Genomic DNA, 72,089 nt, shown 5'->3' on the forward strand with positions numbered 1-72,089 from the left:
CTAACTGAGCGCATACAATATTGTTGTGATCTTAGATATCACAGTTATTGTCTAGTGGGACACCGGTTTCTGTCCAACGATAGCTGGTATATTTGATGATCACATCTACATAGAGGAATACGATATAGTAATAGGACATCATTTCAGTTTGGTCAGTTCGTTCGAAGGGTGAATCTAAACTAACTGGTCATAATGGAAGACCAGACTGTAGAATCACCAGTTTCGACTCTGGGTTTATTGGGTGGTGCTGCGCAATGAAGAAGCGTTATTTTATACGGCGGACGAAATCTACGCCCGACATGAATAGGAATTATATGAGGTCAATTAGGTATACTGAAATAAAGACGAGCTCAGCGCTGCGGTACGAATCGAATTCAGGCAAGAAGTGTGGGCGTTTATAGGCACTAGGTGCATGACGATGGACCTTGACGGTGTAAAGCTGCAATCGTGCCTGCATGAGATGAAGCTAATCGACAGCCTAGAAAAACTGTTATATTTCCTATTGCGGAATGATCAATAATTCCACTACTGGGCGCTCTAAAGGCAGAACAAAGTCAAAAGGCACCATAAACGTTTTCCTAAACGCTCTAACACTCAGTAAACCTCTTTCAGCTACTTTCTAGCTGTAAACTGGAGTGTCGCGTGGAAAGCATTATTTGACATCAGTAAAAATTTTTCATATTATTTTTTAAACGAAACGCGGTGGTCACTTTGTGGCATCGTATTAAATGATTTACAAAACCAACTATTGATCACCTGCAATTATAAAGCATCGCACTTCCAGGAATCAATTAAAAGTAAAAGTTATAGAATCAATAAATTTAAAAAATACATTAATTTTTTTATGTTTACTCACATCTAAAGTGAAACGCAATAGAGGCCATAACGAGATGTTTGAAAAGTGTTTCTTTGAAATCTTTCTTTAACGATCCAAGTGCTATTTCAGTACTATTTAAGAAGAGTAATAATGAGCCCGTCCCCTTTCTGTCAGGTGATAGACAAACGAATAGTCCGGGCAGGGCAGAATGACCATGTTTACAAACGTGATTTTTTTTTACGCTCAAAAGCTTAATTGATCTCAAGATTAGTACTTAATCTATAATTTTAATGCATGGCACATTGTCACTATTTCTAAGCACCAAAATCTGTCCATTGTTCATATTGCCAGGTTGTTTGTACGACGATGGCCAAGCTTAGCAAAATCATGTTTCATTTAGAAGACGCCATTGGATTGTACGAGGAATCGTTAGCTGAAAATGCCAATGAAGTGTTTATTGAAGTCGATAACAAGAGCTTTGGAGTTCCCTGATATGTAACATAAATGCTTGTTTGTTGGCTAAGCTTGTACGGGAACTGCCACTTGGTAGTCTCAGGTTTTACGTCTGATCGTACGTCTGGCCGATAAGTGACGCCAATTCAAATAATTGGCTTTTTTAAGGACAAAACAATTTCAAAAGTTAGTAAAAAGATACGTTACTATCGCCACTGGGCCATCAACGATGTTCAGCATCGGTGAAGAATTGTGGAATCTATCTGATGCTGTATATAGAAATCATAATCAAATACTAACAACGGCATCGAAATGCAAAGTTACCTTTGTACTAGTTAATTGGTTAATAACCTAATTATATACCGAATTGATACACAAACGAGTATATCGACTCCCCCAAAGTCCAAGCAATCTGCGCGATCGTAAACGGATATGCGACGGATATCTGTATAATAAATATACTTCCCATTCAATTTCAATAGTTCACATGGTGATTTGATGCATCTCTGAGTACGAATTACCTCCGGTTCCATATTTCACCGCAGAGTGCCGACGCGCATCGATTGAACTTAATCTCACAGTGTGTCCAGCGGTCCATGCGGTTCACGATGAGATACCATGTCTGTTACTTAATCTCATAAGAAAAATCTAGCAATATTATGCCTGAAGGACATGGCGACATCTTTCGTTTTCATCGTCGTTTACTTCTCGAGTTCCAATACCGTTTATCGACTCGGTCCAGCTTCGCAGAGCTTAAACGTGTTTTTGGCCTTGTTGACATCTTTGCCTTGCCATTAATGAAGCTATGCAGCTAAACCGACGACTTGTCTCACCTGTTGAAGAAACATAGGAAACGTTTTCAATTACCATTTCGAATACTTGATTAAAGCAACATTTGAAACGCTTAATTTGATTAGAAAATACACTCATTTTTCAAACCAGACTTTTTTTTTTTGTTTTTTTAATCTTGTAAATTGAAACATGGCAGCGCAAAGGATGTATGCATTCAGTTTTAACGCACCCTCTCTCACGCATACTCTACAGAAACGAGACGATAGCTGTTGGGATGTGTGTTCAGAATCAGAGATGTGGCTCTTCAGTGTCAGTGACAAACTGCTACACGTCGTTAACAGCGGATCATCGTTAAACAGGTTCGTTCCTTAAGGCTTACCCATATGCCATCTTGATAAACGTGTATACATGTGTGCATGCGTGCGTAGAAATTGGTAAATTTGAAAATTATTCGCTATTTTCCTTTTGTTTCTATGGAAAACTCTGCTTTGCCTAAAGGCTGAGTATAGCGATAGACCTTCTTTTGAAGCGCTAGACCGATAGCTTTAACTAACAAGCTAACCTCTGATGTACGTGAGGAACAACTATTTCAAGAGAAAATCACCAATTCAATAGATACATACTGATTTTATACTTAAGTACTTGCTTCAAAACTAATTTTCAATCGCTAAGGATAGCAATAATAGCTTTTTTTTTTTAGCTGTCTCTCGGGGGATGCTAACGTCGCGTTGTGCGTATTTGTTAATTAGGGCACATTAGAGATTGGTCTGGGAAGGGATGTCAAATAGGGCAAGGCGTCAAACACACCCGAACGACTAGGTCAGTTATTGCTTTTGGATGAAAGGCTTTATTATTCGTGGTCACCCAAATTACTTCATGAAATGGACTGTGTTCAAATGGTCAACTCGGAATCGGTGAAGCTCAGACTTCTCTCGGAATGAAATTCGCGAAATGCGTCGATTGCAAAAACAAGTAGGACATAAGAGAGAGAGTTGACTTTTATTTGTGATTCGAGGAAGAGGCTAAGTTGATCAGGCACGTATCCATGGGCTCTATGGAGAGAAACCTCTACTGTGCCCATCACCACTATTAGCATAGTGAAAAGATTTCTGTCATTTTTTTTTATCAAATTTTTGAGAAAATCAAGGCAGAGAGTTACGCAATGAACATTGCCTGACATATTCTCACCGCTAGGGAAATTAGTACGGGGTGGTCATGGCGTAGGTGGTTTGTACTACACTAGACTGTATGTGATCACAGAACGCTGTTATAAAGATTCTGTTAAGGACGGTACCTAAACTAGGTTTATAATTGTTACATTGATTTTATGGAGTATTCGCAATACTACGAAATTGGTGTAGAATGGCCAAAGGTTAACATTTGAATGCTCTAGAAACTTCCCAGCATTAAGGAGCATACACTGATTAAAATCGAAAAACTGTGGCCGGCCGTCTGTTTCTCCGATAAATGGTTTATTTGCTGATTGCTAGTCATATTAGTTTTTTTTTTTCTTTTTTTTGTAAATAGCTTCCCGAGCGATCCTGGAAATGAAACTGCTATACACAGCGAAAGATGACTTGTATGTAAGTGCTTCCATGAGAATCTCTGTAGAGCAAGCAGCTTGTGTATCTAAGCGCTCCTTGGGACCCATTGATTTTTGTAATTTGTATCATAATTTTGCTATCAAAGTGAATGCCACTATAAAATAAATCGTTTAATCCACAGCTCAAAGTCTGATGGGGTTTATGCTATTGATAGTTGCTTTGGTAATGACACTACTTCGAAGTGTACTACAGACGTTACGTTCTTAGTAGGCATTTTTTGCGTTCCGCCGCGTGCATGTGACAGATGGGGTGGCCGTATACCGACGACTCTTACACAATAAAAATAGGCACAAATCTTGAAGAGTACCAAATGTTGGACAGCGGATAGCGAATTCGTTGATTTCGTCGGGTATTGACGAAAGTCAGATTGGAATCTGTAAGTGGTCCAAGAACCTCGCCATCGAGTTAAAAATACACGTTCGACAAAGGAACAAGCATGCGTTACCATAAGTTGTTATCCCTTATCATTGTCTCTATAACCCATAAACCTTATGTGTGATGCATCAACTCAATTCTACTAGAGTTTATCGAAAACGTCATAAGCCAAGCAATGTGCTACCCCGTTTGACGGTAAAATTTTCAACATATCATTCATATAACCAGTAAAAACCGGACCCTGTCATTACAATATAAATTCGTATATATATTTTATGTAATATTTAATTTTGGCGACGTCTACCGGTAAAAATGCTTTTGATGCTTCTCGATCCGTTTCCCAGCCGAGCATCCGCAGGAAAAAGAGGGGGTATTAGCAAAATACGGAATAACTTTTCTGTCTTAAAGCAAATTCGACCATTGGTCCTGAATCAATCTATAACTAAGCACTGAAGCCATTCTGATAAGGTACGAAGTGCCTAAACTACCAACGACGTTGGTGAAATTAGATGTTGGCTACTTTGTATAGTGTTGTTAGCAATTTAACCGAAAATTGTCTTTAAATACACCTAGAAAAAAGGTAGAAAAATTTGTGATACTTACATGACAACATAATCATCTACGTAATTATATAGCACGTAGTAAATTTGGAGGTGGACCTCGCTCATTGACCCATTTATTACTATGCCACTTGTTAATGTTCCTACTGATAAGTTCGGGGATAAGGAAGGTCCTATTTCTTCAAGCAATCGATCTAAATCCGAAAATATGCTTCGTAACGGTGGCCTTTTGTGGTTGGCTCGCAGAATCTGACCATTCTAACTTTCTAGGTGCAAGGCAATTCTAAGCGATATAGCACTTAGATTGAAGTTCTTTGCCATCAAAGTCTTAGAAGAGGTCTTTTGTTTGCTTTAAGCTTTTTTATCATGGTTCTGAAAGTGAAACTCTCACATAGTTTAAAAAGATAAAGGTGTCTATAGTAAATGAAAGCAGATATGAACGTCTGCTTCCTTATAGCAAAACACCTGAGGCTGCGTTCGTCAGTTTTGTTGGCGCACAATCGCACGCCTCGACTACCTCACCGAACATTCATGTCCTTACATTGGACATTAATACTGCGGAGGCCATGAGGTGCCTGTGTTCGGCCTTGTAATAAGTAACATGACTTTTAAATGGCGAACAACCCAGAAAATAAGGAACTAAGGGAAACTTAGAAGTTGATATCAAATGGTATGATGATATCAAATAGTAATATATGGTGACCATGTCGTTTTATGAATCTGCTGGAGAAACCCACAACAAATCTAGCGAGACTCACCCAGATTAAACTCCGTCGGGACACAAGTCCTTGACGCTATATCTAAATGAGGTGATTCCGAAGATTTGCCCTCCGATTTCTTGAGGATTCCGAGGGACGGGAAAATAACTATGAATGCCAAAAGGTGATAAGAGTAGATTAAATCAAGGCTGTTACTGAATATGAACAATGAAGCTACGTAGTCGTCGATAACTACCTGTAGGCTCTAATAGGCATGACCAAATCGTTGCTTATACGCACTTCAACCGGCTTGTCTTCCGGTAAGACTAAGATACGAATCAGGAAGAGAAGACCAGACGGAGATACCGGAACTTCCAATTTAAGGGACTGAGGGAATTTGCGTGTTCCGCATTAAGGTGTATTGTACATAGTAAACGGCGTCTACGTACTTACTATTCAGGGGTTGCGTTGCCTGAAAATCGATGACAATTTGGGCAAGGATTCCGCTATAACGAAGCGCGGTAATAGCGAATTAAATATTGCCGTACGAATCGAGAAATACGAGGGTATAGATTTAGCACGGACAGCAGAACTCTCATTGTTAGTGTGAGACTGCAAACGGTCCCGTATGGGAAGCAGCGCATCGACTGTTACGAGATGATTCTTTATTTTTTATTTGTAAAAAACAGAAATTAGTACTATGTAAAGAAAATGGTTAAAAGCGATGTAAAAGTCAAACGATGTCGGATAATGAATTCGCGAAGAACAGGTTCAAACATACCATATTGGCCTTCAACGGACTATTTTAAGTGACTTACATGGGATTACGCGTGCGGAATTAACCTTTGCTTAAATAATATCGCCCTAATAAAGGTCTGCTGGTGAACTTGGTTTGAAGAGCCTATGGAATCATACCAGTAATAAGGACGCAACACAAAACGTGGTTTTTGCCTAGAGGCTTAATTTTCAGTGTTGGGTGAAATATTTCTTCTTTCTTTTTCAATAAACATGAAAGGTTTTCCATTTACAACTTCCATGAAGGGCCATATGGTTTATTGGAATAAACTTTAACAGATTGCAATTTAAGTATATTGAGGTTCGTTTATAAGACAACTAAGCTATGGAATAAAGATTAAGCTTCACATATCCTGTGATCCTTTTTGTTTGGTTTGTGCTTCCACTACACTCGACTATACATACATCGTGCATACAAAATATTTAAAGTTTTTGCTATAACGATGTCGTAAAGAGAAGCGTCTATATGTAACCGATATAAATAAACGATGCTATATGTATAATATATCTGAAAACAGAAATCTAGAAATTACCTAATTTATTGCACAAATAAACTATTACAATCAACAAAGTTCAATATGAATACGAAAAATTGGCCCATCTTGAACTGAAATCAAAACGCGCTTCGTGAGCAACAATAAACAATAAAACCAAAAAATAAAACAACAGAGGCGTTGAGTGCATGACATGGGCAATTCAAAGCGCCCATTGTTTCTTTGACATCCCCCATTAAGGTTGTCTATTGAAATTTCATATTATTACATGCGTACAGCGTCGTTTAGTAATGTTTGTACGATAAGGATGCTTTACTAGTAACGTGTAAAAATACACACATAGAACTAATAATACTTCTCATCATTGTAACTAACATTATTTGCTAATTAATTAATTTCAAATCAAAGAAAATACAGCTTTTGCCATCTTGGCTTGTAACATAAAAGCGTTCTGAGACATTGGTATCGCAAGAAGTATATACAAAATTTAAGTAATCTACGTTAAATACTCGATAGCAAGGGTAAAGCAAACCTGTTGATGGTGTTTGGGCTATTTTAATCCAAGCGTGATAGTATCGAAAGAAAGATACGTTAAAGGTGAGTATTTCTTTTAATTACTGTTTTTGTTCTGCGCTACATCATAGGTAGCAAAACCATACAGTCGGCCATTTTCTATTATTAGGTTCTTATCTACTGTCTTATGTGTTAAATTAAAGAGATATGACTTGTAATGTAGATAGAGTCAAACGGCTTGATTCCATTCCTCTAAAAATGAGGTCCAGCAATAAACTAGAAGTCCTACTGAACTCGGGGCTATCCTTGTATCGTCTCCTACCGTCTACTGTTGTCTCGCATTGACTTCGGTTATTCGAAGCTACTGCGTGTGCCCTATGTAATTATTACGCCTCAACGGTTGACTAGCAGTTCAGTATGAAGCTAATAAAGGTACCAATAGGCATCGTTACAAAATTGCCGCAAATTGCAAAGAAAATGACCGCAAGCAACATACAACAGGTAACCCGTCTGAGATTTTTTGCTTTGGATTTTCAAGCATAAACTAAACAAAAAAATTCAGAAAGTTACCAAGGTTATCAAGGGGCCAAGCGAGCCAAAGCTCAATCATATATCCCATGGCAGCGCCTATCTCCTAAAAGAGCTAAAATCACCGACACACTGCAGGGGCAATCTACAAATTTCTCTTAAAACCAGCGTCATTTCTTAGCGCTCCGCATCTAGTCTGTTTATTATACTTGTCCACGTACTCCTCTCTATGACACACGCTGACCAGCTTCCAGCTATTGATTTTTGTCTGGACTACGGTGGACTCTTGGTCATCCGTTTTATCCGACGCTCATTTGAGCCGTATGGGCAGACGTTTATTTTCTTGCTCCATACCCAATTCCATTGAGTCGGTCGCGTCTTGAAGCACTCAGAATCATCACGGAAAAGTGCGGCAAGTGAAACGGACAGACAGAGAGAGTGAACGAATGGGAATTTTCCATTGGCTTCGCATTAGGCGTCATGGCCTGGAGCACTATGCAGCGCTATGGAGCACCTCGATGCTTTTGCTCGGTCACCGCGATGAGGCTCTTTTCTTCGTCATCCTTAACATCCTGTTGTGTTATCTGGTCCAAATAACATCTTGGAAGCTTTGCTCCGCCTTGGAATATAGACGGCTAGAGTTGCCGGATGGACACGGCCTATGAAGATAAGCTGATTTCCCCCGAGAGCCTGTACCGCGGGGCTTTAGCAGAGCTCCGTCTCTTGCTAGTTCGCCATCTGTATGGAATAGTATAGGGTGGTATAGAAGTTGCTCGAAAAAAGCGTATTGGAAATTTATCCGATTGTGCCAGCTGGCACCCTAATCTCCACCTCATGATCGATACTAATTGTGAGGATATGTTAAGATAAGCAATAGTTTTACTCTAATTTAGCTTCGCGTCATGCTCAAGGCGTATGTTACGAACAGAAGATGAAGTACTGCTGATAACAGTACAATCTCAAGACAGTAAAGAATCGTTTGCGCACATTTGTAGATAGGGTCCAATAAGGAATGAACTGATAACTTAAACGATTACACTTTAAGTTGAGTTGAGTTGAGCGTAACAAATAGACGATGTTGGCTTTTTGATATAGCCCATTTTACTTGCGAAAAAAATTATCGACCATGTTTATTTGTCTACCTTCAAGCAAACAAAAAGCGATGATTTCGGACAAAATTAGCGGGATGAACAGAGTTATCCGTAAACTACACAGAAAAGAGTAGTCCCAAAATTAACTCACAGCTGACAAAAGGCATAATAGTAAGATAAAAAAAAACGACTTCAGTATTGAATTGCGTTTCGCATACAAAGTTATACCTGCGTTTGTTTGACTATTAGAGCAGATATTGATAGCGCCGTTGATAACATAGCTTCTCCTAGCACTGACACCTTTATTAGTTCTTCCACATCAAGAACGTGTACCAAAACCATATAAACGTAATTCTGATAAAATGGGCCTTTTGGAACAACATACTCCAGCTGGCTTCTTACATCTTTACTGTCTTCCGTTGCATAAAACATAACCTTCAAGAACGTCATTCTAAAAACAATAATATGCCATGTCCTTATCGTTTCTTAACCCTAGATCTTAGCTACAATGAAACAATTACACTTCCTCATTTGGTCGAAAAGATCAATTTAGTAAAAAATTCAACACATTAGCCGTACTTAACCGATATTATTACAGAAATTGACTTCCTCGATGGTTTCCATTCGTTCATGGCTTCCTCTCAAACTCATCAGCCGCTCTTGGCCTCATACCGAAGAAAACGCCCAAAACTATTGTGATATATCTACGGCTGTAATACTGCTGAGTCCCTTAAATGTAAAGGGTACTATAGATTCGAAGGCATTGCCAAGAATTGTACAACCTATCTGCTCTTCCTTAAGCCGTCTGGAGGCTTTCCTCAACAGAAGAATCACTTTTCCTACGAAATTTTCCTGGACGCGACGCAAGCATAGACGCAAAGGGACTTAGCCTTTTAGAAAGTGGCTCCGTCATTCCGACCCGATATTGACTCCCTTGAAAAAAGCTGGAAAAAGTTCCGGACAGAGCGATGGAACTCGAAGCGCTAGACGCAGCAACAGAAAATGGCAGTCGCAAGCGAGCGCATTGTTATTCGCACGCTTACCCGCCTGATTCAGGCTTTATCATCACCATCGACGATATCCTGACTGCTGCTATTTTTCGTATCAGTGCTCGAAGCATTCGCCTCACCTTGAGTTTTACCCTCGTGCGTAAACCGAGTCTGCATCTGAAGCGTAATTCACTCTATGACATCGCCAGCAAGAACGGCAGAATGAGTAGGAGCTTTAGTAAGAGGGTCGACTAGTGCCTCAGAACAGTAGGAACCGGAAAGAAGCCAGCCACTCCAGCAAATACAAGATCTGATACACGAGTGAAGCTTTGTGGCAAGGAGACTGTTCCGCCTGCTGTATCGAAGAAGATCCAGGGGATTTGAAAGGAAAAGAAGTAGAGCCGAAGGAAGCTATCGGTTTCAGTAGAAGCAGACAAGCCAAGGTCGAATACAGGATACCTAGGGCGGAACTGCCCGTTTCGGTGATTCGACAGCGCCAACACCGTCGCTGCCGCGGCCTACCCTCCCGATTTTTCACGCACATTATACAGCTTAACGATTGCCGGCGAAGTGCTTTAGTTCTGAGTGTTAGGGGCATAAGAGGCGTAACAGAAATAGAGTGTGACGTCGATAGAGATCTTACGGCGAAAGGAGTCAACCGCTACTATATAGGAATTGAACATGCAAAGGGGAAAAGGAAACGCTGTTTCGAAATCTCGACAAAGATGAAGAGGAAAACGTAGGAGACTCCCGACTAAAGATAATGGCTGGCGTGCAGTCGTGTATTTCCTAACAAAGGCAGCGGTCGAATCACTAACGACCACTTGGGACACTAGTTTCATAGGTAACCGATTAGGTTCAGGTACCTGTATAGACTAAATTTTTGTCTGTACAGCTGATCCACTGGTAAAACATCTGGATGACCGGCGCCAAGGTAAGAGACGAGGCCAGGGGGAGGGTAAAGGATGGAAACGAAAAATATACAGAGTAGAGAGAGTGAGAGAGATTGTAAATTAATTAGTGCTAAAGGCAATATTACTTGTCTTAGATATTTTGAGGTGAAAATTAGACTAATTAGAAACGATAGTATTTACGATTACTATAATTGCTTATAATATGACGCAGTTATTTAGGATTATGTCAAAACGGAACCAAGCGAATGTGTAATAATTATACACAACGATAATTTACAATTTAGTCAATAAAGTAGTTAACTTCGATTAAATTGTCAACATTTCTATGTATACCAAATGGCTTATACCACGTTCATATCAATTACGCTATAAATATATGGGCTATCTTCAAATCGTTGCATATTCACAACCCGCTTTGCTAGAATCGCACCGCCTCAATAACAAGGCCACGATACACTTCGTTCCTTAGTGCATTTATCCTGGGGTTCAGGCAGCTAATGCCACTGCTACGCTGTAGATCCCAGTAGCTGGAGGTGTGCAGTGATCCGAAGTAGCCACCTCGATCGTCTGCGCCATCCCAAATTCGTGAAGGCACATGGGTTTTCCATTTGATCCCCTCGACGGAACCAGCTGCTCTTTCAAGTATTGTCTATCGCTCTCGTTTTATCTGGTGAGCCGTTACCGTCTACCAGATGCTCGAAAATATATATCGAAGAAAGGGTAACATCACAGTAACGACTATGAGACCGTGATAGTAATGCCTTTTGCATATATTTCCAGTAGCGCTCAAGGACACGTCATAGAGAACTGTTAACGACAGCGGCAGCTTGACAAAAAAATGAGCTCCGTTATTCTTCAACCAAACGAGCGCCCCGGAGCAAAAGATTCGCATTCATGAGGGATTAGAATCAATAAATGCAAATAACTTCTCTATAAGGCTTTGCAGATTTGGTCGACATATACTCAGTGATAAAACTCGACGCAATGAGACATATTACGTTGCTGCGAAAGTGGTTATTGTTGTTGCCGGTTTAATTTTTTTTTCGATGTTTAGTCTGGAGCGTTTCCGTCACCGGCTGACCATTGCCCTCGTGAAGTGTTTCCATCTTCGAACAATCCATTCATCATGGAGCTGCATTGAATCTCGGTGACATACAGAGAGAACTCGTTCGCCCTCAAGTGATCTACGCTCTTCCTCAGGTCAAAGCAGCTTAGAAAGATTTCAGACATGAGGTAACGGCAGAGCAAACGGAAGGATTACATTTTGTAATCCACATGCGCCACGCGTGCAAGATAGACGCTGTTTTTTTGGCAGCATGATCACTTTACTCTAATGGGATTTATTCGATAGAAAAACGAGTTCAGGGACACTGAAGCTATTTATATGCCCAGACTAGCAGAGTTTTTAACTGCTCACCGCATAAGAAACGTACGTGAAGATGTTCGCTCTGGAAGTCGGTAAGATCCAATGACTTCTCCATTAAACTAGATTGCCTATGGTGCCTCAATAAGTGTATGCATTAAGAGAACAGGAACTAATCAATAGAGATGTTACTGAGCTGGGTCAATTCGTGATAACATTTCAGCGATTACCTAATAGTCGAACATGCAATATACAGTGTCGGCAGGTTTTTTGGAATAAAAAAGCTACTGTTTTCGTCGAAACGATAAAAAGAAACGATTGTAATCTCTAACAAATTCATCTGTCCTCTATAAAATTACACTTTTGGCTATAAACACACGAAGTCGAAGCTGGATGAATAAGATCAAGGCCTCCTGGGGCATCCCAAGACTACGTACCTGTGTATTGCTGGGCCGGACCTACTTTACAAGCATAAGAAGGATACTTGGCGTGATCGTCAACTCAACGGACCCCAGAGAAAACGTTCACGTTTCGTAACGGGTCAAGAGGGCAAAAAAAGAACTTGCCCAAAATCAAAGCTAGTTTTTTTTTTGTTTTTCGCCTTGTTTTTGTCTGATTGTCACGCTGATCCGACCCGGAGCGTTCAGCCTACGCTACACCTAGAAAACAGCATCAGCCAAATGTCGTTCTAGAGGCCGCTTGCACAGCTGAATTATTCATTACGGGCAACCACTTCATTTTGTTCGAACTAAAGCTTCTTTACATCCAGTTCAGTTTGCAGCATAACAGGACAGTGGTCACTATTAAGGTTCGCTATCAAACCTTAATTACATTCGTGGAAAAATAGTTTACTAGTATCTTCCCTCCACAAGGCAGACCTTACAGCCGCTCCTTGAAGATGTAACCGTGACTCAATACTTTTTCGTAGGATTCAGATAAAACAAAGTTACTTACTTAAATAGTTATTCAGTTGAAAATAAGCTTTATCAGGAATGACGGTATAATCGAAGACACTTGCGGAATACCACCGTAATGTTACTCATATTCATTATTAGCAATCATTAATTATGGATGAAGTGGCATATAAGCGTTTTTTTCCATATGAAACAAGCTTTGCTTCTTCCCTAAGCCTATGCTTCTTCATGCATACAGCCATTTTCCAGATATCCTGCTTATCGTCCTCCCAACGCTCTTCAATCGAAGTTAGACAACCTAACGGGAGCCTTTGCGAAAACTCGTCAAAAATAACGTGCGGGCCGTTAGAAATTGCCAAACATCATATATGTATATACAATACAGGTTGCCTTGGCAGTCATCAACTGCTCTGTTTGCCTGCTTGCCACACTTGGTCCTCCTGCATCTTGTTTACAGCGCAAATTTTGACCCGTCACGCTGTTTGCTAGCACGTGACTCTAACCTCTTTCCAAGATACAACTTTTTACCGCTTCCAAAAATATTCACCGTTCAGTGCTCTTGCCGTACTTCCCAGCAGCACCTATGAGCACGAGCTAATAACAAGCAGAACCCCTTCTTCCACCTGGCCTGCACCTGGTCTAGCCAAACGTCCCACGTACCATGTAGTAATTCTTCTACCCGCGCACAGTGTTCCCGTATTTACAGATCTATTTGTCTGCTGTATAGTACAAACAGATTTGAGGAAATGATAGTTTCATCGAGTCTAGATGGAGATGCTCTGCTTAGCGTTATTGTGAGTCTGGCAAGAACCCACCATAGGGGCGCGTGGAAGTGACGGCTGGGGTTCAGGTAAGGATGTCGGAATGGACATTGAATCTCAACGAGAGACTAAATCGAATGGTAATTATTCCCGCTCTAGGTGACGTTCGTTCATTCAAATTCATTTATTGCCATTTCTTAGTTTTTAGTTGGCACTGTTGTTATTAATGTCGTACTAGATCAACGTGAGCTAGGTTAGGTTAGCTACAGACGTGATGCATGATACATAACGATAGTTGGGTATACGTAGACACCGTTAGATGTGTACCCATAATCTATAATTGTTTTTTTGCCCCAATCTAATTGTGGACCCACCTTGATTTGGGCATTTGCGCTCAGAAATCGATGAAGCTGACCTTTGGGTAACGTGTATTGGCATAAATATGCACCGTATTGATTTTCCAGACGCGAAAACAGCGGGAATTTGATTGTCAATAAACAACGTACGACGCCTCAATTAACAGTTGATGGAAAACTAGCCAAAAATAATTTTTATCCATTTTAGTACTTGTCAGATAGAAGAGCCATATTAAATTGATATACTAGTGGGTAGTTACGTTCGGGTGAAATATACTTGTAATAATGATGGTGAGAATTAAGTTTTCGCTGCATTAAATCACACTTGTCACAAAATAAATACCATTCCAGGTAAAGCGACTTGAATCGGGGACGGCTGGCCTATTTTAAGGACATCGGATGCCCTAACCGAGCCGGTCCAGATGGGCAAGCTGTTTTACTTGATGTTACGCAAACGTGCTTACCATTAAAACAACGTATTTCTTCGATATTTATTCAGATCTTTATGTGAACAAAGCTAGAAGTAATGATCAGTATTTTTTACTCTATTACATTATTTTTACTTTATAGGTTTTCAAGAACTATGTGAGTGCGCAGACGTTGGGAACGCTGCATTTAGATTTTCGTCTTGTGTCAGAGATGTCTAAATGAAATAGTTATCTAAAAAAAAAATACGAAATTAGTGGCGTTTAATTGGTATCGTAGTTTGAAGCTGTTATCAGCTCTAAGGAAGTTCGTCCCAGCTTAGTCTTTATGCAGCCGATAACATCGTCATTTTCTGCCTCTTGCTATATAATAATAATTATTATTATCTATGATTTAATATAAACGAAAGTATTATTATTATTGACTGCAAAACGATATCGTAATTAGAAAATACGTGAAAACAACAACTACACTAACCGAAGAATCAGAAGCTTGCGGCAGTAAAGGCCGAAGGAGTTTTAGTAATCTAAATTATGTCCACCTTTTCTGCGTCTCTATGGATGTCTACCCACTCATTACCCTACCAGGCTTATCATTGTAGGAAAAGCGCGGTCCCTCGCAAAAGAGATGCCTTCAGCACTATCGAATTGCTTGGTCATTTGTTTCTCTTTGCACTCGTTAAGATGCTTCAGTCCGCGTGACTTCACGGCCGATCCCATGGGGATTCGTGAAGTGTGTTATGCAAATCAGAAATGTTACGTCCTACTCCATCAGGCGAACATCTCGTTAACGAGTTTCTCGCTGCTTATTTGATCCTTTAAATGCCGACAAACAGCTAAATATATGAACGTGAGTATGACTTGGAAGTTCAGATGGAAATAGTCCTCAAATGTCTCGATTCTTTTAATTGCGCAATTGCGTTATATATAATACTATATTTTGACTCAAACTCCACCATGGAAAAGTACTTTACAACGTCTATGAACGAAAGTTTTTATTAATTAACGATAGAGTTTGCGCAAAAAGCTTCCGCAGTTGGTAAATTGATCACTGCTTCATATAAAAAATGCAAAACCTACGTTCTGCACTAAGGAATCTTAGGTCAGGTCATAATATCATGTGGGACTAATGTGAGTTTATCTGAGGCAATCTAATCTTCTTAGTCAGAGACACATTTGCCCTACGAAGGCACCTTTTTTGAATTAGCAGAAAGTGTCATCCGCGGCTGTTTGAACGATCAACGAATTAACACAATGTACATACGCAAATCAACAGTTGTTATCCAATGCGTACCTCTATAGTAGACATTTAACCAATCAAAACCATTATTATATTCTTTACTTTTCTTCTAGAAGAGCTATCCATTCCTTCTAATCCTTTTCAATATCGTGTGACGTCTCAGCTTTGTTTCGAAGTGCAGTAGCAACTATTTCCGCAGTAGGCCAGCGCGTCATTCTCAACGAATGCATTGTCTAAGCTAGTGTGCACCTCTCCAGCCAGGCCCCCACTATTCGGATGTCCTATTTTGCTTCATGAGAATGATGACATCCGTCTTTGGATGCTTGTAATCATAATCACTACCACCAGCTTCCCATCGACTTCGCACAGATACATCTAAGGTACTTAGATCTGCTTCCACATGCAAATACTACGCCAGCTTAGCGTCCTTCGACTACACCGGTTGTACGTCAATATCACATAAGTTGAAACGTTCCTGACCCTTTGCCCAGCAATTGTTAACTTCTTTCTACTATATTTGGTAGTCGGCGCAGACGCTATCACCTCGTCAAACAGGCCACCGAATGCAGCCTTTGCTAATGCCCTTGCCTACTTTCACAGCAGTAGAATTCATAATCTTCTATATTCTGATTACAGGTCATGCTTCTCAGATTGAAGATCTAAACCCGGGGAGATAGTGCCGCATCAGGAAGAAGGTATAAAGAGGACTCCTTGTGGTTCGTCCACATGAAAGCTTTATCTCGTACCCGTCAAGTGTCTATCTGGTGGGGCCATTCAAGAGGGAAGCGGAGCATCTCTTTGTTGCCGTGTTCAACGGTAAGTAGGAGACATTACTTAAAGAGTATACCAGACCCACGGACGAGGGAACACCAGAATACACAGAAAACAGAAACTATTAGAGAGAAGATAATAAAAACACCGTTTGCTATCTGTGATCGTACCTTCGCGCCGATTGCGTTAAGAGGATGCGGAGTTTCCTGGAAGTTAGTGCTAACTAGTTTAAGGGACAGGCTAATACGTGGATTTCAGTTATTTAAACAATGAAACGGAAAAGATAAAGAAAAGACCGACCAAACATAATATAACCAAATACCCTAGTCTTGTAGGTACAAGTTTAAAGAAAGAAAGCTTGTCTGATTTTCGAAATTACTGAAGTTCACTGGTAACATTCGATCACCATTCGTCTCGTTTAAATATATATGCTTTTTACTAGATTCGTCGACATGCAGTATTCCAAGCAAGATTTGGCCTTTTTAGTGCATTGGAACATTATATGGCGAAGAATATACAAATTACGATCATCAGAATCAGAATCTATTTAAATGGTAAACCCCCCTTACTAGATACGGGGAACGGCTTTCGAATTCCGGCAAAATGCTCAGGAGTAGCTAGTAGATCCTTAAACACCTTAGCGAGTTGGCTCCTAGTTGAGTTTAGCTTGATGATTATACATTGAGCTAATGATAACGACTACTTTTTCTCGTCCGCCGCGATCAATAGCTGAGAGTCACTAGTGATCACTGGCAATACACTGAACAGGAAATTGACAGGAAATATTGTACATTTTGGCTAGGTTTAGGTTTTAAACATGTTGTTAACATATAAACGGCTTCCCGCTGAATGCCAGTTACTTATTACGTGTAAGATATGACGACTACTGTGCATCCATAATTCATATTTAGTTGTCGCCAGCTTATATGTCCCAATGACATGGCTAATCCTGGTCGAGAATACCGAAGAACCTTATTTGACCTAGAAATATTGTTGTATACGTCTTTATATACATGTATTCTTATTATCTACAGTTTTGTTAAATTATATCACAGTCGACCTATCTTACCTAAACGGTGCTATTTTTTATAATGTACACTTTGACGGGAGAAGCCTTTAAGTTATATTGCATCGGACAGATTCTCAATGGATGTACCTATGATCCTTTAAACTCTCAACACGAACAATTTCAATTTCTTATTTGGCGCAGACAGCCGTGTAATGAGCGTTACGCCTCGCGTATTTATCTTATTCGGTATTTAGCCCCCTAATATTTCGTGCATCCCACGTCAGTTAAATTGTGCATATATAGGAATCTATGCATGGTCCTTAGTGGGCAATACTTTCTCCCAGCAAGCGATCCAACTATCGACAAGAAGCTTAATATTTATACGGCTAGCCATGCTGGCTGGTGCGGTAGCATCTCGATAGCATACTTACATTAGCTAGTGATCGCCATTCACTTGAAAGCGACCACCACTGACTGGAAGAGAGGGCCCACTCGACCCTCTCTACTGTGATGGAAAGGACACGACCGCGTGGTCCGTACTCAGACTAGGACCTCGAGGTCCGATAGGACCGCTGAGTAGATGCAGTATAAATGCTACAGGATCTAAGTCGAGCGCCTATCGCTTGTCTGCTGACCTATGTGAGTTATGTGAACCGGCCTCCCTTCTCTATTTTCAGGCAATGTTGACGTACTGTCACTTCGTGATAACGTTAGCAGGCGTTAGCGACGCGTAGTGGTCGAAGAGGGCGTGTACAGGGAGTATACAGCGTGGCATAAATGAAACCATCCTTTATTGAAGATCATGTACAGAACCACACAAACGGGAACGCATAGAGAATAGTTCAATTCATTAAATTCGTATGCGTTATACTACTACTACCGCTAAAATAATGTGGAGTCCTTAGCCAGTAGGCTGTTGTCCTTTCAAAACTATATCCCGCGCTTTTGCGACCTCTCAAAGCATAATGGGCGAACCGATGGACTACCCAAGTGTTAAGAGGTAGTGGTGCCTGTGAAGACTTAAACTTTTGCAAGTCTGGAAGCATTGCAACGGATTACCGTAAACTGTTCTCAGCAACTGAGACAAAGCAGACTGTCGAAGTGTTGTCAATATGGACGAGTTTACCTATTATAAACGCATGGTTTTTTTTGCCGCGTCGACGGTAGGTTTTCAAAGAGTTGTGGGTAATAGTAATTATAGTATTAGTGACCGGAGCGGGAGACAGTGAAGTGGCATTGCCAACACGGTAAATCTGGAACGGTGCCGCCAGATCAGACAATTGAAGGTAGCTGTTAGAGTGGAAGTCTTCGAATCTCTCATTGTTGTTTTATGGTATCGGAGTGTTACTAACGAATGCGTGATATAGTACATAAAACAAACAAACAAAGACGGATATTCAAGCAAAAATAACAAATATATCCACATAATCTAAAGTTGTTCTGGTTGACCAATGTTGTTTTTTCAATACCTCAAAAGCCTAGGATATCAAGAGGACATCAGCAACAATCGGTTGATTCGCTATGGGTGGTGATTTTTTGTGCTTTTTTTAAACAGTGAAACAAACATTGCTGAATTTGTGCTTGTGTCTGTGAACCTACCGAAAACATTTTATCACAATAAATTTTTTTATTAGCGTTAAAGGTAAGTAATAATGAATACACAGTAAATGCATCTATTATAAAATATCAGGCGCATCCGTATTTAACACTGCATAATAATATGGTGGGGTGGATTTTGAAAATAGTGAGTCTTAGCAGGACGTCAAAGGAAAAATTTCGATGGGGTTGTGATTTTAACTGGGTACACGGGCGATTACAGGTATGTATTCAAAATTTTTCCGTGTCAGAAGGTCCGTGTTCGTCATATTGGTAGAAAGGTCATTGTTTACTGGTATGATACTAGGGTTAGTGTTTTTTTTGTACTTATTATTTCAAGTAGGAACGGTCCTTGTAATACCTATTTTTTATCGTTGTTACCTTTAATTAATATATTAATGAAGCCTATCTATGGAAAAGTATGGTGTATGAAAATATTTGAAAGAAGAAAATTTTTGACGGACAAGCCGCGTATCTGTACCCTGAACACAATAACCATTTTATGTAAAAAAAATCAATCTGGTCAGCGAAGTTCCTAATCATAGTTTTACAGCAGACCCAGTTGAGCCCAAAACAGCTATTGCACTCACAACGGAAACCGTATTAGGCATACGGAAGGAGTCTTTATGGGTTTCAGATGGAACATACAATATTTGGGTAGAGTGGAATAGTATACTAATCCTAAAGACGCAGTAACAGTTACTAGCCCGCTTTAGATATAATAACGATAAATACCTTACATCGGTCATCAATATCGATTAGATAGTGAAAGTAATGAAGCTCGTGGCGATATCATTGTTGTGCACTGAAGACTTAAGTCAGCTAGGACTCAGGGACAAGACTGCACACAAGTTTGCTTTCTATAATAGCATGTGCTTGCCCTGTCGAACTTCATATTTGCCACTTTTCACCGTTATAGGAAATTATTAAAAGAGCTTATTGAGATCTTTAATATACTGTTCCGTTCGCTGTCAACCTGCAACAAAAACCCATGTGAGAACGTCGATAACATAACATGTGATCTCGTATTGCTATTCCTTAAAAACCTCGAGCGTTATACTCAAAAATAACGTTTTTCGCAAAATTATTCCGTCGATAATTAGATAATTGATAAAACGTATTATAAAGTTGTCTGCAAGAGGCTTGATGTTATGTTGAATTTTATGATGTCATAGAAACGGTAAAAGTTAGTTCGACTTCGTATATTATCAACTTACAGACAATTGTAAACATTTCTTACTGGTGTTAATAATATAAGTCAACCTTCGTATAATGATCAAGAGAACGTTCTGTGATGAACAATGAAGCAGTGTTTAGTAGAATGGTTCAGAATTGGGCCAGGTAAAATGTGTTTGAAAAAACACAACACTTTGTTTGACAATTGATAGTTCGCCTCACCCCCATACTATAGCTGGGTTCGACGATTGTTCAAGGGCATAGCATCCGCTTGTTGTGGAACGTTGGGGTCATCTTTTTTTTTAGAAAGATGTGACTATGCACAAAATTCACGCTGTGTGACGACCTTTGATGAGAAAATAACGTGTCAACATTAGTAACTATCTACGTGACCGATAGAGTCGCTTGCTACTCAAGCACCAATCTGTCTCGTATAAATGCCGACTTACTAGAGCTAGTTACCTTTAAGAATCTTCTCAGTCTATATCTTAACTGTGACAAAAAAAGACAGACCCTAACATGTTCAATAAGCAACATCGATTTACTAATATATTACACTCTATTCATTTCTGGGATAAAGTTATGGATTAAAGAAAACGAAATATGTTTTTTTTTTTTTTTTAATATAAAAACTGTGCAGAAAATTGTCCGTAAAGTACTGGGTAACAGTGAAATTCAATGTAGTTTTCACAATCATCGTTACGTACAAATACTGTCCACGTCACCAATATATAAACAAGCTCATATATTGTAAATTAGAAATCCGCTTACTTTGATCCCTTTGCTTCCTAATAAGAATAAGTTTGAATTTATTTGAAAATTGGAAGTAGTCTTTGGGGGATCAAGTGCTGCAATTTTTCACGCGTATGCGGTTCCAACAGCGTTAAATCATCTACCTAGTTTAGTTAAGGCTTCTAAAAGCTTGACATTCAATCATGGTTGTGTGACTCCAAAAGTAGTATCTTTATTTCTTGCAAGGGCTTTTTTTGATGGCCTCGTCCTAATTAACTTCGATCTTCCCTTTCCTTCCTACCTACAGACCGGTCCAACTGACACAGATAAACATTTTTTTCAGGCGTTCAGAAAATTTCTTTAGCTAAATAGAGTTTTCAGGCCTCCATGCCGGATAGTTAAGCATTGTTTCACGTAGCGGCTGGCCTTCTAGTACAAAACAAAGTGTGTCTACGCCAGGTTTCGAACCTACACTGCCTCACTGGCGCTAATTTGGGTGGAGAAACACTCGTAGCATATTAACTCCTGAACATCTTTTTGGCTCGGCCTCTTAAAGCGAACCACGGCTAATAACGCTATCAATTTACAAGTGCGGACTCAAGACAAAACTGCCTTCTATCCAACCTTTTCCTAAATATGGCAGGCATTTAAAGCGTATGGTAATTATTTTGGAGTCCCAGGTCAGCGAGTCTGCTATAATTTATGTTCTAGTTCTCACTTATACAAGTTCACGTTACCTAGTTAAATGTTTGATCGAGCAGCAAAAAACTTAGCATTAGTCCGAACTTTTCTCTCTCTCAAAAATTAACCAATCCATCTAATTCATTCGAAACCTTTTTTTAACATATGAATACAACATTAATTGTATAGTTATGTAGAAGCAATTGCCGTGAGTAATAATTGTGAGTACGCTATGATAATTTAAACGTTAGGTGTCTTTTTTTTATCGTTCTCTTTCTTTTATGGTAACTTCGATTCTGCTAAAATTGCAGGTTCGTCAATCAAATTTTGCACAAGTTACCCAGTTAATGAATATCCCCCATGCGCGCCCCTAAACTGGCTATCACTTCTAAGCTCTATTGTACGTATTGTGATTGACTGAATTTAATAAAAACTAATATCTCGGGTCTCACAGCCGGTATCGTCCTGCAACATTGAAACAATGGCTATTTCCGTCCACATTTCAACCCACACAATTATCACGTGATCCTGAGTTTGGTGAGTAAACGCGTTATCATCGCAGCATCAACAGGACATTAATCCTAGTATATTATTGTGAACTATGAAATAGGATAGCCCGATTTCGGTGTCGCCTCAGTTAAACGTTACCGGTTCATATGGCTGCAGATTCTTTCCGACATCACAAACCGATTTTCGGTTTCGAATCCATACCATCTCATTGTGTCGCCGTTTTCCTATCTAACTGTTTGGCATTCTGAGACATGTGTTTTTCGTCACTGAGCGAAAGGGGCAAAGCGGCACCCCGAAGGGGTGCGGAGCATATACATGTGTAGAAGTAGAGCAGAGTGGACGCACACTAGCGCAATAGAGAAGAATATATCGTTATCGGGCGTGTCAATTATAACGATTCATATCCGACCGCAAAATGACGTTGTTGTCGTCAGTGAAGATGAGCTGATCAGACACGGATACCATCAGGCGTTGGACCTTTTCTTAGTGGCCGAAGTACTTGCCACGATAACCGATCCGGCCCTATCGCTCAAAATTGCCGCCGCATCTCGTACTTGAATAGAGCCGGTAGCGGCTCGTCTGGCATCATGATATTAACGGTGGCCTAAACGTGAGCCTAAAATAAGAAGGTACTTCAAACATCCTATGGAGTAACGTGTCTAATTGTTGCCTAGTAGTTTTCTCCTCGTAATTCCCCATCGACGAAAGGAATTTGCTCTGACGTACCCTGGCGCGTTAGCGAAAATGGCACTTCATGATGGCTGCAAGTACCTCGAACCTCTGTCATCTGGTTTCTTTAGCGGCGGATCGATTGGCTTAAAGCGGCAACAGTATTGGCAGCGTCATCACTTCCTTTATGAGACCTAGAGAAGCGAGTGATCGTCAAGGTACTGCTCTTACTAAAAAGCCATTTAAAAGGGCTCGGTTATTAAGTGATCTGACTTCTTTCAAACTAAAGAGAATATTATCACGTTTATTCTATGTACACCAAGATTGCCATGGGTAAACAAAGGGACCCGAATGCGACTGTCGTTGGAGCTTAATGATGCATTCATATGTCTGCTATCTTATCTAGAATCCCTCCTGCTTCCCCTTTGGTGTACCGTTCATCTAAACAAATATTTCATTTTACGATACAGAGCTACTAAACCATAGATAGTAGTTATTAAATATTTTTAGCATACGCAAAAGCATGTCAAATCAATTAAGGCCCTCCAGAACGATGAATGGGATAAAAAGGTTAGATCGTGGCGTTTCGGTTTACCTCAAGAGCAGTCCTGCTTTTCTAACGTTGCTACGGTGGAAGCTCTAGTAGCAGCCTATCATCTAACCACTAACCACGCTCGGGCAATCAATTGATCGGTACGAACTTCACAGTTCTTAATGAAACATATAATTGATCGATAGAAGCTAGTAGATAGGCCTTGTTACTAGTAGTACAAAGTCCTGTCCGGTGGCAGGGCTGGACAGCAAAAAGTGCTTACGTCTTTTCAATCGACGTTCGTTTGTTAAACCAGTTGGATCCAGAGGAGATCTAGTAGTTGATTCGATCACCGAGTCGTAATTCAGTTGCATCGTCCAGGCCCATGGGTGCTCCGTCAGATAGCGCGAAAAATTACAGGGGAGATTACAATGTACTTTTGTCCTACGAACAGCCAGCGTCTGCGCCCGAACTAGCCGTAAATGACCTCCGGCGACCTCAGGCACACAGATTAATATTGTGGAGATGACAATGTGATTTGTTTTGTACCAGAAATTGATGCACGCCTCAATTTTAGTCAGCTGTCGAAAGGACACGTCATTCATTCGATGTCCATCGCAACCGGGTTGGGCGATCATATACCTTGTCAATAAAAAAAATAGGTGAATTAATGATGAGCCTCATAACAATAGTAAATACAAACAAAAAAATATATTGTTGGCCCGATCAAACAGCGTCTAATTAAGGATATGGCTGCATTTTAGTGGCTACCTAAAATAAATTAGAGTTTGCACATAACTGACCGTTATGTGGACACGTATTTGTTACATTAAATCATCGACCATTGAAATATGTACCTTAGGTACACTCTTAGGTATAACCTAGTTTAAAGATCATACGTTACATAATGATAACTTGTGCGAATATAGCGTGATACGCATTTAATTTATGCGTTCAGAGCTGACCAAGTTCATAGTCCTCTCGATCACGGTTACCATATACGAAGTTCGCTGAAGAGGCGATATCTTGGCCTAAAAGTATATCAAAATTGCATTTTAAGGAAATAAAATATCATGAAAAATCCAGTTGTAGCAAACGCCTTTACGTAACATACTAGCTATCTGCTTTCTACCAAAAATTATCTATGTTCATAGCAATATTTAAAACACAATGTACATGTTTTGATAAACGCTAAAAAAAGGAACAGTTATTTCGTAGTAAAAATACGTTGCGGGTCGACGATACGCAAGTCGACGTGGAACGCTTGCCGTCCCTTGTCCTCGGCAATACCTTTGGGAATCGTATGCAACCCACTCTACGATTATATCAAGCACAGGTCTAGTTACATGGGCAAGTATTTGAGATTATTAGATTAAATGTATTGTTTAATTATAGTATAATAACAGTAACTGCATATTGATATTAGGAATAATTATAATAGGCATTACGAAACTAATATAGTGCACAGTCATTGGGTAAGTTCCTCACATCTAACTTAGCGATTTAGTAGCATATAAGCCGCTGTGCTCTACGAGGGATCTTTTAATTTGAACTGTGTTTTAAGACACGCCTTTCTTCATGCATGCACAATTGTGATGTTATTGACCGCATACACACAATTGCTTCCTCATGTAGGTAGCCCTATTCCTAATGAGCTAGTAAATCTCTCTCTGTAACGTGAATTTCGTTTCTGACCAACTTCCGGAGCCATGGTTATATTAAACACTGGTATCTATTTACGAAACGCTTCGGTGCGCTCTGACAATTCCGTGAATCCAGAACGCCAGGATAGTGGCAGACTCGTCACGCAGATAACCCACCTACCGAACACACAACACTCTCTCGATACTCGATGCGTAATCTTGTACAACTGTGCGACAAAAATCCCCCGCGGATAACGTGCTTTTAGATCCTATGTCCACATTCGGTTGAAGCCAACAGCCCAGCTATTCCAGCTTCTCTTTTTAGTTTGGTCGCGCCCAGGTTTCGCCACGCTTGACAGGAGCTTCACGGATAGCCTGATAGCTGCTCAGGTCTGAGCCATACGGGCGAAGCCGCTTTGGGGTAGGGCCTGATTAGGCCTGCGCTAACTGTGGCAGTGGGTGCTACAACGATCGTACGTGATGCAGTTTCTTGTAACCACGCCCGGAGTTGCGCCCATTTCTTTCGACTGACAGTGCTTTTACAACATAGAGGAAGGAATTAATTGATGGTTCATCAGGGTCCTAGCGGCACCGGTGGGCCTGGTTCACGGCTGGCTTTAGAAAGCCTCTGCTCCTACGGTGTCCGAGGGGCTAGAAATGTTCTCTCATAGCAAAGATAACTCGAAATAATGCTAGAGCTCTCATGTTAGACACAACATAATATGCGTCCCCGCGAATGTAAGTTCACTGGAAGAGGTATATTGAGAAAGTTTGTGCGCGCAGGTGTCAGACATCTTGCATTTTCTATTCACGATAGTGGATCAGATAACTGACTTGATGCGTCTGCTGTACATCATTGTATGCAGGCGAGTTACGTCTCCGTCAGTGGAGCATGCTTAGTACTTCAGCGGTTATCCGAAGATGTCCTAAAACCTTACAATTGTCAGGACCGTCGCTCGTCGTACGGACTGATGTACGGTTTTGAAGAGATAGATGGCGCCGTGGAATGAATTGTAGTTGATCGTTGACTGAAAAAACTAATGAACCATGCGATTTGCGCTCACGAGTATGAACGGAAGTGTGTCCAAGTGAGTTTTGCTTTTTCCTGTCTTATGAATTGGTTGCGTTGTAAAGCAAGGCATCTTGTCTGAATGATTACGGCCATGAGGCGAGACAAGTAAAGTCTAAATTCATTCGAAAAGCAGGAAAAGACAGGAAAGAAGTTATATCCATCGTTCGGTTGCTCAAACGCGATTTGGAAGATACCTACGGTAAATTACTCGAAGCTACTAAATGTATTCGAAATATTTATGCGTATATTAAGCATCAGTACTCGGCAAGGAACGTATAACAAATCCGATTCTGTTTTTTGCTGGCGTGGAAGTCTGTATTTCGTGGAATCCATGCATAGGGCAATTAAGTATGATTAATTACACTAGGCATCGAAGGGTTCCTCTGAGTCCTTTGAATCACTCTGAGATTTTCAGTGAACGAGAATGTTAAATAAGGGCGTTTCTACGCTTTCCAACCCCTTAGTACTATGAAAGGATTCCAATAACAAAACCTCTATTGTATTTTGTTGTTCCTGTGTCTAGTTGGTTGTGTACGCGAAGTTCATCCTGACAACTGTTTCGCCACAGGCCAAACCTTCGGCCATAAACAATTTCATACATGTGTATGTATTTAAATATATTTGTTCCACATGTGCAACGCAATACACACTACAGAAAATCGAACGCTAACGTATTACGTTTAAAGTATAAGAAATGACAGCTCTTTAGGATGTTTCTTTTTGCTAATGGTTAATTTAATACGTTCGCCTTGCATTAAAAAAAAATATTAAGTAATAGCTAGGATACGTAGCTTTATCTAACATTTGTTCTCCCTCTCTCCAGAAGTAGTTTTAGACGATTCTAGATAAAATCGAAAAGTGAGTGAACGACGAAATTCGGACTCGAAAACACTACCAAACCGCTTTTGAGAAGAACATTCTCAGCTATGGTCTTCGTCGCAGACGCCACACCTGGCTGGCGTCAATCGAGTAGCTGATTCGAGTAGAATAATTACGAACAATAATAATAGCTACGATGTTTGCGTCAATAATCTTATTACGAGCCTTATTCTTCGAACGAGTGGAACCCATAATGTCAGCACCGCATATACCTAGCCAACATACAAGCTGCAAAAATAAATGCCTGACGACATTTAAACATTTTGTTTATGTCATACCATGTCTATCAGGCATGCTCACAGACACACTCAAACATTTCACAGTCCCATGACACCATAGACAGGCGATACGTTTGTTGTCCATTCATAAACGTCTTCGTGTCCTCTATGGAGGTCTTTGTTTTTGTTTTTTATCGTACTTTACCTGTTTTGTTCTATCTCTATGCACAAATCCACTTCCAATGACGATAACAATTGCAAATAGCAGCAGGCGGCAACGTATCATGTCATCGATGCTGCCTCTACACGAATCTATGCGAACAGAAATAGACTATCTACAGCGTCGTCGCCATTCTCAAGATCACATCTCTCACGTACTCGAACTGGCCTACCTCATCACAACCAATTGTTGGACTCAAAACAGGCGATAAGGAGATATCATAGAAGTGCCTGTGCCGGAACATACGGCGAGCTGAACAAAATCGATAGCCTATAGCTCGTTACACAGACGAACCAGCTGCTAAGACGATTGTCCCATGAAAGCATTGCTGTCACGGCTTCACGAAGTCACTATCGCGAACTCGTCATATTAATTATTAATTCGTCACGTTATTAATGACAAAGTAATGTTCATCACGTGAAACGTCGTCATAGGCAGTATAGGGTTACGGGGTCCGGTAAAGCGCCCTAGTTATGCTTTGGTGCCGTTATTGTCACGATACGGTTCGTCGAAATGCTTTGTAATTCTGGTGACAATTAGTCATGGTGTATCATCGTACTGGTAAAGTTTGCAGGTTAAGGTTGTCGGGAGAGGACCCAATGCATTGTCTCAGTGGACGGTTCTTGTTGCCTGTTACATTGACTGCTGTGACCGCCGCTGTTGTTACGGAAATACGGGAGATGTTGGAATCATGTACTTACGCCAAAACACAGTCAGCAGAAGCTCATATAGTATACGTGTAATGGCGTTACTATTTAATGAATGTGGCAAGGGAGACCTTTTGACTCGCAAGGTCAATGAATAGACAAACAAAGCATAGACGCTATTGCGAATGCAGAATAAAGCTGCCCACATTATTGTTACTTATTTTTTAATATTTCCGGTACAATAAAGTATTAACTATGCCCAATAAGTAAAGGATGTATTTAATCAAATTTCGAATACTACATTGTTTACCATCACGTTTGGTTGCCGTTCTGTATTAATTAATCTGCTACGCCGTATCGAATCCAGTTAGTACCGAAGTATTAAAAATAGCCAAATTGTCTGGAGAACGTTCAATGGATATCAAAAAGAAAAAAGAAACTTTCGAATGAAGTTATATATGAGGGTTTCAAGCCGGTAAACAACTTAGCTCCAATGAAGCATTCATATAATTTAGTTGCATTTCGATTTTGAACGACGCGACCTCACAGAAGCCCAAAAGGGACAGGCAGATTATCAAGATAATTTTAACTAATAGTGAAAATCTACATTCATATATTTATATGCGGCATGCTTTGACGCACAATAGTATTAACCGATTTCGTATGCAATGGAGCTTAGGTGGCATTCGCTGTCGTTACGGCATTATTTCGAAAACATTATGTATATAATAGTTATGGTCACTGTCGATCCTTGTCTGCTATATGAGATAATGCACCCAGCCGGCGGAATACAAATGCAGCGCCATCTACACCAAAATTATTGCAACGGCCAGTATTAAAACTACTATCGAGAAATGACGTAGCAGTATCTGATAACACATAGAAAGGCCATTGTTTACCATAGATGACATCACCTACTCGTCTATGTTATTATGCTCACCTAATTCAAACGTAGTGAAGCAATCTATACAACTATCTATAAACTAACGTGCAATCTAAATCTATCTAGAATAAAATACTTTGATACATTCGTAAACGAAGTATTACGGTATTTACCCCATGTCAACTCGCCCTTTACCCATCAATAGTCGAACTATTCATAGATAATTTTCATCGGGATTGCCACTCTTTGTCCTCTTCTCTCGCTATATCGTCGCCAAATAGTGGAATATAATTAGGTAAATAAATCTAAGCCAATCTCATGTCTCGGGGTCCACTGAGATGGAATTTACCATGATTCGTTTCAAGTTCCATGAGCGAATTTCGATGTATAGATATGATTAGATCTAGTTCTTATTTCACGACTTTTAATTTCACAAATCAATATCGGACTCTGTGTGTGCGCTTCCCAGAATAGAATTGAAGTGGAGTTAACCGTAAAGCGAGAGTATCGAGGACCCTATCAGAGAGCCGGCTCGTCCGGTGCATATAGTCCAAGAGCTTTCAAATTCAATTGTCAAATTGATGGAAAAAGACTTATTTTAGTTTCTTATCATGGCCTTAAATGTTACCAAAACAACACGTTCCCATAAATATATCAGATTTGACGCGAGAGCACAAATAATAGTTTCCGTAACTTGGAACAGTCCCCTTTGCAACCCCCCCCCCCCCCGAAACAGAAAACAGTTCCCTTACCAGTTCGCCGCCGTAGCCATCTCCAAGACTATTTCTGTGCATATATGCTTTTGAATTCTATACCCCAAGACTTATCTCAGGATCCAGAGTTCTGATTAAACCGTTACAGCTATTTATCCGATGGGCTTCTCACTACGAAACACCAACACTTTACGTTGACCTCCGTACAGATACGAACCATTAAATGAAGCAAACCGTTTGAAAGATTTTCAACGCATACCGCTCCCGCTTCAACATATGCATAACTCCATCAAGGTCGAACCATTGTGATACGGAGACAAAAAGCTGTGCACGGCTTAAGTCAATATCTCCGTTTCGTTTATAATCACCCATACTTCACCGTTTTCTATTGTTTCTGGGTCACTATCAACTGAAGAAGCAAAGTAAATTTCCGTTGGGTTGTTTGTACTTGGGATCTCATTTCGAAAAATTTCTGCGTCACCTGTGACGTCATCCAAGCCAGAGAATCTGATCCCGCGTCAGAAATTACTATCTCAATACATCGGGTTCTAGAGGAAGGTATTTACAAAAAGCACCTGCCTGTCGACAGAAGCGCTTGCCGTTCTCTCATTGCAAATATACGCATTGTTTTAATATAAATTCGTCAGAACTCTGTTAGATGCCATTGGTGACCCGTCATCCTCTTCGAAACCGTTGTGCTGGAAAATAAGATAAATTGATCTTATGACAAACCCGGGTACAAAGCTCGTTGGTACGCTTGTAACGGGATAGCTGCGTTAAAGGGAGCGAATAGGTATTACTGTGTTATCTATAGAGAGCAGTCTTCTTTGGTGTAGTAATTCAGGATTCGATTAGTGTTTTTTAGAGATAGCCTAAAATTTCACCTTATTGTCTTGTACAATCGAAAGAAGGCCAACCGGTACAGGCCTATTTAGTATATTTATTACTAAGAGGTAACAGTGGCTTGATAGGTACGTTAAAAAGTATTTATGATTGTATACACGCTTATCTCTTCCAATATACTGACAAATGACTGCTCGTGGATTCGTGCCTAGCTCCGGTGTCAAGGTGGGCACGCCCGAATAATTACAGATTGAAAAGCGACGAAGCAGTCACAACAATCAGAAAGATGTTTGCGCCGTCCTGTGTAAACCGCTATCTGACGAAGGTCTAGTTATAGCGAACTAGAAGTCTACGGTTGAAACAACAATATCAATCTAGACGAGATAAGGCGATGCGTCCCAAGGGACAGTTAGCCATTCGTGACTCGTCTTAAACCTATATGCAAATGTTCCATCCATTAAATCTACAATAGCTGACAAACGTATGTGCTGATTGGACTTCATATAGTATAGATACACTTCTTGTTTACCATTAGCGTAACAGTTAGATCTTTGTCTGTAAATCATTATGCATTGTTGATATGCCAAAATTACCTTAAAATCCCTTGCCGAATTTTGCGTTCATCTGGAAATTTATACGAAATTTCAATCGTAGACCGAAAATGGAACCATCTACGAGGTTTTACTTTATTAAAGTGGACAGTAAATCTGCTGTTTTACGTCGAACTGGTCAATCCTTCGATCAGCGGTCATAGTACTACAGCATTTCAATCAGTGATTTTTACTGCTATCTATACCCCTCTGTGTATACCAGTATGAGCTCTGGAAGATCTACCTCAGCTTCATGATTCGACTTCTACCGCTGGGCTTATGCAACGAATAGATGGTTTACCTTCGTTTCATAAACCAACGAATAACCCGATGTAATTCTAGTTCATGCAACTCTATGACAGGAATATGCATACAAGATGAGCTCACTGTTTCTACTCAAAATTGGGAAACTCAAACTCAAAACTCTTGCATGAACGTTTCCATAACGGCTCAGTCCATTATTGTATAGCGTTTACGCAACAAACGCCGCTCTGACGCCAAGCAACACGTATCAACACCGGAGCCTATATATGGGGTTAAGTAGACAGTTTCGAAAAAAAGGGACTAAGCTAATAAAAAGACATAGGACCATTCCTCTGTTGACCTTCATTTACGTCGTACAACGTGTATATATCTACATGGTAAATGAATTCATTCAAGAGGTTTTTGTCCTATTCCAATTATTGCGTCCACTAACAAATAGATTATTAAATTATAAATAGATCATTAGCGAAATGCAGGGCTGTATTTTCTATTTAAATCAAATCCGTATCGGCCTATAGGGCCACCAGTAATAAAAACTCTATTAGACCGGTTAAATGCAGCGAGCAGGACAAAAGCTGATAATTAGCTGCTGGTAGTTAAAGAGCAACCTACTTCACACTTCATAACAAATGCATTCTCATTGTCACAAAGGGAATAATCACAATGATATGTGCGTGGCTCACGTTCGTAACGAGTATTCCATTATGTAGTAAGCTAGTGAATAAGCAGGTATCTTATGTACGTCCGTAGCCTTGTAGGCACGCTCATTATACCACTCCCCTAAAGAGGTTTGCGCCATTATTTATGGTGCAGGAATAGGTAAAAGCGGTATCAATCGTGATGTTATGCTTTCATCATCGTATCAGCCAAGATACTTCTTTCATTGTTTTACCCCGACAGCTAGGTAAATCATTTAACAGTACAGAGTGCCTGAAGAGTTGGTCCTACCGGGATCGCGGATTGATGGTGTTTCTTAGTGAGTAATCTTTTCTTTAGCACATCGTGGAGGTGCTTATTTTGTTCGCTTAAGACCTCTCTAGTTAATCTGTTTCCGCTCCCCGAGCGCCCTATTTGCGTGCGGCTTACGTAACGTTGAATGACATGGGTACAATAACATGGATAGCGGTAGGTAATTTTGAATAGATTTTGAACTGAAATTGCAGATGCTTAGACGACTTGGAAGTGCCCAGCCTACAAACAGGAAACGCGGGACGAACCTGCCGTCTGCAGAAGCCAGGCTTGCTTGTAAAGCTACTTAGATTAACATATAAACGCGTATTCGTTACATTTTATACGTAGTAACATTCTCTCTTAAGTAACTTGCCGTGGTAAAAAATTGGGCCTGATCAGATCTGATTTGCATTAACAGTATTGTCCTTTGTATAAAGATGGTGTAAAGAGAGTGCTGTTGCCAGCGCCCAAAAGATAGAATATACGGTAGCGCCGTCGACTAAGAATCAAAAAAGTTCCAATTGTAGTTTGGTAGGGCACATACAAACTGATGCGGTCTTGAACTTAATAACATATACGGAAATTATTATTAAAATTATTCAATTATGCAAGCATTTTTACTCGCAGTGATAATGAAAAGGTAATATTTCCAAAATGTAGCAAGTTTCCAATTTTATCTCAGACATTGAGCGAAAACTAGTTCCATTGTTTCGACGATTGCTCAGTCGGTCAAATTATGTATTTCATATTTAATTAACAATAATAACGCCGAAAGCGTTAAGCCTTGTTTCAGATGGTACGTATTTTAGATTGCCGCCGTTTTAACGAGGATACTCTTAGTAATAGGAAAATAATAGAAAAATTAATAGGACCTGTTTTGACCCTCACTTCAACGTACGTGGACGGCGCGTATCGGGTCATATCTCGGTTGACAGCCTGATAGCATGGATCAAATGCAAAAACAAGGACTTTCATCTACGGTGTGAAACGGGCTCGATGATACTGAAGACAGATTTTTCATGTATAGCTGAGGTCAGCAATATACACTCGTCGAGATCATCACGTTTCGTGTAGAAAGTACGTTATTAGATTGAGACTGTACCTATTTGTGGGTCGAAACTCTATTCGATTGGGCTGGACGACGAAAAACGAGGGAAGTAACACAGAATAATTTCGAAAAACCTCGAAGTTGAAGAAGGGGGTCTAATTTTTAGTGTTATTCCAATCTGGTCTTTGGAAAAGGCTGCGCTTTGAACGCTCGCCTTCAATGTGCCATTTATTCCAGCTGCAAATAGCCCGAACTCCTCCGAACTCCGAATCCGACTATCCGAATTCCTCGATTTGTAAAACAGTTAACGACGCTTAATGTACTTTCGCCAGTATGGATGGATACAGCACTAGCAAGCCATAAGAATTGTCAAAATTTACCTTTTCATATTGTTTGGCCAACAGGCGGAATTAACAAAAGTTATTACGGTCAAGTTTTGTTACTGGGATCATTGTCATTGTTATGACTTTCGTACTCGAAATACGTAATTATTTCACTCAACTTACCTTGCCCATTTGTATCGGCTGGGGTAGCCAAAAAGGCGCGGAGGAAAAATTAGCTTTTATTACTATTACTATTGGTAGATGCGTATGAGCTATTAAACACCCCACTAATCGAATGCGTACGTTAGAATATACGATACATTCTAATACGCTGTACAATACCGTTTTACTTAGCGTTCAAAGATCTACATCTAGCAGTATTCTATCGAAGTAAGTACGACACAGGCAGACATGTCCAAGATCTATTCGAAATTACGCTTCAATGACTGCCAGCAACTCTAATTTGTTCTATAACTCCACGATAAATGACGGTTAAGTATCAAGAAATAAGCATTCTCCTGATATCCAGTGAATAGAAATTCAAGCAAAAAAAGTTCTATCGTTTTGATTTGAGATAGATCAAAAAGGCTTGTCCCTAGTTAGTATGCGCTCTTAGAATGATGTGTCACGTCCGTATTGCCTACCTCATCTAAAGTGTGCGTTATACAAGCTTCTCATAAATAAACTATTACTCGAAATTATGAGAACCGGTGGATGTTAGCCTGAAGCGTTTATATGTCAAAAATGCAATTATTCATACACGTTGCCTATTCCGTACGCTGATTTTCGAATTCCAGAACCTCGCAGACTTCGTCCTTGAGCAAGACCTAGAGCAGATTTTTTTGTTAATTTTCATTGAATTTGTTTACGTTCGTTAAATGTTTGTTAAACAAGAAAATCAGGTTGACCCCTAGAATGATTCCTCTTTCGTGTGTAATGAAAATTCACTCTTTTGGCTACGCACAAATGTTCTATATTACACAGCAACGTCGGCCATCAACGTATGACGTTTCTACCGAAAAATCTAGTTTACCGATCTTTCAATAAGAATCTCATTTCATACGAATCGCCAAAAAACGTTATAACTTCCAATAGAGGTCTTAACTTATAAGAAATAAGTGGATGTAGTTGGAAAACCAGCAACTCGCTACACCAAGCAGCAGCAGCTTTGAAGTCCTTCGTAACTTCTGCCGCCTACCCGGAAAGGACAAGTCCGTTTACCTCGTATATGTGCAATTTACGTCATTGGAGTAGTTATGGTACGCTTGCGCCGACGTGCGTAACAGCCCTCGAATGCATTGTGCAGGGTGACAAAAGGTGTTTGAATATGTATTGCAGTGTTGTGCATTTTACGTACACACGGCACACACATGTATTGTATGTATGTATGTATGTGTATTATACAGGTAAAAAATTAACATTCTGAAATTGGCGAGTAACTTTTTCAAACTGCAAACAACTTCAGCCGTACCTTCTATATCCACTAACTAATATAATCCCAGCTAGCGATGCACTGACTTAGCCATCCCCTGTCTTGCGAAGGATGTGAGGTTTGCGAAGTAAATGTGGAGCCCTGCCAGCACATGCTTCAATTCCCAAGGGGCATTTATCCCCTATAACTGGGCCACCTTAAGTTTATCGAAATTCAAGACATTTGTATGATAGATAGACATGCTTAATCCTCCTTTGGGTACCCTTTAGGTCGTGGTTCCTCTGGAAGACCCCTAAAGAGGTCCCTTTAGACCGTGACAAAGCACAGTAGAGCTTCAATTAAGCAACTGTTACAGTATAAGAAAGCGACCATTGCCATTTATGCCAATGACATACCTTTCTGCTCTTAATTTTCTGTAGGTGTGCTAATGTCAGCGGACAAACGGATGAACAAAAAACTTAGTTTAATTATTCTAATTTTAATTTGCTTGTGCTCAAATACTGTTAAGAGTTAGTAAGTTCATTCTATTTTTATGTGAGTGATAACATTTTTGATAATATCGTCGACTTGTTTTATCGTGTTTATGATCTCAAGGCCGAAACAGCTTTCGAAGTAGATATGACACAATACCATCAATAAATAATGAACCGAACAACAGAAGCAGAAAATAGGAACAGTACTATATTTTTTGACAACCTAACCTAATTTTTATGTCGTCCCACGTTTCTCGCCGTCGTTGTTGTCTTTGTACTAGTTGTAAAGGAAGCTTCTACATTAAATCATCACATAGCTAGCTTTGCACGAACGAGTCTTCACAGCTTCGAAAATCCACCACAAGCCATGCCTCCATTTCTTCTTTAGAGAAAACACCAACAACGCTGGCACCCGAAAATACATTATGGAAAATCTTGTATTCTTAACATGCTTATAGCTTTCGCGTGGAATCCGTCATTTGCTGTCAGTACAGCTTCGAATACTGGGCCGCACCTAAAGAACCGTACCAGTCAATTCCATCTAGAAGACCCGTTTGGCTCTAACGACAATGTGGTAACGCGCAATAATCTGGCTAGCTAATTGAAAAATACGCAATGAATTTTCTATAAAACAATGGCCCCAAGTAAGCTGCCCATTTTTTGCAAGAAATGCAAGGAAATCTTCCAGCATATTTTCTGCGTTCTTTGTTGTCCCACATCGGCATACTTCAAGGTTAGGTGCCGTTTCTTCCAGCGGTGACGATCAAGTCTGATTTTTTCATTTGCTTCGTCTATATGAATGCCAAAAGTCTAAGCACGTCTGAGGTTGAGGGCGGCAAGGTCCGTTGGGGTCGAAGGGCTAGGAATAGCACAAAGTATGAGAAGTCCTCATTGTGTCTCTCTCAAAATTGCCAACCTGTAAATCGTTTACCGGATCTGATATGCGACTATATACGGTTGATACAGTTTAACTGGATACAAGTCTGCTGATCGCGACGACAGATAAGCAGTAACAGACGCCTGTAAGCGCTTTGCTTTTGCATAGGTTTCGAAATAAGCACTCTTGCTTGTGGGCATACTGGTTTCACTGAGGAGTAGAGATGAAGGTAAAGGCCGATAATTTTTTCACGGTATAATGAAATTTACACATCTTATATAAAGCATGCGATCTGTGCCGACTTTTTTGTTTGGGTTGCAGGTACGGATAAATACCAACAGGAATGATCTGAGTAAAAACAACAAACAAAAAGAGGTTGTGGTCATAGATTTAGAAATATTTCGACTTATTTACGGTAGAATCGTATTCGAAGAGTTCTGTTTGAGTTGCTTGGCTAATGAAGATAATCTATTTTTTTTTATACCAAAAGAATGAACTAATAGATTATCAGTGAATCTATATATTGATTATCAGTTGTGATACTGTAATAATTATTCATTAATATAAGCGAAGAAAGATTTTTATACTTTTTTTTTTTAATAGAAAAATCAACAATGAATCTTTTGAAGTTCTCGTGCTGTGTTTTTTGAAGGGCAACTTATAATGTGTTTTCTAATTAATTAGGTACATATTATCAATATGCCGATCGCACTATGCCGTTACTATATGGCATCTCTAACGCTGGAAGTTTCTACGTTCGGTACTTCGGTTAAGCATCGCTCTAAACAACTGGTTTCTACTACGGCACGAAATTATGACTAGGATTAGTATGTTTTGAGTTTTGTGTTCGATATCATTACTAGTCCTTGTTTCAGATGGTCAATACTTCGAACCTAGATCATCTCGTTTGTTTCTAGCAGTAGGCAAACACGTTACCGCTGTATTATCACGAAGAAGTAACATCCCTCATCAAGATGACAGTTCATTCAAATCAGCCCTATGTCTTTCCGAAAAGCGATATAGGGAAAAATTGTCTAGCGAGTTCGCTTTAGGTTTTACTATTCCAAAGTTGAGGGTTGAAACATTGTCGCATTTAGGACCCACTGCAAAAAAGTCCCGGGCATTTCGTGACACATTTTCGAATACTGCATGTTCTGCAAAATCTGTATAAAAAAAGTTTACATATTATCTAATGATCGACTTCTAAGTATCGACTTCAAATTATTTGGATATTATGTAGATGAACTTACAAGTACTCCTAAAAAACCTCAAAATAATAAGAATATATTTCGCTATTTATTCATAGTTGATATTTTGAAAAAGATGAACGAGCGCTTCTTTGACATTTCGTGCTTAGCTTGTATGGTATATGTTGATTCGTAATGTCACATGATACAAAGGATTATGCAAATTTTCCAGTAGTTTTTCAAATTTCCATTATTTTTCTTTTTGTTAGCATTGCGAAACACTATTTGTCCCCTTTTGAGCACCTCTTGCCCTTGGAGCTATTCTCTGATATCTCTCTTCATTGCCTCCTCGGGAAGAAGCGTCTGACTGCGAAGAAAATTGGCTTGTGAGCGCGTAAGGTCGTTGTTGTTGTTGTTGCCTGCAAAGGAAAAGTTCGTACGTTGTCCTCTATAAACCTCTCTCGGCATACAAGTCGTTCTTAGGAATTTATCGAACAAATTATTGCTTGCCTCATATGCTAACATCCTCGAGGGGCACCTGGAGTTTAGGCCATGTTCCCGATGCTACATCATGAAATAGCAACTACTCTGAGGGTCTTGCGGAGTCCCCTGCTGTGGAGATGCCGAGAATTGAGGGCGGCTCCCGTTTACCGACATTAGCAAACTAACATACCAAAAGGCTTCATATAACCTATGGTGAGAGTGGAAGCTCGGGTGAACGCAAGTCTAAAGCTCCGTGTTTGTGTCCTGAGACAGTATTTCCAAATCCTGCACTTGGACCCTAACGACTATGCAAGTGCCCACTGTTCCTGAATTCCTATTGATCTCGGTCTACTTGCGTATGGACGAAAAGGAGTCGTCACCGAACAGAATACAATCTTACAATTACCGCAATGGTTGTAATCGTAAACAACGTTGTCAGATTAAACACTGTAGGAGAGAGAAGGTCAGGGTTCACAACGGAAGTGAACGTGATCAAGGCTGTGGTTTTCAGGTGATCAAAGAAACTCGAATGCCTATTGCGTACACAGATGAGGACGTCTTCAACTCCGCTGCTGTTGCACCGCTGGCCATGTACAGTACCTAGGCCAAGATCGAATAAAGTTTTTATGTTGTGGCCGCAGTCGAATAATCTTCTAACGTAAATACTTTTCGATTTGCTGCCTCTTTGAACACTTAATACAAGACAATCTCTCAGATAGTAGGTTCTTTCCACCAAACTAAGCAATACTATTTCGCAGTGATTGCAGTATGAAGTCGTTCGAGTTACGGGGTGGGCATAGAAGCAAAGGAAGAGTCTGGTTCTAATTCAGGAAATGCTTGTCCTTAAAGAGTTATTCCATATAATTCGCCTATGCGAAGAATAAATTCGTTCGATGGTTAAAATTTGAAAATCCGTTTGATCGCGCGTGTCGAAATCCTAGCTTAATGTATACATAACAAAATCTGATATCACATTTATATGTAGACGTGTAGAAACTACCATTTTGTAGGTAATAATACAAACAGACGTTTACTATGGAGTAGTTGAGCTCGAAGCGTTGGCAGATAAGTCGTCGTTGTCGTAATGAACAAGAAAGTTCATAGACAAGCATAAGTGCATTTGCGGAACCTGTACAAATTATAATTGAGTATCAGTAATTTAGGAAAAGGCAGCGCTGTTAGAAAGATATTTCGTTTATTTAAAAGAGACCAAAACAATAAGATACCAAGTGATAAAAAAATATAGAATAACTAATATTTCAGTTTTATGGTTTTATTAGGTGGTTATATCGAACAGGACTTGAGAACTGGACATTTTGAAATAAGGATGGATGATAGAAAAAAACACTTAGAAAATACTATAAAAGTATAATTCGCACCAATTTTTCTATATACCTGTAGGCAGAAACGGGTACTAGCCACTAAAAGATTTAAAAGTTCCTCTATATGTATACATATATATACCTTATAATATGTAGCATATGTATATATATATATATACCTAAATACAACAAGATCTAAAAGAAATAATTCGAAAGCACGAATACTAATACTAAATATTTCATTTGTACATTTTCAGTCGACTGAGTGGATCTCAACCACACTTACGCCCCCATCTTCCCATCACCACAGGCACGAACCACACTTCCATCATTATGGTCATCATGTAGCTTGGATCTCACTGTAAGGTGCTGCAAAGGACGACAGATGATAATGATGAGAAAATCACGCGGCCACGTTGTCAACTATTTACCCTCTCGATCTTCTCTTCAACCTGACACAGTCGCGTCATCTGCTACACGTCCCGTAGTTCGTAGGCCGGCATTCTCCTTCCGACTGATGCGGGCGTCTAGCAGCATAGGAGCGTTGGCCTGTCCCGCCAGTGAAGGATAGCCAGCTAGAACAAAAAGATATGTTCTCGCGATGTCACGCCCATCGCCACTGCTGCCGCCACTGCTCGTTCGAGTGGTGCCGCTCTGGGCGATGTGGCTAATCGTGTATTGCTTTTGTATCTGCTATCTTTGTGTTTCCACTGAGGCGTCTCTAGCTCTGACGTCATCGTCGGCGCCGACAATGGTAACGCGTCACGTATCAGAGCAAACGAATCGCCTCAGCCATCGAGGTAGCCTGTCTAACAACGGCTCCCAGTCGTCAGTGGACTCAGCCTCAAGAGAAACGGCGAGCACCAGGCCGGAGATTCTGCCCGTGCCCACCACGATAGCAAAGTATGTCAACAGTCAGAACGATCGATCGCGAAACAGATCAACTTTATCGGCCATAACTAGCAATGATAATTGGCATCGGCCCCAGTGGATGTGGAGTGAGTATTTGGACGATTCTAGGCCTAATCTTGTCGTCGAAGCCATCCTAAATAGAAAAAAGCAGTTTTCTTCGTCGTCGTTGAATGTTGCAACTGCCGATCATGAAAAGGGTATGCACTACTCACATCATCGATCACGCTCTACTAAAAGGCATTACTATGAAAGGGCATCAAGGGACGGGGTCAGAGAGACAGAGGGTAATTTCAAGTAATTGGAGACGATAGTTCTGCTTCACGTACAATTTCGTACATAGGCTTCAACAGTAGGGTTTCGTTTAACCTCGAGAATCTGACGATATTTTAATGGCACTAATAACCTGACGGAAACAACGCCTAGCATTGTATATTCAACGATGAACATAAGTGAAAAGACCCCCCAAAACACAAAGGCCTTAGGTCCTTCTTATCTATCAGTAATATTTTAAGAACCCACCTCGTGAACCAATAAAGAGTACTTAATTGTATACTAGACAGGCAGGGATGTCCAATAGGTTGATATTTTATTACTCATATCTGAAATGCAGGCCATCGAAATAATCAAGTACGGGGAGTAGCGTTTGGTTCGGCGACTCGTAAACGTACGGACCACCAGCATCGACACAATCGTTTTGACTATGAACATTCAGTAAGGCTAAACCGTTATAACAACCGAAAGGCCACTAGGGAAACCCAAGCTAAAAGAGACGGTAGTACACAACTCCTCGAGAGATCCCGGGACCGGTTTAATAAAGACCCTTTTGTAGTTGAAATCAACAACATTCGAATGGAAGGAAACGCCGAAGTATTCAGCGACCAGTGGGATCAGATCAGCAGCTCTGGCCGTGATAATACTCAAATGAAATCAACGCGCATTGGTGTCACTATGGATACAAATGAGAAGGGTGTAACGAATGATAGCATTCGTAGCAGCGGCAGGAGGTTTGAGGGGACGTTTCGGTGGCATACACCGGAAGACTATCGAGTTCAATCAAATCAGCAACGGCCACAACATCAGCAAGAGGACCATCCATCACAACTGCTGCAGATACAACAGACGCAGGCAGGCGGGGGAGGAGCGTCTAACAGCAAAAAGGGCGTTAAAAAAGGTAAATCGAATGGTACATACGTGCAGTGTCCTAAAATTCGAAGCAATAACAAACAGAATTGTGCTAAGAGACCTGTGTATTGAAAATAACTTGCATAATTGTGATATTTCGGTGGGGTCGCTTGCTACAATATCGTTTTAGAGCGAAAAGCAAAGCTTCATGTTCTTATGTACTATATAAAACATATATATATATATATATATATGTTCAGGCGTAAGAAAAAGGAATGAGAGATTTAACATGGGTACGCCTGTTTTGTCTTGCTTGTATTTCAGGCCAAGGTAGGTTCCGTTTCTCGTGTTCTTGTTCATAGTAGGGATTGCAGAACAAAGAGTCGAATTTTAACATCTATCAATTGCGAACTATAAAAGTAATATCTAATCAGTAGATTATTCCTGCGGAACATTATTTCTATTTAATAACGGAATCGATAGGCATCGCGAACGAACTCTTCACCACTCACTTGCTATGATAACTGATCCCCTCTGGGCTAAAGGATACCTCCTAATACTAGCAACACATTAAGAAGATAATCTTCTCCGACTTGCTAACTAATATATTGCCGTTCAAACCATTCGTCTATTACTAGCTTAAAATTAAACAAACAACGAGAATGGAGAAGAAACTCTGTCTTATTACCGCACTGAGTGCAGTCGGACACGACGGACGATCTCAAAAACTTCACGTGTACTACAATCGTAGAAATGGAACCCAATGTCAAGTAATAAATATCAGTGATGATATGACGCTCTTCTATAAAACGCATGGACATAAGCACCCGTACGCATAAAGACATACATGTGCACATAGAATCTACGTGCAGTCAGTACAAATTATCAACAATTCGATAATAATAAATTCATTCCTGCTTATGGCAGCATTTTCTAGAGATGCTCTATCTCTTTCTATTTTTGACGTTCGTAGCTTCGATCGTGTTCACGGCAGTAGCAGGGGGCGCAGTGAGCCTCCCATGCAGTCTTGCCCCCGTACCGGACGAAGATAATGAGGTCGCCTTGGTTCTTTGGTATAAAGATGATATTTCCGCCCCGCTGTTCACGGTGGACGCCCGAGGCATCGGCGACCTTCAGTCCGCTCGCCAGAGCTCATTGGACCAGCTGAAAGAAAGGGCAAACTTTATTTTGATTTCGTCCCCATCGCACATATCCGCGTCGACAACGGGCTATAGCAACAGCAACTATCGTAGTATATGGCAAATCAGTCAGGCGTCAACGAAACATAGACCGCCATTGCCAGCGTCTGCTGGCGCGCATCCGGGCACTCCAACCACTGGTTTTGCCGCTCACCTACATGTTCAACCTGTTCGAGAATCCGACGAAGGAGAGTACCGATGCCGGGTAGATTTTAAACGAGCCCGCTCGGTCAATACGGTCGTCAATCTTCGTGTAATTGGTGTGTGTCCATTGCTGACGATAATAATGACGGTCACTATTATTATCATTAATTGCCTATACTAATACATGCAGAACAGGTACACTCGACAAGTCTATATAAATCTTGTTAGCAACGCGTTCAAAATAGTTGTTGGATAGTGCATGCCGATATTTTGTGTCTGGGGGCAATCTACACTTGAATGATGGAGTGAAGGGAGCGAGAATGTCTTCTGCATAATGCTAATTTCATGAAGCGCTCCAGAGCCGTCCCGGGCATTGTTATCCACTTGGCTTGCTGCCAAAAATTTAGAGCACGCGTCACCATGCTGGGATTATAGAGGATTAGGTAAAAGCTTTTTAACAAATCTATACTATATATTGTACCGATATAGAATACAAGCAGTAAAAAAAAAAAAAGATTTGTCTGTAATCATTTTCCTTTTCGTAATAATAGTTTCCTTTTTCCTAATATAGTTTCGTTTTCTTCCGCTCCTGTGGCGGGGCTGCTGGTGGTACCTACGTTTTTAAGTTTACGATTGGTTCGAATGATCATTTATTAAAACGAGAGGTTTCGCAAAGTTCGGTTTTAGATCCATTTATATTCATCCTTTGCATGAGGCATGCCGACCTTCCGCATCGAGTGCCGCGGGAACAGATTTCACGCCATTTATTTTATTCGTGCTCATTCACTCTCATGAGACAAGCTCGCAAAAGGTCTCCTAACGCAGGCGTCTGTGACCTTGACGATAAACTGGTTAACGCTGAATGAAGCTATCAATCATGCCGTTGACCGTTTTTTTTTAAGGATGCCGACAACGGAATGTGCCCTAAAATGCTTTACCGATATACCAACTCAACAGAAACCCCAATCAATTTAATGGGAGAGTCCTTTAATTAGGTCTACTTGCACGGCGCCTTGGTTGGACTTTAGAACAAAGACTAAACTGGGCTAACCGTTTCCTTGTGTTGCGTGTAAAATTTCTGCTATAATTGCTATACTAACTAGCCTTTCTACCAAATTTTAACCCAACATAGATTTTTGTCATTTCATAGTTGCACCATTGTCCTCGTACGCTATTGTGGCTTATGGCAAGACATCAGCGATACACAATGTGTTGAGTTCAATCAAACGATCGCAGAAACTACTAGAAATGAATTACCCTATTACTTTTTACCACCCTACAGTTTTATGAACCACAAAGTTGCCGAGATTTACTAAGCATCGTTTGTAGTAACTTGGCGTCCACGCTCATCTTGTTCCTATTACGCATTAGTCGATCCCAGCCTTTCAAGCTGATACTGCGTTGAGGCTGATATTTTTGAAGAACATTTGAATAATTTTTTAGTAATATATATATATATATATATATAATGTATGTGCTTGAATTGAGTTCAACCATGTTAGATAGGGACTGCTGACAAAGTACGCTCGAATCTAATTTATTCCCACATTTTGCGTCTGACAAATTGTTAATTGACGCAGTGCCTCCCGGTGATCCAGTTATTGAGACGCGGTCCGGCGTCATCCTTCGGGAAGGCCTTGCGGGACCGTTTAATGACGGCGACCCATTGACGCTTCATTGTTATACTGGTGATGTGGGTCGGCCCCGCGCAAACCTCGTGTGGGTAGCCCATGACGGGCGGGTAATTGATGACACGTTCTCGTACGAGCATATCGACACGCACCATCATCAAACCGTCGTTGTGCGTAACACACTTGAGATTAACGCCTTGAACCGGGACCATCTGCTAACGACTCTAGCATGCCAAGCGTCCAATAACAATATTACGGCACCGTCACAAACCTCAATTACGCTTGACCTTAACTGTGAGTGGTAATTAGATGCTATGCGAAGAAAAATAGGACGTTAGATATAATTTAAACGAATGCCACCTCTGAGCGTAGTGCTGAAAATTAGATAAAAAAAAAAAAAAAAAAAAAGTAATGTGTTGAAATAAGAACAGATTACTTATAAATAAGCATCGTTATACACGCACTGTTGACTCGAATATTATCTACTTATTATATTTACACATTTACTTCATTAATCACTTGTGTTGATTACGTCTAGTACCGGATTGAAAAAATAATAGCATGTTACCCTGTTGCTAATTTCAGTAAAACCTTTGTATATAAATGTTGAACCTTCTTCGACACAACCACTATCAGCCGGTGCCCCGATTGAGTTCGTATGCTATTCAAGCGGCTCTCGACCACCTGCAGTACTGACATGGTGGAAAGGCGATCAGCAGGTCCAGGCCACCAAAGAGGACTTTTCCAGTGGTAAACAGATGAACGCAACATCTGTCATGCTCCGGAACGTCAAGTACCCTTAATAATCGAGCAAACATTTTGGAAAAAAAAAGCCACAGCATTAATATTCTAATGAAATATAAGAGATGACTATTTCATCTGTGTTATTTTTTTCCTCTCTGTTCAGGCGGGTCAAGTTCAAGTACATCGGTATTGACCTTCACACCCGAGCCGGAAGATGATGGTGCCATTTTGGCTTGCCGGGCTGAAAATCCCGCAATGAACAGCAACGAGGGTGAGCGATTCGGTGGCGGCGAACGTCTTAATAACCGACGCACTACGGCTGCCTTGGAGTATAGCCGAACGCTCGACGTACACTGTGAGTATCATAAAAATAAACATAAAGCATGCTGTCTTCAAAAAATATTCCGAATTTACTGGAGTGGCTATATAGGCCATGTCTGTTCATGGCGTAACCATTTTTATTGAGAAATTTTGTATACTTCGCTACTTTGTAAAAAGTAGCCATATGCTAATAAATATAAAAGTCATAGCAGAGTAAAGTTAGCAACTTGTACACTGCTACAACTAGCTAATGATAAGTATATAAATAAGCAATAGCGCTTTATTACCATCATGACATCATAAACTTTAAGATAGCTAGGGCAAAAGTTAAGAATCACAAAGTTGTACTCTTTACTAATTTTCGACCGAATCGAAAACATGAACATCTTCGATCATCATCCTTTAGTTCGGCGAGTTCTCAAGTTGCCAATAGCCCAGTGGCTGTTACCTTCTTAAGTTAGAAACTCGATAATTTTAATAGGAATAGGATTATGTAATTCAATTCAGTAGATCAGTAGGCCCAGCCTCGGGGCCTATGTTGGTTACAGGCTGCTCGGTGATACTTCTTCCTCATCGCAACCTATCCTGTTTGTTTATTTGTCGGGTGTCTTCGACGACAGATGCACCAAAATTAAAATTGGTCCTTGGTGGTGGCGTACGCTCGGGAGACATTCGAGAGGGTCGCGACGTCTACCTTGAGTGTGAAATTACGGCGAAACCAGCCGCACACGAAATCGTCTGGTATTTCGAGGGCACCACGGAGCTGCATACAGATAAAGACAAAGGTACGTCATGGAACTATAGACTTCACCGGTGTACGGATCCCATAGGCATGTTATTTGTTACTCAGCCAACCGTTTTCGAAGCCGTGAGACCTGTCAGAGTTGCCTGTTGGCAAATGGCACCATGCAAGTCATCTCAGGGCCAAGTTTAATCATTGGTATTTGCAGGAATCATCGTCAGCGGTTCGTCTTTGGTGCTGCAGGCTGTCTCTAGATCTCAGCGAGGATGGTATACGTGTTCGGCTTCGAACCGCGAAGGAACCACAAGAAGCAATCGGCTTTTTCTTCGAGTGAAATGTTAGTGTACCATAGAGTCGTCGTATTACGGGTAGAGTAGAAACTATTGATCAAGATCTTTTCGAGCCCGAACGTAGCCCAGGAACAATGGTGTAAAGTTAGTTCATTTCGCGACTAATTTATTACTAGTTAGTTTATTTTTTATAATTACATCTGGCTAAAAGGTTCCCGTATGCCTTCCAAATCCGTAATAAACGCAACGATATTAAGCATGCAATGAGTCAATCGGAAGAAAGATACAATTGACGGGCACGAACAGAAACATAGGTATAACTAAGTTATATAGCTAACCAAGTAGAAAGCCTTGGTATGTCATGTTAGAGGTCCGGCGAAGAAAAGGGCTAACTATCATAATGAAAAAAGAATGCTATTGATATTGCAAAGATGCCGGAAAAATAAAATATGAAACATGCGTGACTGCAAGGCCATGCGTGCGCATCCTATAGCATCTTCGGTAGCAGTGTCCTAAGGGCCTTAACAAACGAAAGCTGTGAAACAGCCTTGGCTCCTTGGTCCAAATAAAAAATAGATATATGTAAATACGCCTTTATATCAACGTTCATGTATCTACACCAATACGCCTTCAATAGCGTATTAATTGAAATTTATTATTAACAGAAATTGAAATGCTCACAAGTCCGGAAAGATCATTTATCTACCAAACAAACGATCTTCATAGCGACATTACTGTCACATACTGTTGAGATCAAGAGGCGATCATTTTGAAGGTTGAGAGCCAGCACGTCTTTCTGCAATTCTGCTTCCGAACTCACCGCCTTCCTTCATAATGTCCCCTCTTGGATAACTAATCGGCATAGCAAATGCTCACAAACTCACTCCAGCCAGAAGGCTGAGCGTTGCATGTGTCCAGCGACCTGATTAAGTGTGTTTACTTGAAGTAGATTTATTTAGAATGGGGGCTTCAGTTCAAAATGCCTCTCTATTTTTTCAAAGCAACAGAAAGGTCATTATTAGATCTAGCCGTCGACGTGTGTTACTATGGGAAAGCTGCTGTCTAGCCAAGACTGTAATGTGTCAGGCTCGGAACAGCATGCAATCGTCCTATAGGTTTGCCCTGTTGCTGCTCGTGCTCCTTACGAAACTTCGAAAGAGGAGAGAGGCTTGGTTGTTGATAGCCAAAACACCGATCTGCACCAAGCTTAATGCAAGAGAGTTGTTTTTTACTGGAAGGTAATGGCGAAGAGAGCTGAAAATAAGACGGCATAGCAATGTCGCGTAATAACGCTATACATGCAGACATAACTAGTTCGCATAGTTAGCCTAGCAGAAGACCCTAATATACCGTTATATCCCATCAACTTACAGTACTCTCGTTAACGTCTTATCAGTGGATAGGATTTATCTGTGTCTAGCAAGCGTCGAAACGACGCTAGTGACGCTCCATTAGGAGTTATTTCAGCAAGGAAAACAACTGATAGGAATAATGAGCCGTAAGTGATTCATCGATGGATCGACGATAGGTTCTTATAGCTTTGCGGCTTTTTCGGTACGTTCCGCTGATGGCTACCGCCATTATATTATATTTCGAAGAAATTATAATTGGTCTGATACTGTAATCCACCTGTTTGAGCCGCTGAAAGAGATCGACGTGGCGTCCTTGTTCGGCTTCCTGTGGGTCGCGTCTGATTGCTCCAGGAGACGCTTTCGACAAATTGATTGATCAAATAAATGTGTTCCGGAGCTGATCTCTTGTGTGTGCGAGCACGAAGTAACATTGCCCTGCCAGACTGCCACCATGTCGAGTCATTTCCGGTTCCGGTTAGACTCGCTAAAGACGACAATGTTATTATCATATTTAGGTTTCTGTTCGGTTTCAAACATCTTAGATCCACAATACTTTTTGTAAGTATCGCAACAGCGCCTTGATCTTGTCAAAAGCAGATTTGCTATGGGAAGCTGACGGAATAAACCATTCCTTCAGCGTCCATTTAGAGGAAGAATTTGGCTTGGACGATCACTTGTACAGTCATTAATACCTAGACCTGTAGCATGATGGTGTCCCCGGTAATACCCACAGTAGTAAAAACTTCTCGACGGCCACGTGCGAATTTGTCTTATTCCCGTGAAACGCCTGCCTTCTTTTGTTGTTACCATTATGTTATAGAGTCCTGTTGTGTTTGTAGGCGTTCAGGAAATACGACATGATCGCAGATCTAACGGGACCAGCGCGAAACTGCATGGGCCCGGTATCCAAGTACGAATTGGTAACAGGTCGTTTCACGCTTTCTCTTATGTTGATTGACAAGCCGGCTATAAAGGTAACATTATTGGGTTTTTGGTCTTACTTGCGTGTACTTTTCGCCTGCTTATGATATCAATGTTTGCTCCATGCGATACAGATGCCCCCCGATGCCGATCGCAGCAACGTCGCGTCTACGGGGTGGATTTATACGAGAGCGCTCGAATTCGGTGCGATGTCGAGGCTGACCCCGAAGAGAACACCCACTTTAGATGGACTTTCAACAATTCGATGGGCAAACGCGCCGAGCTCGACTCACAACCGACCACGGCTTCGCATCGAACGTCAAGGTATCAATTGAATCCCAAAGAGGCCACATTTTATATTTGCTTTTTTGCTTATCCTTATGAGATTTTTTTTTATAAGTTTTTTAGGCTATTGCTTGTTTAGTAGTAGAAAAAAATGGTTGAAATTGAAAGGCTTTTTATTAGTGCGATCAACTAAAAACTTCTATTTTGCAAGAAACATACTGTCTTAGGATATTAGAAGGAACATTTAAAGGTTTTTTTTTCATCAGCTTCAAGATGACAAGTAGACATGAACGGCAAGTAAACTATATCTCGATGTGTCGGCGACAGTGGCTTAGCAGCAGTCTTTAATTGTCTACATGGCACAGGCGTTGTCCAACCCTTGATTTGTGCACCATTTGACACATAATGACATGTTCTTGTTTCAAACGACCTTTGGCAAAGTAAATTTGCCACTTAAAGGTTCAATATGTCGTTGGTTTCGAACCTCCTCTTTTAATTTTCGTTAGTATACGTCCTAATTTATTTTTCAATTTCAACAAGATTTTCATTTTCGCTGTAGTAACTAAGCTCGGTTTTTAAGCTACCACGCATACGATCTGCCTAATGAAACACCTCTTCAGCGCTTATCGATCAGTTTATAACTCGCTCAATTAATTCCTAACGAGCAGCGTACGTTTATGCACTTACTGAATGACTAGCGTAATCAGAACCTATGCTTGCTTCGATGACGGCCGCAGGTCCATGATCAACTATAAGCCTCTGACGGAACAAGACTACGGAGAGCTGTTGTGCTTCGGAGGAAACGAGGTCGGCGAACAAGTGGAGCCGTGTATCATTCACATTGTCGCCACTGCCACGCCAGATCCCCTTGAGAACTGCTCTCAGGTCCGAATTCTTAACGTGCACAAACACAGATGTATATGTACAGGCAATATGTAGAACGGCCCCCAAATAGTGGAAATTGTTCGGCGTAACCATAAACTAATGGCTAAAATTTAGCTAGAAGCAGAGCTGTATCTGCAATCTACACTCTGGCGATAAACAGATGACCACAATGATAGAAAAAAAAATAGCAAAAAAAAAAAAAAACTATCGGTACGACGGAAAACAAAGTCGTTTCCCACATTACAGTGAATGTACATTTACAATTAACAAGTGCTATTATTATTACTATCACTAGTACTATGATTATCATTGTGGTACATAATTGTCAGCGATAAAGTAAGTACACGTCTTACTTTCGGCGTTCAGGTAAACGCGACGGAGAGTAGTCTGACGGTCGAGTGCTTCGAAGGTGCGTGGAACGGCGGCGGAAATGAATTATCCGCACTGTCTTTCGTGGCCGAACTCTACAGAAGCGACGAAAATGACTTAAAGAACGGTGTAGCTTTCGGCCCAATGATTGCTAATGTCACGGTGAAAGGAAGTACCACGTCTGCGTCGACGGGATTACCATCGGTTCCAGTATTCGTGTTTAACGATTTGCCTCGAATCGATGATCACACGTCTATAGCTAGTGGACGTAACGACGTTGGCTATCGAGTACACATTTACGCGCGGAATCACAAGGGTCGAAGCCCGGTTACAACACTTATAGTTCATCTACTAAACCCATCCAAGTACCAAACAAAACGTGAGTATATAGTTCATGATAGCTTTTACTAGTTTGACTGTATTAATTAGTATGAGGCATTTCGCGAACCGTAACCACAGCTGATAGCTTGCAGACTTGCATGTTCTCGTGTTCTACTAGCAGAGCGATGCTTGTCCTAGAAATGTTTCCGCAACAATGAAATCAAACGGTAGAAGACGAGGCTGCATGTCTCAGGTGATTATCAGTGAAAAGGTTTCAATCCCAACCCCAAACCGAAGACATACGGTTTGATTGTCAAATTGTTCGTAGTTTCTATTTATGTATCGCAGTAACGAAGGTCGCTAGCCATCGTGAGCATATTCTAGAATAGCTCTTTAGGTGCAGTGGAGATTTTTTGAACTCTGTAGTAGTCGGGACTTTACTACATCTGGAAACCGTTTTCCCCAATTCTGCAAAGCTCGACTGCAGCCGGCGTTTCTCACTAATGTGGAACTCGTTGATTAGGTAGAAAGGAGAATCGCATTTTTGGCGAACTGGCGCAACGTATTCGTTATTGATGTTGTTACAGAGTCAGCTCGATTAGGTGTTGGCTGGATAGTCAGGCCACTGCTTGGCCTTGTTCTTGTCCTGCTCATTCTGATCACGTTGGGAGGGGTCATATTGTTCGCGGTTCTAAAATACAGCAAATATAAACAACGACATCACGTTCACAATGACGAGCACAAACAAACGCACTCTGAAGACAAAGGTAACAAATCTGAGCAAGCAACATTCTATAACGAAGTAGATAAATTTTTTAAAAAATTTTATTCGTTTTTAGAACTCATTACCTTGCTAGATAATCTGCCCCTTTTCTCATCGCCCTTATTATATTTTATCGTAGTCAATATTTTGTTAATCTTATTCCTTCCATTATATCTATATACTCAATCTAACAAGATAGGGAAAGGACAGATGAGTTAGTCAGCATATCTTATCGTAAAATATACCATAAATTATGTTGCAATCTCCTAATAGTAATAATACACCGTAATATCCTGAAAAGGCTGGCGTAATGTGCCAAACAACAGGACGCATACTTCTACCCTCAAACGCTATGTGAGTACTAAACAGGACAATCTCATCATGCATCTATGATGTCCACTATTAAATGTTTGTTGCTAATTGTAAACTCGTAAAACTTCGATAACGTCAGCTTGGACCAACTCATTCGTAAGTTGTAACGATTGATTCTTTTTTCTAGCTGACACCTTTTTTTTTGGTACAACTAACTACATTTACATGCGAGCACATACGTATGCATAGTATTATTCCGCTACCGCGCTTAATTATAAGTTCCACCATTCACCTCATTGAGACTCTATCGTAAATTATTCCCAGTACAACGAGAGCTACATCGTTTTTTGGAACTGACCGTCCTAATGGGCCTTCTTCATGACCTGTCAGTGGCCCACTTCGATGGCGTGAGCATCGTCACCGAACGTCGGTTGACCGCTCAACTTTATAGCTCTTTGTCTCATACCCCCATCTGTCCTAGCCATTTATTGGCCTTCTGGATATCTGTAGATTTTAAATGTCCAATGGGCACAGGGTTGACCGCTTGCGATTACTGTCTGCCAATTGAAGCACACGGGAGAGGCTATAATCATTATACTAGCTTCAGATTATACTGATATATATTATCTTATTGATAGATGATAGATAATCTTATTCGGTATGAGGACTAATCTGTTTATTTATAAATACTAGTAAATAATTTGTAGCGTCTATTAAGCACATGATTAGTACGAATCGCTAATTTCGAAATTCTGCTTTGCCTTGCCTTCTTTGTTGTCAATTTGTTTGTCATAAATGACAGCACCCGCATCGGAGACGCACAGCACGAGAAGCAAGTGAGTCCTTAAAAATTGGCATTGCCATGACGGGAGTGTTCACTGTTCGCAACGATATAGCCATACAAAGTATTTGAAAACTAAAAAATAAAATGGCGATATAAAGGGGATATAAATGGAAGAGGGGATATAAAGGTGGGTAGATTGAACATGTTCGAAATAACAGATAACAGTGCTAATGTGTTGAAACCAGTGGAAGACGATGGGAAAAGTGACACATAAAAATGACTGTTTTTTTTCTGGCTTGAATTGATTTAGTATAAGATAAAATTCTTACGACCAGAGAATAACATAAAATCGTAACCAAACCCATGAGATAATAATTCACGGCAGTTTAAGCTACTATCAATCAACAATTAACTAGTATCAGCATTATGCTTATTTTCTTTGCGTTTTCATTGCAAACTTTGCTTATACGAGTTTTCATCACTGGGAATTGGATTATGAATCTTGTTTGAGTAGCGGTTTCCACCACTTTTGTTTGTCCACCACTTGTAACTTTGCAATCGAAAACGTGTTCGTTCATAAGATCTTTTAAAATGAATCACGCGAAAACTTATTTCACTAATCTGTTTAGCCATCATAGGACAAATGTAAGCACTGTAAGATATCACATAAAAAAAACAATGAAGAAAAAAAGCAATAAAAACGCTCACACTTTATCCTCGCCCCCCATCCTGTCCACAGAATAAATATACTGCTTGATATATAATTATCACACATGTCGTCATCTTTGCATCACTTGCTCCATTACCTTGACCATGCATTTTCCGTCGTCAAGATCCGCTCTGTCAGTGCTCGAGGCCGAGACGACCGATGCTGACCAATGCAAGGATTCTACCGAAGTCATAGTTCCACTGTCCGATGTTAGCGATAACGGAAGTAATAACCGTTGTGACAGCGTTGTACTCCGGACGCATTCGAATCTTGTCGGAACAGCTGAGAGTGCAGACGACATCGTTACGGCCGACTCTGTACTTATCCAACCCGATATTATTCAACGTCAGCAGATGCCACCGCCACTATCAACTACGCCGGGACTGGATTCACAGCAGTGCGGAATTTTCGGCATTATGTCAACCCTTTCGGTGACAAGAACATCAACCGACAAAATCACCAGATCCGATTCTCAAGTACTATCAGGAGACATCTATCGGCATCGGCTAGCTAATGGAAAGAGTAAGAAGGCTGGCAGTGGATCGAATCTCAGTCACGCCCTGACAACCGTAACCGAGTTACGGGAAGACGACCGATTAACGGTACCATTTGGTCATAATTTGTTTTCTGTGAATATTTCCATCTTTGTTATGCTGGGCAGGAAAGTCTTGCAAAGATATCAGGTCGCCAAAATTTTCAATGATAGAGTCCTGTAAAAAGTTGCAGTAGTGCTCATAACAGTGAACTATGGTATGTGCAGGATTTTCGCGCGTACTTCTAGTTTATTTTGCATGATTTTTTGAATTTCAAGTTATCCTGTTTTACTAAGTAACACATTTTCCATACAGGCGCCCCACCAAGCAGCCCAGCTCGGGGTCTACGCTACGCTCCATTTATATTCCTCTCAGCCCGGCTTCGGCGTCAACGATTTAGGCAATTGCGGCAGTCTCAACATGGACTGTCCTATCGTCCAACCGACGAATCTACGGGTATCTCCGCTTTGCCAACAAGCGCATAACAGCTCATCCGTCAGCAATATCGTTGAACATCAGCGTTCACCAGTAGCTACCCCGATAGTTACTCAAAGCGGCGATTCCCTTTGGACCCAGCCGAACGAACCCTTCATTCCCAGCGTAAAATCCCCTTCGATTATCGGATCTAACCTGTCGTCAAATCTGTTACATAACGACCCGAGTTTGATCGCTATAACAACGGATATCGTCGGCACCGATTTTGACGACGGCGGCTTTATCGTTATCGGCAGTAAAAATTCAGCGACCGGTCGAACGGCTCAGGAGCGTTGGAAACAGCAAGAACCCTCCGGGCACACAGAACTTTTACCCCCGCAGTCCAGAGTTTCACCATTGTTACCAAATAATTATACATCGGGACAATTTAAATTCACTGGAGTAACATCGGATTCACTTGATGGTTTAAATGCGGGCTGTGGCGATCACGCGCCAAATGAAACTATCGTGTTCTCACAAAAATTTCATTTCCGTAGACAACTGCCGTTAACGGAAGGCGGTATTACTACACAGCTGCACCATGATGCCCGTCAACAGCAGAAACCCAACGGTAATTCTGTTGAGAGCACTGTATAACACTGGGACAGCAAAACGAAGTGCGTGCTTCTGTGACGCTGCATTGATCGTCTTTGTCGAGCTAACTTAAGAGCGTTTAGTGAAGCCTGACGTAGACACACTTCGTTTCGTGCTGAAGATAATTGCCAGCTGTCGGAAGCGGCAATGGTTGGTGAAAACAGCACCAAACGTAAAAATTCACACCTTTAAAACGGTATACGCGCGATACCTGTTTGAGCGGATATAACGGATGTGGTGTGAGTTGACGAAACGAGAAGCGGCGGTATCGGATTTGGATACTTGGAAGTACCTAGAGAAAGGAATCACAGTGAACTCATGCGGACGACAGGTAACGTAAACCTTAAACATAACAGGCCCATAACGAAAGAATCATACCGAACGGCCAAGTGTGGAGTTCGTATCAGAAGAGGATTCGAAACGCGACCAGCGATCTCCATGTTGAGAAAGGTTTTGCTGTTATTTTCTATTGGAAATTGAGGTGTAGGATGCGATCGACAAAATACGAATGTGTATCTGTGCGGGTGTAAGGGCTACGAACGGCTGCACTTTTGTTGTATAGACAATTATTATATTAAGTAGTAAGCGGCGTAATTGGCACCGTTTAACTTTATCGAATGAGCATATCTAGAGGGAATAAAAGACCCTAATGGCTGACGATTTTTTTTCTCCAAGTGCAACGAAAACAGGATCTTAGTTTCCTAAATAATTGAATAGGATTTGTTCAGTATTTAACTTGTTATGACAAAGCGAATGATGCTCGTTTTTACCGTGAACAACAAGATATGTTTATACAAATACTGAAATTGTTTTTAAGAAGAACATGTAATCAGCATACCAACATTGTCGAAGGACATACCCTCTTAGCTAGCCGTTTCATCGAAATGCTTCGTTCAAAACAGTGGTTTAATCTATTGTTGTTAGCTTAGTTTACAATGGTATATATACATAAGTATAAATCGTAGTAGAGGAAAGTATGTAATGAGCAAGTTGTAATATAAATAAAACAAAAAAAAAACACTGCGGAAATATTCAAATATATCAAACAGACGCAGGGCAAAAGACTAAGAAGGTCACCCAATTAACGTAAACCTGAATCGGCTGATCAGCGTCAACTCAAAAATAAAGCAAGGTTCTATTCAGCCGAAAAACAAAATCGCTCGCGATGCATCTTCATTACAAAGTATGGGATCCAAGCGAGCGTTGTAGATCATCTACCTGCAGATATACGTTGTCGCAGGTAGATATGGCTCGCGAATACGTTGAAAGTATATGTAATAGTTACAAGATCGACAATGCTCCTATTCGGGGTCGGTGTGAGTACGGAACAGAAGCAGGAGTAAAGAAAATTATTGACGAAGTACGAACAATACCATGTAAATGATGTATTTTAAGACTTATTTGTATGAAATAGAATGGTCGAATAATCCAAAAATGAACGAGAAAAGAATGCAACTAAACTATATAAAAGCGAAGGAAAGCAAAAGGTCAATAATTGTGGAAAACAGTACGCTATAGATCAGAAGCAAAAAGACACAAAGCAACAGAAGTGGAAGCATATGGAACTATAAGAGGTAAAGATTGTAAAACAAATATCGTCAGATTGAAAATAAATTCTATTCGAAATTTCGACAAAAACAAACGGCAACGCCAAAAGCTAGACATATTTTTCGTCTCCTCAGTCACTATGAGAGGTCATAATTTAATTCTGGAAATTGCGTAGAGTCGAGCCACACGTTTGGGTCGGGACCGATTCTACTTCGTGTGAACAGAAAGCGCTTACCCAGCTTAAATTTGCTTAATAAAAAATTAAAATAGCAACTTAAGTAGTTCTGGCATATGCTTTATTTAGTATAAACTTATTCTACAGTGGACATTCACAACAGCGATAGATAGGATCAGTCTGATCCACCAACATCACATTCTATCGGTGGTAACCGCTGTTAGTTACAATTGTTTATATCTACCAGCTGATACACAAAAACTTGAACAAGTTGTATATCAGCTGCTAGTCATGATTTGTCATGAACGGATGAATGGCAAGTCTTACTATAAAACATTATTCTTGTGTAAGCGGAACAGCCTCATCGTGTAAGTTGCTCTCTCAGATTTAGTAAGTTTCTTTTATCGTACTTTTCAGTGGTATATATATATATATATATATATATGTATATATATATATATATATATATATATATATATATATTTATATAGAGACGGGTGCTCCGTCTGAATCCGGTCTGTATTTCAGCGTAATGTTCGCTGTGCAGGGGTAATGGGTCCATCGGCTACATTAGCTGTCAACAAAAAGGCAGTTCCTAAAGTATGTAAAAGAGCAAAACAATAAGTCCATCATGACGGAAGGCACTGCTACAATTTGACCGAAGATCAGCTATTATCGAAAACGTAATATTTCGCGTCTCCGGACGAACCCTACTAAGATATAAAAAAAAAACTACTTTTTTGGCCCGAGGTTCATTTGGGTCGTCATTCATCGTCAGTTCTCATGTGGCTTCTGAACAAATCATAAAAATTATTAAGAAAACAATCTTTGGTTTTTCGATGCAAAAATTAGCAACCTTTTTTTAGGTAGAAAAATATCATTTTTCAATTGGGTCGTCACACAAATTTCAACGGTTGGTCTCCTTGGACTTTTTTGTGCCTTGAACTTTTTCTCGTGATATCCTCTTAAAATTCTCTTTCTTTAAAATTTTCATATACAGCGTAGTGATACCTTGCAATATGGTTTGATGCATGGTTTCTCCCAAAAAGTTATTTGCAGATTTAAAAAGATTGATTTGAAAAAGGTATCGAACTCGAATTGAAGTTGTAATTACTGTAGATGATGAAAGGAAATATGAACGTTAGGAATGACATTTCTGCTGCGTGCAGAAAATCCCTGAGTTATCTCTTTATGTCCTTCTTCTTGTTACATATTAGACGAAACACCATGTATATCCGAAATCAACTCACGCGATTTCTATGGTTTTTGTGTGCAGCTTGACGTGCTAAGAGTACGGTACAATAAGAACGACACGAATGAGAAAAATTGGTTTTTCTCTAAAATATCTACAAAACCTCCACAGAACCCCGAATGTGAGCTGGGAAAGAAATTACGCCTTTGTCTTTTGAACAAGAGCTGAAAGGTTACTCATTTGTTTAAGCTCTACGCATCAGGTCCGAATTTGCATTTTCCCAAGCGATTAGGTCTGTTCACGTCCTTTTATGGAGTCTACTACGGTGTACATGGTTGGCTTTAGAGTTGAGTGATGAATGTTCGAAAAATCTTATCAATCATTTCCACATCTTTAATCGTCTGGATTTTCAGGAGATTTTATAAAATTTCGAAAATTGGCCTTATTCTATCTGTAACGCATAATAACTGTAAAACAACGGCAGAAGATAAACGATATTCCAGTGACATCTCAATCGAAAGGGGAGCACAAGATAATTAGAAGCGAGTTATAAGACATCTGTAATATGTGATTTAGTTTAACTGAATAGTCGAAGTTACGTATCAAAGTTACTATAGCATTGCGGTCGAATCGTCAGAACAAGACGTTTACATCTTATCGATACGATAAATTTTCTCCAGTGGACTTTCAAAATTTCAGTGATATTGCAAAACAGATGGTGGTAACAGGAAGAGCAGCAGGTTTAGAGAACAACTACAACGAGTCCGGGTTGAGAGAATGAATAGATAAAGTGCAGGAATGATCTCGCCTTAGCAGGAAACAGAACTCGTAAACAACGGACACTAGGTTAGTGATGATAGCAATAAAGTTCGTAAGCCTTAATGTTCATGGTAAATTTTGTGCGTCTGCGGCGCTGTTCGTTATCGCACAGGTCGAACAGATATCGCCATTAAGTTCTGATACTTGCACCGATATCGGCTACGTAGAAATGAATACTAATACGAGTGGATGGCTTTCCATTGTGAATAGGTGAACGCTGTTGAAATACCCACATTCACCTGATCGGTAGAACGGCTTCTAGATCTAACGAATGCTATGAGATATCAAGCAGTTCACTAAAGGACTATCGCTGAGAGCGGCTGATGAAAAAACCTAGTAAATATTGTATAGCAATCGCGAAATGTTACCCTTTGTATGATTGATTCGAGCGGGGTTATGTGTGCAGTTGGTCTTCACTGGTGCATTGACTGCGTTCAATCATCATTACAACGACTAAGTTCCTCTATTGACGTCCATTCTCCGGCCCATACAGCAGCTTACAGATGTATGAAGTTCACTGGTTATTTTGTTGCCCCTTTTTGATTTAGTTTGCTGCCCTCAAGTGTTTACTAGTACAACAACGTGCTCACCGACTAACAGATGCCGCCCTTAATCCACTTAGCTGAATTATTTTTTCGCATCTCCTGTCCCTTGACCCGGCTTGGACCTATATCGCCATATGGATTGTGATGATGATCGTGGTATTCTGCTGGGACTCGTAGGACCCCATTGGAATTCGTGAGACTCCGCTGTGACTCACAACACTCGCCGGGACCCGTGCGTAACGCTGCTTTCGCTACGGCATCTGATTTAATTATTAAGACGAATAGCAACGTTGTGTCAGAGCCTAGGACGTCTCTCTCAGATGTCGTCTAGAGCCGTACATTCTACCAGCGAACTAAACTTAAACGACTATAGCGATGATGCGATTTGTAATCAGGGATTCGCTAAAAGCTTTCTGTTTGCTTCCATTGAATGATGTTGTGATTGTTCGCGTAAGATCCGTTCGCCTGATTTGATTCCCTTGGGTCCCATGAAAGCTCAATAGTAAGCACGCAGATACACGTACGCATCACATATTGGATGGGGCAAGAGTTCTAAAGTTCAAATGTACACGGTACGTTTGTATGTAGATATTATTCTGTTGAATACAAAGAGTAGTGACGCTAATAAAAGTGTCAACGAAAGAAAGGCAGAAGAAGTCCTCTGATGATGATCTGGATCCGGTTTAGGTGCCCGAAAAACAAATCAAATTAGTCCTCTGTTGCAAGTATGAATAACTTCTCTGGAGATTCCTAACGGCGCAAGTTGTCAGGCACCCCGTTGAACGTCGGTCGGTCAAGAAGCGTGTTCTCAGGATATCGACTGATGGGTCCTGTTGCTCTGCGGATTGAGTGATTATTGAATACTCATTCATTTTTCACTTAAATTTCAATATTGTCTGACAGAAAGATATCAACGCTGTTCCGCCCATGTACATGTGTTAAGCAAAAGATATCGAGGTACAGTATGATTACTAATATAGTACACTGTATTTGTACACTTGGTACGATGGTTGTCATTTTCAAAAATCTTATAATAGGTAATTCTAAGCGATTAACTTAATTCATGCCCACATGTACGTTCTTAGGCTAATATACGTGCGTCAGCGGTAACTGCTACACTAACTTTACTCAAATACAGGGTACTAATTTGCATTTCTTACATGTTATAGTAATACTGGCAAGTCGTCCTACTTTCAATTGTTCAGGTTAAACCTTTTGCGCAAAGTTCCTATGTGTTTGATAATTCAAAAATTCAATTATCTTACTTTTTTTTCAAAATTAATATCACAATATCTAGAAATAGTTACCGGCGTCGATGGGTCCTGAAACGCTAAAGGAGGTCGAAGGGTTGACAAGTCGAGTAAACTTTGTGCGGGGATACCAAGGAGATTTCCCTAAGCAACTAAGATATAAAATCAATTTTAAAGAAACCTATTCGCTTAATACGTACGTCTATAATGGTGCTTTATAATTTCAAAGTATCGATCCGTTGCTAGCCGGGCCGTATTAAGCAAACTCGTCACGCAGGAGTCGCTGTGCCAACGTAACGTAAGCTTTCCTTTGTCGAGGCTCTCGCTGACAGGAAATCTTAATGCAGAATCATCAAGTTATAACTAAAAGCGCCATAATCAGCACATAACATAATCATAACACGTCAGCGGGCGTAAGCACCGCCAAGTCAGGGCCGCTTGCAGTTTGCAGCAGAATGAAACGCTCCATAACGGTTTAGGTAAATAGGCGGTAAAGCTGACGAACCGCGAAGCAACCCAGTTTTAAAAGCAAATCTCGATCGATCCATCGAGTAGCCTGCTTCGAGTAACGAACGTCTCTAAATATACCCGTATATTCGTAGGTCTTGAGGTACCTTCGATGCTAAGAGCCCCGACGCCCCAGTAGGATCGCTTTAAGGGTTAGAGATATGAGTTTGTTTAGGTAAAGAAAGGCGGCGTGGGGATCACGTGGTACTGAAACTAGTTCACAGAATTTTTGTTCCGGTGTATACGAATAATATTCCCCTAGATTTAACAATCACTTGAAAATGCCGTGACACAGATTTTGGAACTACATTTTTTTTTGCCAAAACCCAAGTTGTTAGGTAAAAATAATGACAAAAGCAAAATTATATTGCACAAATGATTATGCACTATAATTATTGTACTATTATTATAACATGATCACTGTTCTTCATTTTGAAGAAAGTTATTTACACTTCTATTGTATATTATTCAATCTATTTCCTGTTCGCTGGCTTAAAATCTTACCGAGCTAAGGGACCCGATATCGCGACTGGCAAATTAATTGGATTCGAAACTGGTCTACCAGATTCGTTTGAATTTATAACAGTGGTCTTAGCGGACAGCATAGCACTCTGACAGCGACAGAAAACAAAACAAGAGGGATCCGATGGTACTTTATAGTCTGTGATCTTTATTTACACTACAGGCTTAGTGGCATGGTCGTTAATAGAGACTGATTCGAAGATCTAGTTGCTTTTCTGCTACGATTGTATTTTTTAGGTTCTCACGAATGTATTGATCGTTTTTCTAGCAAAATGGCTTTAAAGTCACAATCTCAGGTAGTATAAGTCGTGTCGGATGTTCGCTGTCGGATATTGTTAGATTGCCTGTGTTTAGGTTTAAGATCTAACGTCTTGAAGATAAGCGATTTTATCACGGTAAGAACATAAATGCTGTCCAAACTCATAGTAAATGGCTGCGGTTTGTTGTCAAAATACGTTACTGAAAAAAAAAAAAAAAAAAAACTAAAACTACGCAAAAATGATTCTCTTGTTCCCTTTACGGAAACGACGACGTAGATGTTCTTCGCGGCGGACAAGCAGTCGCGGAAAGCTCTTGAAGTTGACGTGAGGGTTGTGTAAGACTAACAGCTGAGTAGCCATGATATCGCTAAGAAGCTAATCACACACATGCAAACCATCTGAAGGAAACTGGCTACAAGGAGAGCTCGATGTTTAACCTCAGTAAGAATTGACGTGAAACAATCCAAACAGCTATATCTCTATATTCAACATGAAATCCTGTGGAAATGTAGCAAAATTTAGCTATTTCTACAGCAGTTGGTCACGAATGATGAAATGTGAATGACATATGGCAATAATTTACAAATAATAAAAATTGTCCTTTACGATCTGTGAAAAAAAATCAGATTGACGCCAAAAATAAATAATTCGATATGTTTGCTACGAGTGCAGAAAATTGTATATTACGAATGCAGAATGATTAATTCGTGCCTCTACTGTCAGCTACTAACAGACTATTAAGAAAAAATCATCTATCAATGCAAAATCGAGTACAGTTTTATATCAACAAACGTTGGGATAGTTAAGGTGGAACATGATGATGTATCGACCGTATGTATAGCTTGGATCTCGCACAATTGTACAATGATCTATTACGGTCTTTAAATAACATCCTCAATGGTGGTCCTTTGGTTTCAATAGAGAGATGCAAAACTCGCTCGGGACAGGGAAAAGGCTTCAAAAAAAAAAGCTTCATGAGTCATATGGATTCGAATGAAGTGTTCAGCTGTTGCAATATCTATGACATACGACTCACAGAGTCATCTCAATAGCGTCATTGGTAGATAGACGCGGTGGTAAGCGTTCCGATGAAGATCAATTATCGCTAGTATACAGACGAACAGATAGATGAAAACGCTTGCATAGTGCAGGATAGTAACTGCGGCACCCAACGGACAAGCTGACCATTTTATTCGAAAGAAAAATATTATTTCTAAGTAAGTATTAAAATAAACTATTTTCTACTTGACTTAGACAGCACAATACGAAATACTATAATATTTAGATAGGCACCAGATTGTAACACTTTGTCTATTTAAAGAAATTTTAGAGATCGATTTGGTGCTAGGTCGTATCCCTTCGCCTTTTCACGGCAGTCAAAGTTCTGTTCCCATGGCAATATTGTCACGCTGCGAGTCCAGTTGCTTAACGGTGGAAGTTACAGAGAAGTTACGTATATTTGAAACTGAGTGATCTGGTTAATATTCTTTGCTTTACGCCATTAATAGAAACCCCTTTTTATACACAAACAAACATACTCTGAATTAAGCGTTCTATAGTGGACTTAGGTTAGATTAATATCGATCTTTTAAAAGTCCAAAAAGGTCGAATTCTTATTCCGAAAAGAACTAGTCGTCTATTTGTTATAGGACACTTGGAAGTTGAGGTTTGCTAAGCACACCTCGAAGCTACGTTTAACTGATATGCGTTGCAAAATCCTAGTCCAGATTTTCGAGGAAAGCTCTGTTAACTTGTCCTATCGGGCAGGGTTAATGCCAGTCCAATAGAAGGTGGATGGGCCGTGTTCTAAATGGGTTTACTGAAGCTGGTACCATTCAAACTATTTACGTGTTCTCAAATGTGACGCACCCCAGCGCCTATCAACAACGCGGACATTCACCGATGTATTAAATTAGCTTTATTTGTATATCTCGTACTTGTTCCGCGCGTACTTATATATATGCCTTCTGTATTCGTACACATATATACGAGAGGGAAAAGGGAGTACAAGTCTCACTGAAATTCTCGATATATGTGAACCACTCACTAGGACAGATTCTATGCGACGAATTAGGTAAGGCCACATTTCTTAGTACAAATGAAACAATTCACTTCAAGGCCTAAATCAATGACTCCCACCGGGTATACAAACGCCGGCAACAGCAGCTACGGATGAAGTACAAAATACAGCAACGGAACCTGTTGCACTATCGCCAGTTATGTTTACCTGCTTTGTCTGCCTCGAGCGTACGGGCGGGGGACAAATGAAGACGATTTTGGCAGACAATGCGACGAGTCCGTAGGTTCATCCCAGATGGGCGCTTGGGGTACCGTGTGTGAGCGGGAATTGGGCTGCACTACACTATTGCAACAGCCGTTGGACGGGTTGAAGCCATCGTCATTATATCATATGGACAGATATATGTCCATAAGTAAGGTAGCAAGCTGTCAAAAGATTTTTCCCAATTCTATATGTAAAATTGTTGGCATGCCGAACTTCTTTCTGAAGTCCAATGATCGTCAATAAAACTGGTTCGAAAAACGTTCAGCGACGGCCAGATAAAATGGCTTTACTTACGAAAGACAAATAGAACTGAACGTGTAGTCTTACGTATCTTTGACGATCTAGATAATAAGAAATGGCGTTACACGTCAAGCGGTTATTACGGCCTGTTGCTATTTCGTTACGAACTTAACATAAAGCACGACACACTTCGGAGTAACTAACCTGAACGTTTGAAGGCATCTATCTGAAAGGCATTATCTTCTACATTATTGAGATTTTGTAATATTATTCTTACTTACAAATGAGGTAGACACTTACGCGCGCGATATACGGTGGATTGTGGTAATTTTCTGGCTGAGTGTCACACCTCGGCCTACCTCTATGAGTTAAATCTATATCGAGTCGTCCGTAAGACTTGTCAACTGAATTCTCAACAGAATGATTGGATAAAACGAAATACGTCGAGGCAAAGACCACAAATCCATACCATAGGATCGTTGAACTGTAGCTAGGATAGCGACGCGGACGGCAAGCGGTGGAAACATACAAGTCACAATTCTGTATTATAATACTTGACGTACTTACAAAAAGAATGGAGGATTGGTAACTTTGACAAACATAAAATCGATATCAAATATCGAGATTAAACCTTTTTTTTTTTTTAATCGTATTTTCCACATTCAGAGGGTCGCTTCGTAGATGAGAGTCGAGTGACTGCAGCTAATCGCGGGCGGCCAACAGCCTGTAGCTGGCAACGATTCATTGTTAGAAGCTCATTCGAAATTGAATGGTTCGTGGAGTAACACTGACAGTTACGCGATCGAACGCTCTATAAAAGCGGTCTTAATGGTGCGCATAACTATCCCGTACGATAATAAATAAACTCTAACAGTGGGTTCTCGTTTCGGTCCGGGTGCAAGAAGCAGTCAGACCAGTGCAATAAAAAGGCTATATTATAAAGGAAGAAAGCCTTGTAACCCTTAGCTTGCCTTAAGGTTGATTATTTCAGGTTATCCGCCGTGTTCTGGCCTCATATTCGCCTTTAATACGAACGTATCATAAGGACAAAAGTGCTTGGGCTGCAATTAGGCTAATGCGCAACTGTGCTTAAATATGAAAGCGTCAATTTATGCACGCGACCTGTAGAGGCCCCTGATAGCTGTTACGTCTGTATATATATTAGCTGAAGTTTTTTCTATCTGCTTTAGAGCTAGAAGTATCGTTCCGCGACCAGAGGATTTTTACGTCATTGGGGGGCCTAATATTGCTATGCGTGTATAGCCAATGCTGTAGCTTGAAAGGCCCAACTTATAGCTCGAAGTGCTGCGTGTAGTTGTCAGAACATAACTAAGTGACCCCTAATTTTGTACATGAGAAGATTATGCCTGGTGAATGAGTCCCTATCGCTTAAAAGCTTTTGACAATTTTGTCCTATTCGCTCATGCCTCCGTATTCGTGCGATAGCAACCTATTAGACCTCCCGATTCGAAATCAAGTGGTCCACATCTGCAACAGTTCGAAGCGATACTTAATCGAGGCGGCAAAACTGAACGGGAGACTCAAGACATTAAGTTTGATTTTTGTCTAACACAGTCGGCCCAGATTTAACTTAGTCTCATTTCGATAGCGTAGGTCAAAAATTCGTGTAAATGAAAGTATGGACAATAGTCCTTTTTACTTTTTGGCTAGAAATATTCGTCCTAAACACAGAATAAGGCAAGGTTAGTTCTATTTTTGGAGATAAGAAAAGGTGTTGCAGACAGTCGCTACGAGAGATGCGATAAAGGGCGCATATTTATCATTAACCCATCTCTACGTTTTCTTAAACTGACAAGTAATTAGCATTGCTTCAGATAGTACAGATGGCTCTTTCCAGCACAAAACTATCGAGTCGTTCCCTTACAAGGATAAATCACTATGAGAATGGAGGGAGGACGTTCGGAGAAAGAAGTCAAACGAGACTGGGTCCGATTAATCCAACAAGAAATACAATTAAAAAAAATCATATTTCACATCGTAATGTTGCCAGAAACTAAAATGTCTTAGGATTTTCCATTAACATTATATTTTGTTGATGCAGGTTTTTTCAGCGCCCCTTTCGACTCCACCGAAGGAATTGCTTTACCATAAAAGGTAACTATAAGCAATGGGTGTTGGGAGCCTCAGGAGATTTTAATTGTATTTCAACGGATTTAGACATTTTTACAAGGTCAATAGTCTCAGCCATGGTCCGTTTCGAAATGTCTCCCAGTTCAACTCCAGAAACGCTGGCAAATCAATCATGGTAGGGAAAGTTGATTGTTTTGACTCGGTAGCTCACTCGGTAGTTCCTATAAACGGAATATAAGTCCGAATCGCTGGATTCTATGTTTGTCACAGCCAGAATGGCTTTCTTGGCTCATCTATTGAATTTTATTTTTAACGTTTTTACTACAACTAATCGTTCCCAAAAGAAACTAGGGACTCAAGTGGAAGTATTTGTCAGACTGTGTTTACTGTTGGTAAGCAGAGCTTTTACAATATGGGCACAATCGCGGCAATGCAGTTAAACAAAGTACTTCGTTCTATGTGACGCTACAAAAAACGGTGAATCTCATTTAGTTTGAACCTCTCATTGAACACTAGCTTAAGCCTGTTAGATCTATTTCTGTGTGGTGACATTTTTGATTTGTACTTTTTCGGTCATCTATATAAGCTACCGTTTTTTCGCGCGTGAGTTTTTCGCGTGCAAGTTTGTACGGAAGTTACGTTTAATCCGTAACGGACAACTGTTCCATTGGTCATTTCGCACAGCCTTCGTGGCGAGCATTTTAATTGTCTGCACAAATGTTCATATAGTTTGTTCAGCTGTAGCTGACTAACTAATATATTCATTTGTATCTGATTGAATTTTTAATAAATTGGCTTAACCCAATATAAAGCCAGACAGGTGCTAAGGTGGTCCTTTCTGCATGACATGATGGGTACTTCTAAAAACAACAAAAAAACACTAATAACGAAATCATGCAAGCATTTATTAGAAATTGATGTTTGTCATGTCAAGGCTGTCCTCAATTCTTTACTCGATAGAATTTATCGAACGATATAACGCACAACTTTTAGAATGCCTCAAGCGAAGTAAGCTATTTGGAAATAGTCAAGTCAAACGAAGGCATAATCGTCAGACGCCGATAAGTGAAATCGAGGAAAAACAAGATCTAATTCGGTTACCGAATTGGATAAAAATACTTATTTTGTCAGTCAAATTAGAAGATATTCTATAGAAATGTTGTCTCAAGTGTTTCCCATCATGGCTTAAACTCGGCTTAAACCCTCTCACGCACAATGACCCATGTCATTGAGCGTGAGAGGGGTGTCATGGCAACACAGGTATCAACCATAGCTAATAACACGTTATCACAGAAGACGTACATGAAACGCGTAAAAAAAAAACATGTACAGGGCGAACTTATAAGGTAAAGTAGAGTTATTTCCAAAATCGTATATCATCTGAAGGATCGTTGAATGTTAGAAAGCTCTCTAATACAAGTGGTGACTGCGTTAGAAAATGGTATAGTTTTCTGTTTACGAGAAAAGAAAGCTGAATATTGTCATTATTCTTCTTCTCTATCTTTCTCAGTCTGTCGTAGAGAAGCTGTTCAAAGGACTTACGTACGTCAAACGAATCGAGGCTTTTTGCGGACTCGTTCCGAAATGGCCTTTACGATTCTTGTAATTAATTCTATCCACAGAAATGGTCGGCAAAAATCGATTGGGGCTCTAGATGATTAAAAAACATAACAGAAAGCTGAGTTTCCGATGCATGAAACGAATTTCAAAGAATGCCCCCCCAAAAACATCACAAAAGCCTATTTAATTACTAATGTAATGTCTGGACTCCCGCGCATTGTATTTTGGTCGCGTACGTAGTGCAAGCTAGCGGCTTATAGCATGCTTTTTATCTCGCCACAGCAAAATTGCATTGAACATAAAATCCATGTTACTATTTTTTTTTTTTTTTTAGCGAATTTGAATAATTACTAATCGATTGCTTTGACGATCCAGTCTGTTTGTCGTTTAACGTACTGTATACCGTCGCAACTACTTAATGACCACCCTTTGATTCAACGTTCTCACAGAAGGCTCTGAAGACAGCTTTGAAAGCCATGTGTTCTTGGCAATGCAAAGCAGATTTAAGTGAGCCGACCCACTTCTATATAATGGAACTCGGCTGAGCCAAGCGCAAAGTATGGCAATAAATGCCGTATCCGGTTGCGGTGTAAACATCCCTTTCAATGACGATTCGCGCGGTGAACTATATCGAGACTGTTGTAATAGCTTTGATCCCTCGTAGTTCCCATATCGGTCACTCGTGGTTGTACTTGAAGGTGTCATGAACGGTCTGAATGTATCCACTAGGTCCCCTTTTCGCCGGCGGTCTTCTCGTAAGAACTTTGCACACCGTATACTATTAGATCCCAGCCTAATAATCATTTCAGTACACGGGGTAGCCATTTTAGTTGATCTCTTCAATTTTCTCCTTGGATTATTTTGGCTACTTTGAGACAAATTAACGACACATTCAAATTTTTTTTATGTGTATTTAACTGTTCAGATACTGATAGTTCTTAGGTCATTACCGCTGGCAGAGGTGCTGAACTCCGCCTGACACTGCAAATAGCCGTATATTTTCTGACGCATTTTGACGAAGTGGAATTCAAATCACTCGTCTCAGAAGTCTCACTTCTAATTGTACTTCGTCTGATTACCTTTATGGCTACAGCCTGGTCGTATAGTGAAATCTCTGAAAACTCAGACAGAGTGTCAGAACTGATAGGCATGTAGTTCCGTGAATTAGTAATTGGCGGATGACCGTAGGGCTTCGTCTCTCGTCCCAAACATGGCGAGGGCCAAAGTTGTCGTTTACTATGAAGATGGCATCCAAGTCCGCCATCTCTGAGAGGCAGAAACTTCAGTAAATCGCACGTTAACTGAAGTGCCTGTGTTTCAGTTCGGTGAGTGCGTCATTGGACCATAGCTTATGCATACAACCAGAAGTTCGTAGGAGTATGGCGGAACAGTATACGGAATAAATATGTGGCTTTGAATGGAAAACTCGACGAGTTGTCCACGTTTGAATGTGATATGCCGACCCTCTTCGTAGAAAACACCACATATAATGCGGTCCCTTCTTGGTCTGTAGGACAATAAATTACTGTTACCTTGCTATTCTGCATGGCCACGCCGATGTGACAAAGCATCCTCAATTCAGGCGTGCCGCTTATTTCTCTTAGTGTACCTGACACTGACGAGTACACTAACCACCTTGCTCCGAACCTCAAAACTATTCCGTCGATGGGGTCCAGTGGTTTCGACCCGAACGCGTTGCGCCGAACTACTGAATCAGTCTCAGCTCGAAGAAGCTCCTTATGACTTCACAATCGAATGTGCTGACGGCACCCTTCGCGCACATAGAAACGTCCTTGCCGCCGAATCCGATTACGTCAAAGCGCTTTTCGATATACCTATGGTAGAGGCCAGCTCATTGGAAGTAATATTGAGAGATATTTGTAAGGAGATAATGACCAGAATACTTGACATCATCGACACGCATGCCGATGATTTCAACGCCGATAATGATCTAGACCTATTCAAAACAGCCCATTACCTCCAAGTCACCCGAATAATGACAAAGTGTATAAAACCATCAAAAGCTAACATTAGTACAGACAACGCCACTCAAATGTATTGCACTGCTGACAAGTACTGCATGAGGGACCTTTGTGAATTTGTGTTTGGCGTTCTAGAGAAAAATACTACGCCACTTATAACAACAGATTTCTTCTCTGATATGGTTGATGCTAATCTGATACGTGCCTTTCTCGAAAGTGACAATCTCCTCGTACTTCATGAGGATTCAGTGTTTGAATTTTTGACAGCTTGGCTTGACAAAAAACAAATGGCGAGGATGTGGTATGCAGGGGAGTGCAAGGAGCTAATAAGATTTCCGTTTCTTAAAGCAGAAACGGTAGAGCAATTGGAGAAAGTGCTCGTCGGTCCGACTGTGGCTCTAAGGCAAAAATTAGCACCACCAAAATAGAATCTGGATCTACCCCTCTTTCGACGTCGCAGATAGACAGTGGCTCACTGTCACTTCTTGTGGTAAAAAAAGAGGTCCCGGTCGGCTAGAAGAACATACGGACCGCTTAGTGCTAACCAGCCTCAACACGACGACTACACGAAGATCCGCTTCAGTAATTAGTGGCCATACAATCTACTCGAACGACGGTCAAACTGTCTATAGTCTCAGCATTAACAAGATAAAAAAACGATTTCGTTCTAGTTCAATATCAATTGCTTCCTGGCAAGTTTCGCGCACCCGGTATCACCGTGCTTCATGATTACATTGTACATGTGTGTTCGACTGCGAGGCCACGCACCAGATGCTGCGAGCGGCCATTTTAAGGAATTGATCGGAGACAACAGCAGACCCGAAGCTTCGACACGTGCTTTTCTCGATTCATCGATACAGCAGCAAGGCGTTCCGCGATACCGGGCAATCCACCAGACGACGTGCGCGGCTGGAAGCCGTCTACAAGACGAAGTGACGCAGTTTTTGCTTGGTACTATGACAACGGAAGTGGGAGGTTCGTATGGCCGCGTTTAACCTTTTGACTCGTGAGTCGAAATGCCGCATAACCGAAACTCGCTTACAACAGCCCTGGTCCCGCCAGCGGCCGCTGATCGTTTGAAACAACGTCTACACCGTAGCAGACAACGAAAATTCAACCGGATTCATTGTTGATAAATTCAATCAACAAGAGGGGACATTTGAAATAGTGCAGAAGTTGTAGCTCCACAATAGTCGTTACATAGGAGTGGTGCCGATGGATCTAGGTCGGCCTTGCGCCGTCACGGACGACACATGGCTTGCTGCAGAGAGATTGGAAAGCTTCCGGATAGAACACGCAGTCAAAGAGTATTCATTCATTCATAAGCTACGACAAATTGGGGCGGGTTGAAGGGCGTAGCATTTTGCGTTAGTGATCTCCGGCTTGTTTAGCTAACGGTTTCGAAATCCGCGAGGTGTTCATAGCGTGCGCGGAAACATTAAAAGTCAACATCGTCACCAAGTCGTACTTCACTATACGTAAACATTATAAATCTGCTTTCAGCTCTCTACTGAAAACATGGCGTCAATTCTGATCACACAGGACGTGTCGTTAAGTAAAATTGATATTATAGGGACGGGTGCCTAATAGCATCCCAATTCTTGAGTAAATGCGGCTCAAATATGTCTATAAGGAGCTTCTTGAATCCAAATAAATTGCTATTTGTCAGTACCAGTTATGTATATAATACTATGAGCTAACGCGCAACATTCAAAGAAGCGAGAATCGCGTAAGGCTAGCCAAGAGTTCAGTGTTGCAGTTTTTCTACAGTATGATTCAGTAGAAATGGAGGTTGCCAAGATGCAGTCCGTAGACAAATCTAAGGGGGGTTAATAGGGTTGTCATTGTCGCCAGTGTGGACATATGGCATATGTGAAGAGAATATTCGGCCCAACGTCAAGTCTATGTCTTGACAAAAGAATACACCGACAATCTATGATGTTTTCGGTAAAAAGTAAGATCTGTGTCAAGGTCGAGATCCCTGTTCGGGTTAAAAGGAATGTGTAGTATAACGTACATCGTCTACGGTTAGCTAAGAGGTACCATATCGGTGGTGACTACATAAAGGCGTGTTCTTTCCCGCAGTCATTTATTGTAAAATCAACCCACAAGGCCAACGACTAATGTACAGTTTCTGTGGACAAAGGGAAAAACTGTAGTTGAATACGAAGGGACCTGTGCATCGCGCGATTATTAGAGCGTTGTATAACGTACCCTAAGGAAAACTGAACACTTAGACATGGATATCAAAAAAAAAATATTACATATATATATATATATA

At 40.6% G+C, this 72,089-nt stretch overlaps 1 protein-coding gene across 1 annotated transcript; it reads left to right on the forward strand.

Annotated features, from left to right (window-relative positions):
- The first annotated feature begins 18,066 nt into the window (after nucleotides 1–18,066).
- Nucleotides 18,067–56,662, forward strand: LOC111271861 (uncharacterized). The gene is made up of 17 exons (XM_022852872.2): nucleotides 18,067–19,104; nucleotides 39,684–40,535; nucleotides 40,949–41,509; nucleotides 41,785–41,790; nucleotides 42,434–42,919; nucleotides 44,384–44,728; nucleotides 45,020–45,184; nucleotides 45,342–45,533; nucleotides 46,120–46,284; nucleotides 46,450–46,578; nucleotides 48,939–49,128; nucleotides 49,827–49,974; nucleotides 50,341–50,722; nucleotides 51,252–51,431; nucleotides 52,542–52,575; nucleotides 53,357–53,834; nucleotides 54,081–56,662. The coding sequence occupies exons 2-17, from the start codon at nucleotides 40,028–40,030 to the stop codon at nucleotides 54,834–54,836; spliced, it is 4,725 nt and encodes a 1,574-aa protein (XP_022708607.2). The 5' UTR covers nucleotides 18,067–19,104; nucleotides 39,684–40,027; the 3' UTR covers nucleotides 54,837–56,662.
- Nucleotides 56,663–72,089: the final 15,427 nt, after the last annotated feature.

Source organism: Varroa jacobsoni, unplaced genomic scaffold, assembly GCF_002532875.2.
Source record: "Varroa jacobsoni isolate VJ856 unplaced genomic scaffold, vjacob_1.0 contig01139, whole genome shotgun sequence".
In the NCBI taxonomy this organism is placed as follows: Eukaryota; Metazoa; Arthropoda; class Arachnida; order Mesostigmata; family Varroidae; genus Varroa; species Varroa jacobsoni.

Coding starts and splice junctions, on each gene's coding strand:
- LOC111271861 (XM_022852872.2), top strand. CDS start 40,028: ATGTCACGCCCATCGCCACTGCTGCCGCCACTGCTCGTTCGAGTGGTG. Junction 40,536..40,948: donor AACTGCCGATCATGAAAAGG/GTATGCACTACT, acceptor TCTGAAATGCAG/GCCATCGAAATAATCAAGTA. Junction 49,975..50,340: donor CCCTTGAGAACTGCTCTCAG/GTCCGAATTCTT, acceptor TTCGGCGTTCAG/GTAAACGCGACGGAGAGTAG.